Source organism: Oncorhynchus clarkii, chromosome 21 (genome assembly GCF_045791955.1).
Source record: "Oncorhynchus clarkii lewisi isolate Uvic-CL-2024 chromosome 21, UVic_Ocla_1.0, whole genome shotgun sequence".
Classification (NCBI taxonomy): domain Eukaryota; kingdom Metazoa; phylum Chordata; class Actinopteri; order Salmoniformes; family Salmonidae; genus Oncorhynchus; species Oncorhynchus clarkii.
This window is the reverse complement of record NC_092167.1, coordinates 31,752,895-31,824,983: the sequence shown is the minus strand read 5'-3', so window position 1 is coordinate 31,824,983 and position 72,089 is coordinate 31,752,895. Positions and strand designations below refer to the sequence as shown.

General features: G+C 42.1%; 2 protein-coding genes and 1 long non-coding RNA gene across 3 annotated transcripts; 1 reads left to right on the top strand and 2 right to left on the bottom strand.

Annotated features, from left to right (window-relative positions):
* Positions 1–16,567: 16,567 nt before the first annotated feature.
* On the bottom strand, positions 16,568–33,189 carry LOC139378890 (trichohyalin). Its single transcript, XM_071121477.1, has 6 exons — positions 32,924–33,189; positions 32,174–32,708; positions 31,278–31,501; positions 22,757–22,968; positions 22,198–22,532; positions 16,568–22,075 (listed from the first exon to the last, which is right to left on the bottom strand). The coding sequence occupies exons 1-6, from the start codon at positions 32,973–32,975 to the stop codon at positions 16,675–16,677; spliced, it is 6,759 nt and encodes a 2,252-aa protein (XP_070977578.1). The 5' UTR covers positions 32,976–33,189; the 3' UTR covers positions 16,568–16,674.
* Positions 33,190–37,821: 4,632 nt separating this feature from the next.
* Positions 37,822–49,989, top strand: LOC139378889 (coagulation factor XIII A chain-like). The gene is made up of 15 exons (XM_071121476.1): positions 37,822–37,943; positions 40,656–40,840; positions 42,872–43,060; positions 43,594–43,842; positions 44,003–44,121; positions 44,385–44,492; positions 45,755–45,929; positions 46,213–46,351; positions 46,495–46,598; positions 46,911–46,999; positions 47,277–47,433; positions 48,051–48,326; positions 48,520–48,680; positions 49,161–49,297; positions 49,388–49,989. Exons 2-15 carry the CDS (start codon positions 40,687–40,689, stop codon positions 49,527–49,529), a joined length of 2,199 nt encoding a protein of 732 aa, XP_070977577.1. The 5' UTR covers positions 37,822–37,943; positions 40,656–40,686; the 3' UTR covers positions 49,530–49,989.
* A 4,846-nt stretch (positions 49,990–54,835) lies between these two features.
* Positions 54,836–59,538, bottom strand: LOC139378888 (uncharacterized). The gene is made up of 4 exons (XR_011628342.1): positions 59,513–59,538; positions 57,458–58,077; positions 57,187–57,229; positions 54,836–56,763 (listed from the first exon to the last, which is right to left on the bottom strand). It is a non-coding gene; the product is annotated as an uncharacterized lncRNA (long non-coding RNA).
* Positions 59,539–72,089: the final 12,551 nt, after the last annotated feature.

Genomic DNA, 72,089 nt, shown 5'->3' with positions numbered 1-72,089 from the left:
CCGACTCCCACCCGGTACCGCAATAACTGGTCCCAAACCCAAGCACAGTTCCGCAATGTTCTTTTAGGCGTATGTGACACAGCTCACTTGCCAGCCATGGTCCCAGCAATTTTGCGCCCTATAGGCAATATCAAATGAGCAAAAATCACTTAAGAAATGTGTAAAATTACCAAAGATTCTCACATGGCCTTACATTAAGCTATCTGGACTACTGGGCTGGATTAGCCAATATGCTAGATGTAGTTTGAAGAGAGCAGAGTTGGAGAGACGTACACTTTCTCTTGAGCTATTTTTATAGCCCACCGGATAAATATGGGCGATCAATATTTAGGCCTTTCTAGACAATGTAGTAAACTATAGCCTAATCATAGGCCTATTTAGGAAGTGCATTCCCTTGGAAAGATAACGGTCCCATGCTATAGCCTAATCATAGGCCTATTTAGGAAGTGCATTCCCTTGGAAAGATAACGGTCCCATGCTATAGCCTAATCATAGGCCTATTTAGGAAGTGCATTCCCTTGGAAAGATAACGGTCCCATGCTATAGCCTACTCTATTTAATTGAGACCACACGTGCACCTGATCGCGCAGGTATGGCTAATGAACTTGAAGCAGCAAGAATGGTGACAGCGACCCTTGCTAAATTTTGCATAGGCCAATAGGATACAGTCTACCTTTTAGGAGGACAATTTGCAGGCCGAGACAAATAAATGGGTAATCAATACTTATTGAAAATGAAAAGGTGCATCGCTCGCTCACCATAGTAGACTAACCTATGTATTTATTTACAGACACTAGTAAACAATAGTGCAATCATATTTAAGTTAACTGCCACGGGATTCTCCGCCCATGTAGGCCGCCTACTTTATTTCAATGAAACCGAACATACTGGCCGCACTTGAACTCTCACGCCCAACTAGGAGAGATAGGCTACTGAAGTTGAAGCAGGGAATTCTGAGTGTGTGAATAATGCGAAAAAATATGTGCTTTTAATACAGTAGGTAGGCTAACGCATACAAAGCAGAAAGAGGACCGTTTCCAAATCATCTGTGGGACAACAAAAATACAATATTTTCATCCCAAAGTCGTCTGTCTGCCTCCCGCCTGCAGAACCTGCTGCAATGATCTCTGCAATGATCTCTGTCGGAACCTTCAGGTCCCACAGGCATCCCGCGGGAATGCAGCCCTCTAGTGCACAATCAGTACACAACACTATGCTCATCATGTCTTAGAAGGATCAGATTGTGACATGGGTCCCAGCAGGGTCAGACAGCCAGGGAAGACCAGTCTACGGAGCTTAGGGGAATTTTGCAGTACATTAATTAACAATATCATTGTAATATATAAAGTTTCATCTTGAATTGATGGCTAGACCTACAGTAGCTACACGACAGCAGCTTAACCTTAAAACTACAGTCTGGGATCTGGCAATAATGTATAAATGTACAACAAGGCAATTCTTTGTCATGCCTCACCTTAGAAGGATCAGATGGTGACAAGGGTCTCAACAGGGTCAGGCAGCCAGAGAAGACCAGTCTGTGATGGAGCTGAGGTGAATTTTTGCAGATACAACACCTTATTCTCTCTGCGCAGCAAACACTGGACAAGCCAGATGCTATTTTAAGCCAGTCTGACAAACCTACAAAGTTGATTTCCAAACTGTATCAAAGGTTGATAGAGGCGTTTCCTGATGACACATAACATGTAAAACAAAAGTGTGAGGAAGACCTGCTAGAAGCTATTGATGATGATGAATGGATACGGATGTGTTTGAATGCCCAGTCAGGTTCATATCATCACAGACATAAATTACTACAGTTTAAGGCCATCCATAGAACCTTCTATATGCCAGTGAAACTGAACATCATGCAGTCAGAAATGTCATTCCTCTGCTGGAGGTGTAAAACACAAAAGGGGACATATATGAATATGTTATGGTCTTGTTTTGGATGGCTTAATTCTGGCAGAGTGTTTTTTTTTTATCTCGGTATATCTACAGATTCTCCCTTCTCCTTGTTTTTGTTTGCTTGGAAATGTTAATACTGGAGACTGTTGTCTGAAGACACCGTGTGGCCAAGCATTTATAGTGACTAAGAAATGCATTGCCATGAATTGGAAGGTTGGGTTATCCTCCCACAATGTCAAGTTATGTATCACTAGCTTTGATTCATTACCAGATTAAGGGTATACAGGGCAACTTTCATAAGGTCTGGAGGTCTGTCTTAAATGGTCTGTCTTAAATGGTCTGTCTTAAATGGTCTGTCTTAAATGGTCTGTCTTAAATGGAAATGGTCTGTCTTAAATGGAAATGGTCTGTCTTAAATGGAATACAGTATGACTAAAGGAGTCTATTGAAAATATGCCCACGTCAGGGGAGATTTAGGCCATCTCTAGCTGCTGTCCTGCTCAGTCCTGGCCTTGGGGGTCTACCATCCTGTGAGTTGTTACTGGCCTAACACACCCAAAACCAATAATTAATGTTTTACTAAGATCCTGAAGCTGAATGGGGTGCGATGGGTTGGGGCGCTGCAGGGTGGTGGACCCCTAGGGACAGGTCGGGGGCGACCCAGCTATATTGTGTGCAAGTAAAAAGTGCTCTATAGTACTATTAGACCTATGAGATTAATTATATGGAGGATTTGCTGTTTCTGTGTGGGTTTTTTGTTGTTGTGTTTTTTTTGTTTTTAAACCTTTCACTTGGGAAGTAAAAAAAAATTAAAGGTGGGAACTGGGAAGGAACTTGTGTTGGGAGAGAGTTTCGTTATTGACTAGGCTGGTAGGGGTATGGCGTGCAGGCGGTTCGGGCTGGCTGGTCGGTCTGGCTGAAATTTGATATAGAGAATAAAGACAATCGAAAGTCTTTATATTTTTTCAAGACTTGTACATTTGTTAAGCTATTGGTTAAAGGTGCAACACAATATACATTTTTGAATGACATTTGATCTAGTTCAGTGTTATTAATTACTTAAACATATGTCATAATAATCTCTTACCTAGCTTGATGACTGTGGACATTTTTGCTTACTTTTTGTTCTAAATATATTCGGCATATTGGATTTGGTAAAAATGGAGGAAATCAGCTTAAGATGCCCAGGTTATGTCCCCCCCACTTCTAAAACCAAAGATGCGCCAATGCATTCAGCCATGCACAGCTAAAAGGGACAAACATTAATGGGGAAATAAATTATGCACAAATCATTTAAAAACGTGAAGAGAGAAATAGAAATAGAGGGCATGAGATAGAGAGGGATGAGAGAGAGAGATGTATACAGATATCTGGAATGAGAACGGTTATACAGTGGGGAGAACAAGTATTTGATACACTGCCGATTTTGCAGGTTTTCCTACTTACAAAGCATGTAGAGGTCTGTAATTTTTATCATAGGTACACTTCAACTGTGAGAGACGGAATCTAAAACAAAAATCCAGAAAATCACATTGTATGATTTTTAAGTATTTCATTTGCATTTTATTGCATGACATAAGTATTTGATACATCAGAAAAGCAGAACCTAATATTTGGTACAGAAACCTTTGTTTTCAATTACAGAGATCATACGTTTCCTGTAGTTCTTGACCAGGTTTGCACACACTGCAGCAGGAATTTTGGCCCACTCCTCCATACAGACCTTCTCCAGATCCTTCAGGTTTCGGGGCTGTTGCTGGGCAATACGGACTTTCAGCTCCCTCAAAAGATTTTCTATTGGGTTCAGGTCTGGAGACTGGCTAGGCCACTTCTTACGGAGCCACTCCTTAGTTGCCCTGGCTATGTGTTTCGGGTCGTTGTCATGCTGTAAGACCCAGCCACGACCCATCTTCAATGCTCTTGCTGAGGGAAGGAGATTGTTGGCCAAGATCTCGCGATACATCGCCCCATCCATCCTCCCCTCAATACGGTGCAGTCGTCCCCAAAGAATTATGTTTCCACCTCCATGCCTCACGGTTGGGATGGTGTTCTTCGGGTTGTACTCATCCTTCTTCTTCCTCCAAACACAGCCAGTGGAGTTTAGACCAAAAAGCTCTATTTTTGTCTCTTCAGACCACATGACCTTCTCCCATTCCTCCTCTGGATCATCCAGATGGTCATTGGCAAACTTCAGACGGGCCTGGACATGCGCTGGCTTGAGCAGGGGGACCTTGCGTGCGCTGCAGGACTTTAATCCATGACGGCGTAGTGTGTTACTAATGGTTTTCTTTGAGACTGTGGTCCAAGCTCTCTTCAGGTCATTGACCAGGTCTGCCGTGTATTTCTGGGCTGATCCCTCACCTTGCTCATGATCATTGATGCCCCACGAGGTGAGATCTTGCATGGAGCCCCAGACCGAGGGTGATTGACCGTCATCTTGAACTTCTTCCATTTTCTAATAATTGCGCCAACAGTTGTTGCCTTCTCACCAAGCTGCTTGCCTATTGTCTTGTAGCCCATCCCAGCCTTGTGCAGGTCTACAATTTTATCCCTGATGTCCTTACACAGCTCTCTGGTCTTGGCCATTGTGGAGAGGTTGGAGTCTGTTTGATTGAGTGTGGACAGGTGTCTTTTATACAGGTAACAAGTTCAAACAGGTGCAGTTAATACAGGTAATGAGTGGAGAACAGGAGGGCTTCTTAAAGAAAAACTAACAGGTCTGTGAGCGCCGGAATTCTTACTGGTTTGTAATGTGATCAAATACTTATGTCATGCAATAAAATGCTAATGAATTACTTAAAAATCATACAATGTCATTTTCTGGATTTTTTTTAGATTACGTCTCTCACAGTTGAAGTGTACCTATGATAAAAATGACAGACCTCTACATGCTTTGTAAGTAGGAAAACCTGCAAAATCGGCAGTGTATCAAATACTTGTTCTTCCCACTGTAGATGCCAATGTGTTTGTTTGTTGATCCAGCCTGACATTGACAGAAGCAATGATCTGAACTGTGAATCGCAATGCTTGCCTGCCTGGCTTTGACCTGTATTAAGTACCAACAGTATATGAAACACCTTCAAATACTTTAGCGGCGCTTGATTGAGCTTTCCTGGCATAATGTAACCAATCGATTAGTCCCCTTAAAGTGCAAATCAATCCTGTCTATCTGACACTCCAGAACAAGCTCAATTAAACACTCACAAAAGTAATTTGAAAGAAAATAATTACGATTTAAACCCAGGGAGGTCTCATGCATTCTTCCCTCCCCATTTCCCCTGTCTCTATCTCTTTCACCACAGGGGTAGGGTCTTGGCACCCCAGGCGTTTACGTAGAAGGACATGTGAGTTTTGTTGACCTCTCAGTCTATCTGCCCGTCCCTTATCCCCCCTTGTTTCAATTTTTAATGTCACATGCACAAGTACAGTGAAATGCGTTTCTTGCAAGATCTAACCTAAACAATGTAGTAATCAAGACCGATGAAATACTAAAAATAACAAGGTAGAACAAAAACACATATAAAAACATATTAAAATAAGAAAAAAGTAGAACACGATAGAAGAACCCATTCCTACCGTTCTTCCTACTTTCCTTCCTCCCTTCCTTCCTCTGCCCCAGAGCTCCCTGTCAAGGCTCCACAGTGGTCTAAGGCGATGACGTTGTTCGTTCTTTCGTTCATTCGAGGAAAGCACCTTGAACTCAGCAACCACCCCGGCGGTCACGCTCGTCACGTTGCGTAACTCCCTCCCGCCCTCGCCACCTGACCTCTTCGTGAACCGTTGCATCGCCGCCGGGGGTGACGCTAAACCATCCCGATCAGGAGGCAAAGAAGAGAGAAGAGCAACAGCGCCTCACCCCTGTCTTCTTCTTCTTCTTCTTCTCAAATCTATATCATAAATCTAAGCAGGCAGATGGCTGAGGATACAACTTTCGTAGTGTATAGGGATTTGTGTTGACAAACAGGGAAATATGCATGGTCATAGCCTATAGTGGCACTGTACAGTACTTCATGTCCCAAAATATACAGAACAAAAATATCAACGCAACATGTAATGTGTTGGTCCCATGTTTCATGAGCTGAAATAAAAGATAGCAGAAATGTGTCAATACGCACAAAAAGCTTATTTTGTGCACACATTTGTTTATATCCCTGTCAGTGAGAATTTCCCTTTTGCCAAGATAATCCATCCACCTGACAGGTGTGGCATATCAAGAAGCTGATTTTAAAAAAAACATGATCATTACACAGGTGCACCGTGCTGGGGACAATAAAAGCCACTCTAAAATGTGTTGCTAGAGAATTGAATGTTCATTTCTCTACCATAAACTGCTTCCAACGTCATTTTAGAGAATTTGGCAGTACGTCCAACCGGCCTCACAACCGCAGACAACGTGTAACCACGCCAGTCCAGGACCTCTACATCCTGCTTCTTCACCTGCGGGATCATCTGAGACCAGCCACCAGGACAGCTGATGAAACTGTGGGTTTGCACATCCAAAGAATTTCTGGGTTATGGGCAGGCATAAGCTACAGACAACGAACACAATTTTATTGATGGCAATTTGAATGCCACAGAAATACTGTGACAAGATCCTGAGGCCCACTGTCGTTCCTTTCATCCGCCGCCATAACTTCATGTTTCAGCATGATAATGCATTGCCTCATGTTGCAAGGATCTGTACACAATTCCTGGAAACTGAAAATGTCCCAGTTCTTCCATGGCCTGCATACTCACCAGAGAAGTCACCCATTGAGCATGTTTGGGATGCTCTGGATTGACGTGTACGACAGCGTGTTCCAGTTCCAGCCAATATTCGGCAACTTTGCACAGCCATTGAAGAGGAGTTGGACAACATTCAACAGTCCACAATCAACAGCCTGATCAACTCTATGTGAAGGAGATGTGTCACTCTGCATGAGGCAAATGGTGGTCACACCAGGTACTGACTGGTTTTCTGTTCCACTCCCCTACTTTTTTTTTAAAGGTATCTGTGACCAACATATCTGTATTCCCAGTCATGTGAAATCCATAGATTAGGGCCTAATGATTTTATTTAAATGGACTGATTTCCTTATATGAACTGTAACTCAGTAAAATCTTTGAAATTGTTGCATGTTGCGTTTATATTTTTGTTCGGTGTACATATATATATATATTTTAATGGAAACTTCTACGTAATCTCAATACAAAAATATATAATTTTTAAAAAATTGTGTAGTGCTTTTCAAAGAATCTCAAAGCACGTAAAAAGTGAAATCACAAACACAACATTATAATGGCGGAGATGAAATGTCTCGGGTCAGTTTAGGAGGAAATGGAGGCTGTTTGGGTTGGAAACGCAGTGGAGGTTCAGTGGAGGGGGCATTCGATGGAAAAGCCAAGGAGAAACAAACACAGTCTGAAAATGTTTTGTCCCGAAGCTCTTTTAATTAACAGCACACCACACCTGCTTCACTCACATTGGAGCTCCTTCTCTGACACTGATCCTCCATTGCCAGGAATGTAACACCCACCTGGGTGATGCCGTGGCTGCTGAAAAGCGCACGAAAAGCCACCACATCTTGGCAGTGGTTAGAAGCATTCTCTGAACAGTGCCTGCACTTCCTTGGTTACCTCTGGACACAGCATGCAGTCCTTGGTTTAATACATCCAAACATATTATTTGAATCCAAACAGCCAGCTAGCTAGCTATCAAGCCAAAAGACAGACTTTTCATCACGATCCTGCAACTCTGAGAGTCAAGACCACAGGACATAATGAGCAAACCCTAGAGCAGCCTAACACCCAAAAAATAAAAAATAAATGTAACAAAACACCCTTAAAAATACTAAAAATATGGACAATATTTACAGAAGAATGAACAGAAGTGGAGAATAAAATTAAATAAAATGTGTTGAATAAATGTATTTTCGATTCAAGAACAAACAGAAAAATATTTTCAAGAGTGAAGTGAGGAGATTTCACTTCACTTTGACACCATCTTTTGGACAACAGCGGTCACTGCATTTCAGAGCGCAAAGCCCAACAGAAAAATCTCCTCCAATCCCTTTCATATATCTATTCCAAAATGCCCTACTCATATGTTGACTAAAAACAAATGGAGCTTTGCAATCAGCTCAAACCAATCCAATAGTTACAATTTGACATGAATGAGGCTCACAAACAATAGCACAGCAGGATTTGAACACTCACTCCAACCAGTATATCCACAAAGACAAATCCAGACAAATGTAGCTTTTCATAGTAAAATGCCTGCTATATTTTTAGATGACTAGAGTATAATTTCCCTCTGATTTAGATGCATTGCTGTGTGCTGTATTGGATATGAATGTACAGTATGGTATTTGATTTGGAACCTATTCTGACAGATGCTTGCCCACACCCGGTCTCCCCAACCCACCCCCTCCGCCCCCTCTTGGGCCTTTTAGCCAATGGGAGCTAGGCAGACCCTCTGGGGTGTGTCTCATTAGCTAGATTCCAGGACCTGGATCTGGCCCACTGCATGCGCTCAGTTGGAAGAGATGCGGTCCAGAGGGGCCGACATCATCTGCTTCCTCTCCTGTTGGAGAGGAGAGGAGGGGGAAGAGAAGAGAAGAAAGGTCTGTTTATTCATACCTGAATATTACAGTCCATCTCTCTCTCTCTCTCTCTCTCTCTCTCTCTCTCTCTCTCTCTCTCTCTCTCCTAAGAACCCTTTCTCTCTCTCCTCCTCTGTCTCCTGTCTCCTGTCTCCTCTTCTGTCCAATTTGCTGCTGTGCTAAGGATATTACTGTGATACACCAGTATTGCTTGTTTTGGGTTTGGATCCATATGTTAAAGGGATATTGTGGATGCTCTGTTCTGAGCTATGAGACAGGACCAAACCTAAGACCTGGTAGGGGAGGAGAGAAGAGAAGAGAGAAAGGAAAGGAGAGAAGAGAGATGATAAGAGAGGGCTGGGTGGGTGGGTAGTCATGCAGAAAGCTGCCTGTAGCCCAAGCCAAGCAAGCTCCCTTATTCAGAGATGCCCTTTGGGGGTGGTAGAGGGGAGACGGGGGAGAGAGGGAGGAGATAGGCCCCCCTCCTCATGGTCCATCAGCTCTCGTACCCCCATGAGAGACTGGTTTGGTCTGACCAGTCTCTCATCCCCTTCCACTATTTACGTCTCTCTACCTCTCTACCTTCAATGCCCAATATCTCATCTTTCCTTCCACTATACTAACCTCTATCGCTTCTTCCAATACTTTCAAAACAAGATATAATCAATTACCCCAAAAATGGAGCGAGAGAGAATGTTAAAAGAATGCTAGCTTGCCACTAACTTGTGCTGCTTTACTGCCCGCTACAAATCTCCCATCTTCCCTTGTAGCAGAATGTTAGCTTGCTACTGCCGCCACAATCCAAAAGGCTTTCAAAACCAGGCATATAATCAATTGCTGAAAACGTTTATTTTTAATTTGCCATCCTGTAAAGGCTTATCAAAATCTGCCATCTGTCCTTTATCATCGAGCATCCAATAAACATGTGTAGGCTTTACTATCTGTCTGTCATGTACAGTCAGCTACTTCTTCCATTATTCAAACTAGTGGGTTGTTTGTGTGCATTTTCATGAATAGAAATCAACCAAGCCATTAACTCCTGTTTTAACAAAGCCATAGTAGTCGTCCCAAATGGCACCCTATTCCCTACATAGTGCATTACTTTTGACCAGACCCCTATCAGGTATGTGTACACTGATGTGAGTCGATGGATACACAGGATGACCTGTGGAATGTGCATGGGACCTTTGTCCCACTACATTAACATCATGTCCGTGTCCAAAATGGCACCCTGTTCCCTGTATAGTGCACTTCCTCCCATAGGGCCCTGGTTAAAAGTAGTGTACTGAAAAGGGAGTAGGGTGCCATTTGGAATGAAGCCCATGAGAGTGACCCTGAATGGAGAGAGGGCAGTGGGAAAGCGATATGATTTGATACAGTGCAATGGGGTTTTATCACATAACATGATTCACTATTATTATGAGGTATAAAAAATCAAATGAAAAGAATGTTGGTACAAAACGATAGTACTATAAGACTATGGTTCTGATGGCTCTCAAATGCAATCAAAGCAAATTTGTGGCATAAAGTTCCATGGCAGTGTAGCCATGGTTTTGGAATAACAAATGTTTAATGTATGTCTGATGCTTTTCTCACATTGTAAAACCATTAAACATGTGACACATTTAAAACCTACATGTCAGCGTTTAAAACGTAGATTTGCCAATAAGTGTTTCAACAAGATTAAACATGATTGTCAGCTTTTTCCAGTCGGTTTCCAAGCAGGAGAACACCTACAGTATATTGAGTATACCAAACATTAGGAACACCTTCCTAATATTGAGTTGCCCAATCGTCATTTATTCAAAATATAATTATAATTCAATCTGGAAATTTGAGTGACAGAATGGTGACAGCGGGTCCTGCTATGCTAAGCTACTGTAGTATCAGACGTTCTTTTTTTCTGACCAAGGCCATGAACCTCCAACGCGTGACTCTGCTATCCCACGTTGGCGTCGAGTGGACTTTAAATGACACAAAGTGGACATTTGAAAAGACACAAAGCATCGTTTTCAGCGCACATTTCACATTTGCAAGTTTAGTGAGCAATTACAGTAGGCGGCCTACAGGCCATTAGATACCTCCATTGCACTTGGACATTGAAAGAGGAGTGGGGAGAAGTGGGGAGATGAGGACAAACCATATCTCTTTTTTTTTATCGTCAATAAGTGCTTGATTAAAAAAAAAAACACTTTGAAAGATAGTTGCCCCCTGCAGCGATGTTCAAATACATTGTCAAAATTGACTTCTTTGAGAGAGCATTTCACACATCCAGTCCTCGCTCAATGACAGACCGATGGCAGTGTATGATGATTGGTTACAGAAATGGCAACATTTGCAGCAACGACAAGTCAATCATTCCACAATTACCATTGAGTGTTTTGACTCTCCTAGAGGTCTGTGAGCTAGAAAAGCTGTTTGCTTTCATATGTTTGTACTACATTTGAGTAATTTAGCAGAGGCACTTATCCAGAGCAACTCACAGCAGTGACTGGATACATTTTTGTATTTATTTCCACAAACTGGTCCCCCATGGGAATCAAACCCACAACCCTGGCATTGCAAGCACCATGCTTTACCAACGGATCCTCATGTCTTTTAAGTTGATATAAAACATTGCCATGAGGTATGGGGGGGACATTTCCCCTCCAAAAAAATTCAGAACAGGTCGATTCGTCCCCTCCAGTCATTTCTTTCAAATCTAAAATAAATATTATAGCATATGAACACATAAGCAATGGCAAAATGTGAAGAATTGCTGGAAATGAGCTTTACCGGTCGACGGTCAACTCCTCTTTCTCAATTTTCCAACTGAAATGCGGTGCGCCTTTCCTGGTTCATCTGCCGTATGTGTAATTCTGGTCATGTGCGCCGTGCCCGACATAGATAGCTCGTTAACTAAGCTAGCCACTTGTAACTAGCCAGTAACTCCCCCAGTATGTGTTGATGTCATTGCACAGGATTTGTTTTTGGACAGAAGCGGTAGAGATCGGTAAGAAATGGCACTCCTCTAGCCAAATATCTTATTCCTGCATTATATGTTTTTTAAGCATTAAATTACCTTGTATGATAGGTGCATTGATCAGTTATACCAATTAAAGACCTTATTTTTAAACATTTTTGCCCAAAGATGATCTTTAACATAGCTGTCCAATGTTTCCAGCTTTGAAATAAGAAATATGGCCTATAATTAATGACAATATGAGTTAAATAGTTTTCCTTGGAATGGTGTTGTTGTACCCAAACAACAGAATGGTGTGGGCGTTGTCGTGGATATTCATACTGAGAGAGATGTTATTTCTTCAAAGAATCATCTTTATTTAATATCGATTAATTATTGCAATAATGAGGCTGATCGACCCCACACCCTTGAGTGTTGGACCGAGTAACCTAACCTTTACAAAAATACAGAGTACTATATATAGCTGACACTAAAAATGCCTCGTCATGGTTGGTTCCACCCCTCCCATGCAGACCAAGGAGCATCATAAGCCACTCTGGGTTCATCCAGTCGTTATCTGCACAGGGTTGTTGTCTTAACCCCACCCTGGCTTAGTTTCCCAGTTGCAAGAATGATTTTGAGACAATGAGGGATTGTTCTACTCCTAAACTATCTCTTGTAAAACACATTCTTGTATATGTAATGCAGTCTTTAACTCATTTGTCAGCTAAAGCCATCTCTAGTGACCATACGCCCAGATTAGCTGCAGGGAAATAGAGTGGTATTTTGTTTTAGGTATTTTCTTAAAACTGCATCGTTGGTTAAGGGCTTGTAGGTAAGTAAGCATTTCACTGTAAGGTTGTTGTATTACCTGTTGTATTAAGGCACATGTGACAAATACACTAGTAAGACAGAAATCTCTTACTATTAGTTAAATATTAATTAACCACGTAATTTTTCTATCACAGCGTATATTCAAGCGAGAAGATTGCTGATTGGCCAGCTCATCCTCCTCAGAAGAATGACATCATCCTCTATGAGATAATAGCAAGCCTTTTTTTAAACAGTCTGTTTGAGATACAAGTTTGAGGTGTTTAATATATTATTTGTATTTATTTATGCTTTTGCCACAAATATGAGTATAGGATGAGTCAACAACATTATAGGGGGCATGAGTTAACAGAATATTAACTTTTAAAAGTGATATTTTCACTGGATAGTTAATTTTTAAACTGCAAAAATGTTTGACTCATGGCAAAATGTGTTGAAATGCAGAAATTTAACTGTTTTTACCCCCCAATTTATTTTTATTGAAGGGCCTTCCTGTTATCATTCCACTTATATTGTGTTGTCAAAATACCCCTCCATATACCCCTCAAATACCCCCCAAGCGAGGAATAAGTCATGTCAAACTGTCTAGAATTGCAGGAAATGCGTTTTAAAATGTAAAAACAAATCTGGGGGAGGACCCCATGGACCCTCTACCATTCGTCCCTCCCAATATTTACACCTTAATTTCGCCCCTGGTATAAAAGCTTGACGCTTTTAAAGCCATATAGACTATAACCCACTCATCTAGAATCATATTTTACCTGTCAACCGCAGAGCTGTCTCTGGTGAGATTCCCTGCGGCAATACTTAGCTCCCCTGCCCTCCTAGCAACGAAATATAGGTCAACAATCTTCATAAAGACACATTTAGATTTTATGAAAGGCTGGCTAATGCCCACCGACAAATATCTACTTTTATTTCTGTGAAAACACATGGCAAAATGTGTGGTTGGCCTATCTAATAAAGATGAATGTAGCTCACAAGTTTTAGGTCTATTATACCGTGTCGGTAAATATTGCTACAGTTCCTTGTTCGCTTCAAAACAGAAGCACATATAATCTCAAAAGATGAATTGCAACAATTCAGTAATATTTAATAATTCACATTTTACAATACAGTTTTGGTGCATTTTTCACATCATCTCTAACATGAGCAAAATAACAAGTGCATTTCTCAGAACAATTTGTACAAACTGCAATATACAATAGATGTTTCTAAAGCTAGTCAGTCACTAAAAATCCTTAGTACATCTCTCAAAAGTAAATATTCATGCCAATGATCATGTCAGTGTCATCAGAATGATAAGTCATTGAGTCATGGTTCACGAACAAGGTCGTCAAAATGTTTAGACATGTTGTCAATGTAACTGTGTACTTTGACAGTATTACCTGATGTAAACTTAGGCTACAGTTTGGATGACAGTTACTGTATTGAAAATGCACAAGGCTGCACTTCTATGGCATATATCCATTTCAACAGTACTATCTACATATTACTGTATGTGGGTTATTGATTGAAAGAGACTGGACAACCCAAGGGGCACCAAGGAAAAAAAACTAAATTAGAAAGAAACACAGGAAACCACAACTTTGCCCGCAGCACTGTTGTGCTGTCTCTACACATCCAGACGTTCCTGTCTGTCGGCCCACATATTCTCATTCACATCACACCGGATATTTTCCCTTCCAATGCAACGTGGAAATAATTTTTTTGAATGCCTTATCCATCCTCTGCAGGCGTCTACTGTGATGTCCTCACATGCTGCATCCATTGCAGCCAGCAGGGTAATCTGTGTGTGTGGCTGACGATCGTACACCTTCCACCTCCATGCTGAAAATAACTCCTCAATTGGGTTAAGGAATGGTGAATAAGGTGGGAGGAATTCTATGAGCATCCTCGGGTGGGTCACAAACCATTGCCTTATGATGTTTGATTGATGGAAACTCACATTATCACAAATGACCACATACTTTGGCAAATCCTCTCTAAACAGACCCCTCTCATCATCAGGGATGAGAGCCCTGTAGAGAGTCTAAAAAGTTGAGTAGATGCCTGGTGTTGTATGGCCCTATAAGGGGGATTTGGGTTAGGACACCATGCCCCAAAATAGCAGCACACATGGTGATATTTCCTCCCCGTTGGCCTGGCAAATCCACAGTAGCTCTGTGACCGATGATATTCCGACCCCGCCTTCTGCATTTGGTCAGGTTGAAGCCAGCCTCATCCACGTATACAAAGTTGTGAGAGGGTTCACTTGATTCCAACTCCATTATACGCTACATCCCAGAACACAGTTGAATTTGTTTTGGTAAGGAAGAGTGACATAAAATGTGCATATATTGCATGTTCCTTCCACAGCAATGGAAATGTGTGCAGTTTATGCTTACTGTACTATGTATCACTATAAAATGTTGCTGTAAAGTAGTTACATAGATATATGTTTTACCTGTACATACTGGTACCGTAGCTCCTTGGCTCATGGTGCAAATAGCCTCCTCCTGTTGAGGTGTGAAAAGGCGTCCTCTGCCACCGGTTTGAGGTAATCTTGCAGTCCTATGTGGGGAAAAATGCAGTGATTCATTGCACACTTTCACAGAAACTATGCGAACACACATTTTACTGTAAAACATACAGGTGGGTGCATGTAAGGTGCAGTATGTATCTGTATAGAGTATATCTCTGTATGCTGTGAAATACAAGTGGACTACTGTAATATGAAGCATTGTAGGAAGTATTCAGTATACTGCTTATATACAGTAACAGTGCACTGTACATTGGTGGACATACCTGTTCTCTCTCCGAAACGTTTTAACTATTGAGGACACGGTTGATCTCCCAATATTCAGCTGCACCCTTAGACCAGCCTCAGCCATTGTAAGGCCATGATTGACAACATGGTCTACAATAGTGGCCCTTATGTCATCAGATATGCACCTATGTCCTCTTCTGCCTCTTCCTCTGTTTTGCCTTCCACCACACATCCTTGCTCCTCTTCTTCCTCCTCTTGGCTGTTGACCTGTTCGTTTCCTGGTCCATCCATTATTGGAAAATTGCAACTCTGGGTTGTGGTCTGTCTATATATGCTTGCCAATTGATTCTTCATGAGATGCACCTTTGAGCAATTCAGACAACTGGTTGATTGTTGGTTGAACTAACACTTTACATTCCTTCATGAGTGAGGGTCAATTTCACCTGCACGATTCATCAATTCACGTTTTTGTACAAAAGGTCTAATAGAAATGTGTAAAACTATGCTTGACAGTTTATGACAAATAGTTCGACAATTTTGCATGTAAAGGCTTATGCAAGGAACTAATGCCTAGATGTTTTGAGGGGTAAGACTATTCAACAGAGAACCATCTACTATATTTTGATCAACATGACATGAGCAATTGATCATGTGGAAAAAAGCTGACACTTGTACATTATCAATTGCAACTTGTTCAAAGGAATAAGAAATTGCTTTAATGATGTGCACAAGTGACTAGATGATTTGGAATTTGTACAAGTAGTATCAAGAATTGCACTTTTGATCTAAGAAATGCACCAAAGTGACTGAGAAAAACTGTAATGGGATTAGTTTTCCAAGTTATTCTTCTATTTTTATCAATGTGCCTGTTTTCACAAAGCATCTCAGTGTAGGAGTGTTGATCTAGGATCAGTTTTATCTTTTAAATCTCAATGAATAAGATTGCATGGACAAGGGGGGACCTAATCCTAGATCAGCACTCCAACTCTGCAATACTGTGGCCCTGGCCCACTATGACCCTGTATACATTAGCCCACTTCATATTTCACTTATGATGTCTCAATTAAACGTACTGGTGCTTGGACACATTTGAACTCATTTAATACAATTTATTATCAACATGTTGAACATCAGCATCTTGAAACACTCCATCTGCCGTCCACAGAAAGTGACACAAGATCTCTATCTTGTGGAGAAACTATGAACTCACATACTGTAAATCCAACTTTTTAACCTATAAGCAGTCTTATGGGTCATTCCGTGCGAAACTGGAACAAAAAAGACCACAACATTTTGGATCTTTCTGAAATGTAATACATGAAAAAGTCCCTTTTGGAGCAAGCATGTTTGGTAAATGTTTGACATTTGTATGTAAAAGGATTGTCAAGGAACAATTCATTGAAGTTAGAATATTTGTGACATTTGTGAACGACTCATCTGTGATTTATTTTGCTTCTGTAGTTTGACTCTGTATTTGGTAACTGTAACATATCTCCTCATTAATGAATGATATTTTATATAAAAAAATATTTTAAAAATACACATGAAATTAAACATCCCGCCATTGGCCTATTCGCAAAAATGTCAAACAACTGATTATTTCCCTCTCATATCATCCCAGTCCATCCTTTGTCTCTCCATTCATCTCTACTCATCCCAACGGTTTATCAGTCTCCATTACATTGATAGTTTCCTGCCACCATCTCCTCTATCTTCTCCATTAGCTCTGCTGTTTGAGAGTTGTTCTTCCTGCTGGCCAGAATATGGTATCTACCGCCGCATTGTCCCACGAGCCACTGGAGGTCCCCATTCCTCAATATGTGCTGCTCCGCACTCTCCCCTAAAGCTTCCCCCCACGTGAACAGCACCATAGTGCGACGCCAAATATCTTCCCCGAGCACACTCATATGGTGTTCCACCGCTCTCCGATACTTCTGTGTGAATGACAGGTAGGCTGGCAGGACCAGGAGGATCGCGTGGGGACCTGGGTGGGGACCTGGGTGGGACAGGGAAACATTATGGAAGATGTTCCTGAGCTGTGTTGGGTCTGTGGTGACGGAGGTGTTGCCGTCTGGTCCGTCACGCCACTTTAGCCCAAGTGGTTCTACCACACTGACCTGTCTTCCAGCGATTTGTCCCCGCCATGGCATCGAGATGGACTCACCTGGGTGTGAGGCCTCTCTGCCCAGGATTGTGTACCCTGCTGGGTGACGGGAGGACCAAGTCTCCCCTAACAGTACCAGCCTCAGCTCAGACTTTTGGATGTGCTTAGTGTTTTCTACACTGGGGCCTGGACTTGGAGTTAACTTTAAGTCTGAGATAACGTTTACATCTTCAATTTCCTTATAATTATCCTCCTCATCCTCCTCTTCACCCATTCTCCCCCTCTTTTTACATTCTTCCGCCCCCTCTTTCTCTTCTGGCGCTGCTATTCTTTCAAACTGACTGTTATTGTTTAAGATTGTAGACGAGGCACATTCCATCATCGTCTGATCTTCCCGGTCTGTGATGCTTCCACTCCTCTCTGGTTCTTTTCCCTGCAGTTCCCGTCCTTCTTTCTCCACCACTCCTACTTCCTGGTACATCATATGGGAATCCTCTATACCCTCTAGTGTCACATTATCACATCTTGTTGTCATGTCACAGACATCTCCTCCATGTGCTTCATGGCTTGGTATCAATCCGTTAGGCTCTCTGATCTCCACGTCATAATCTCTGCCATCCGGATCTTTTTCAAAATGGTTAACTTCTTGCTCCTTTCCCTCGAATCCATTATTCATATTCCTCTGTTCATGCTCTCTCCTCTCTAGTTCTGTTTCAAGTCTTTCTAGACACTGCTCCCAATTCCTCAACTCTTGCATTTTGTCTTCAAAACCTTCCTCTCTGTTCCTTAGCTCTTGTTGATGGTTTTCCACCTCCCCCTCCAGCTTTTCCATGTCTTGGCTCCTGTTGCTCATATGTTTCCCTTGAATTTCTAACTCTGTTCTCCATTTCAGTAACTCTTGCTCTCCATTCTTCAAATGGTGTTCTCTGTTTTCAAGTCCTTGTTTGCTGTCTTTGATCTCTTTCTCTCTTTTTTCCAGAGCTTGTCTGTGCTTCTTTATTTCTACCTCTCTAGTCTCCAGGTGAAGCTCCCTTTTCTCAAGGTCTTGTTGTATATTTTCCAATTCTTCTTGTCTTTTGTCCATGTCGTGCTGCCGGTTGTTCATATCCTCTTCCTGGTTTTCCAACCCTTGTTCTCCACATCTCAAATCATGTTCTCTGGCCCTCAGTTCTCTCTCTCTTTTTTCCAGATCCTCTCTCTGGTTCTGATGTTCTATCTTCCCACTCCCTTGTTCATTTTCCCTTTCATCCAGCTCTAGTTGACGGTTGTCCTGTTGTCGCTGCAGGTTTTCTAGATCCAGCTCTATTTTCTTAATATTTTCTTCCGAAGTCTTTAAATCATATTCTCTACTATCAAGTTGGTTCTTTCTGTTTTGCAGCTCTTTTTCTATTTTCTCCACGTCTTGCTCCTTGCTGCAGATGTTTTGTTCTTGGCTTTCAGACTCTTCTTCCTTTCTTTTCAAGCATTTTTCTCGGCTCCACAACTCCTGTTTCTGTTTTTCTTGTCCTTTCTGTCTTGTTTCTAGATCTTCCTCCCAGTTCTTTAGTTCTCGTCTTCTACCGTCCAACTCTTCTTCTCTTTTCACTAGCTCTTCCTTTCTTTTCACAAGCTCTTCCTCTCCATTCACAAGCTCTTCCTCTCTTTTCACTAGCTCTTCCTCTCTTTTCACTAGCTCTCCCTCTCTTTTCTCAAGTTCTTCCTCTTTTTCCACAAGCTCTTCCTCTCCTTTCACTAGCTCTCCCTCTCTTTTCTCAAGTTCTTCCTCTCCTTTCACTAGCATTTTCTCTCTATTCACTAGCTTTTCCTCTCCTTTCACTAGCTGTTCCTGTCTTTTCACTAGCTTTTCCTCTTCTTTAACTTGCACTTCCTCTCTTTTGAATAGCTCTTCCTCTCTTTTCACTAGCGTTTCCTCTCCTTTCACTTGCTCTTCCTGTCTTTTCACTAGCCCTTCTTCTCCTTTTACTAGCTCTTCCTTTCCTTTCACTAGCTCTTCCTTTCTTTTCACTAGATTTTCCTCTCCTTTCACTAATTCTTCTTCTCTTTTGAATAGCTCTTCCTCTCTTTTCAATAGCTCTTCTTCTCCTTTCACTAGATTTTCCTCTCTTTTCACTAGATCTTCCTGTCTTTTCACTAGCTCTTCCTCTCCTTTCACTAATTCTTCTTCTCTTTTGAATAGCTCTTCCTCTCTTTTCACTAGCTCTTCCTCTCCTTTCACTAATTCTTCTTCTCTTTCAAATAGCTCATCCTTTCCTTTCACTAGCTCTTCCTCTCTTTTCATTAGCTCTTCCTCACCTTTCACTAATTCTTCTTCTCTTTTGAAGAGCTCTTCCTCTCCGTTCGCTAGATTTTCCTCTCTCTTCCCTAGCTTTTCCTCTCTTTTTACTAGCACTTCCTCTCGTTTGACTAGCTCTTCCTCTCTTTTCACTCGTTCTTCCTCTCCTTTCACTAGCCCTTCCTGTCTTTTCAGTAGCTCTTCCTCTCTTTTCATTAGCTCTTCCTCTCCTTTCACTAATTCTTCTTCTCTTTTGAATAGCTCTTCCTCTCCTTGCGCTAGATTTTCCTCTCCTTTCACTAGCACTTCCTCTCTTTTCACTAGCACTTCCTCTCTTTTCAGTAGCACTTCCTCTCTTTTCACTAGCTCCTCCTCTCCTTTTACTAGCACTTCCTCTCTTTTCACTAACACTTCCTCTCCTTTCACTAGCGCTTCTTCTCCTTTTACTAGCTCTTCCTTTCCTTTCACTAGCTCTTTCCCTCTTTTCACTAGCCCTTCCTCTTCTTTCACTAGCTCTTTCCCTCTTTTCACTAGCCCTTCCTCTCCTTTCACAAGCACTTCTTCTCTTTTCACTAGCTCTGCATCTTTTGTCTCAAGTTCACGTCCTCTGTTATCCAGCACTTCTTTACTTCTTGCTTGTTCTCGTTCCTTCTCATCATACACTCTCTCCCGTTTCTCAAGCTCTTGCTCCTTTTCCTCAGCCGTCTGTTTCAGCTCATGCTGCCTTTCTCTCAGATTCTTCTCATAGCACCCTCTTATCTCCTCCACCTGTTTCTCTCTCACCTCCTCCCCTTCTTTCATATTCTCCAGCTCCTTCTGTCTCTGGTCGTTTGTCTGTTTCAACGCAGCAACCTCCAGGTTCCGCTCTTCCATAACATGGTGGATTTCCCCGTCTTTGTGTTTTAACTGCTCTTCATATCCACAGAGCAGCTCTCTGATGTCAGCCTCCCTGCTCTCCCTCTTGGTCCTCTGAACCCCCTGGTCCTCCTCGTACTCCTGACACTTCTTCCTGAGGTTGTCCATCTCTTTCTTCAATTTCACGTTCAGCTCCTGCAGTACCTCAACCTTCCCCTGGCTGTCCCTTAAGCATTCTGTCATGCCTGAAATGTTCCTTCTACTTTCTTCCTCCTTTTTCTGCAGTTGGCTGACAGCACTTTCGTGGTCTTCTAACATCAACCTCATCTCCTCTTCCTTCGTCTTGATTTCCTTTTCATATTCCTGTATCATGTTCATCCTTTCCTTCTCCATCGTGGCAGTTAAGTTTTCCAGTTCTGTTTTTGTTTGTTTAATGGTTTGCCTTAAACGGACGAGTTCTCTCTTATTTTCCCCATCCTTTTGTATTAAGTTGTTGAGCTCCACTTCTTTCCCTCGTAACTTGTCCATTGCTTCGGCATCTCTCCTACTTTTGTCCTCTGTGTGTTGCCGCTGCATTGCCACCACCTCAGACTCCTTCTGTTCATTGTTTTCTTTCAGCCGCTCAATTTCTTTTACGTTGTCAACAGATCTCGCCCTCACTTCCACAATCTCTTTTTCTTTCTCTGTAACCAATTGCTGTGCATCAGTTATTTCTTTATTTTTCTTTTCAATGATTTCTTTCAGCTTGCTCATCTCTTTCTTTTCCCTTTCATCTCTCTTTCTTTGCTCATCCCTCCTTTCTGTTTCCCTTGTCTCAGATAGCAGTCTCTCTCCTTCCATCTCTTCCGCTTTTTCATTCAGTTTTCTCTCCATCTCTTCCTCTTTTTCATGCAGTTTTCTCTCCATCTCTCCCTCTTTTTCATGCAGTTTTCTCTGCATCTCTCCCTCTTTTTCATGCAGTTTTCTCTGCATCTCTCCCTCTTTTTCATGCAGTTTTCTCTCCATCTCTCCCTCTTTTTCATGCAGTTTTCTCTGCATCTCTTCCTCATACTGTAAAAGTCTCTCCTCATACAACTGTTTTGACTCATACATCTCGTTCTGTGACGTTTTTCCTCTTCCTATCCATTCCTCTTTTTCTTTTTCTTCCAGGGCTATCCTGTCTTTCAAATCCTCTGCTTCCCTCCTCCATTCCTGATGCTTTCCTCTAAACTCTTCCTCCCTCTCTTTTTTATCTCGTTCTTTCTCCCCGATGACACGCTCAAGGTCGAGCAGTTTCACTTGCTGCTCATCAACTCGTTCTTTCAGCTCGTCAATCTCTCTCTCTCTCTCCTCTAGCTTGATGACTATCTCCTCTCGCTCCCTGCTTCTCTGATTGAGCGCAGCGATGAATCTGTAGTTTTCCGCGCCCAGATCCTGAATCTCTCTCTCCTTATCCTCCGTCAGCCACCGAATCCTCTCCTCTAGTTCACCCATTTCGTTCTTCCTCCCATCACTCCTTTTCTCCTCCTCCTCCTCCCCTCCATCCTCCTCTTTTTCCACGCCTGACTTCCCCGGAGATTTAACTTTCTTTTTCCGATCGAAAAACCAGCGGATGCTTTTGACCTCCCTCTCCCTCATCCTCTTGAGCTCCATCTCCTGACGCTGCATCTTGTCACCAACCTCTTTGAGACGCTGGTTGAATTTCTCGTTCCTCTGTCTGGTGAGGTCGCTGACCTCCTGCACTAGCGACGAGAAGGCCTCGCACCTGTTCCCGGCCACCATCTTCTCTACCTTCTCCAGCAGGCCAGACACCTGAGCGGCGTCCCCACGCCCATTCACATTACTGATGACGTGGTACCTGTCAAGTCAAGTTGCATTATCACAATGTCTCAATACGCCTTACAGAGGAAGATTACGAATTAAACATAGGAACAAGAAACAACAACAACCAAAACAGAGAGATAAGGACAGCAGACATACCTGCTCCCACACTTCTCCACCAGCCACTTAAGGTCCCTCCCTCCACTTTGGATGTGCTGCTCAATGCCCACCCCCTCCCTCAGCTGGTCCCCATGGGTGAACAGGAGGACAGCATGCCTCCAGACCTCTTCCCCCAGGAGCTCCAGGTGTTCTCTTACAGGTGTGGAACTGACCAGGGTGTCCACCCTCAGGGTGAGGAGCACAGCGTGGGGTCCCGGGGGACACAGGGACACACTACCCCACACCATCTCCCGCTTTACCCTCTCTGGGGTGGGGCCTGCTACTCCACCTTCCCAACCGGGGGTGTCCACTACGGTGACCAGCCTCATGGCTACCTAGAAATGGCAAAATAAAATATACATTACTGTTGCACTTGTCTCACAACACACTGACTCGCTTTTGTATTTTATTACGAGGACTGATTATGCTGATAGTGGATTTCTGAAGATAACTGTATGATATGTGGTTGTTTTTACCCATAGCATAGTTGAATACACTGACCGTTAGTCACTCTGAACATAGCGTTTAATAATGACTACAATGTAAATGTAAAAACGACCTCTGCCTGGCACCGGGCGCACTCCTCCGTCACTCTCCCTGTCTGGAAGAACCCTGCTCCTTCTCCACCTCCACCCAGTATGGTGTTCCCAGCCGAGCTCTTCCCCGTCTCTCTCTCTCCCAGGAGGACCAGTCTCAGCTCTGGGAGACGACGAGTACCCTTGGAGAATGGTTGTTTCCCATCCCAATCAGAGCCCTGGGATCCAGCGTCAGCTGTCAGGGAGAGGGGGCACAAGATTTCAGGGTTGGAATATTTAGTGGTTATCAGAGTGTACTGTATGTCACATCTGTTTAGGTACTCCTATTCGTTTAAGCTTATGTATCTCCCTAGGTCCTATTTTCCATAAGGATAGTAACATGACATAGATTGAAAAACATGATCAGAGGTTTTGAATTTAAGACAACAACGTATTTATCACACATCATTTTCGCTTTATGTTTTTTGATACAGTGTTACGCTGGTGAGGAAATATTCGAACTCAGAGAAGATAATCAAATGGTTCATACTAAATAAACACAGCAAAAATAGAAACGTCCCTTTTTCAGGGCCTTGTCTTTCAAAGATAATTTGTAAAAATCCAAAGAACTTCACAGATCTTCATTGTAAAGGGTTTAAACTCTGTTTCCCATGTTTGTTCAATGAACCATAAACAATTCATGAACATGCACCTGTGGAATGGTCGTTAAGACACTAACAGCTTACAGACGGTAGACAATTAAGGTCACAGTTATGAAAACTTAGGACACTAAAAAGGCCTTTCTACTGACTCTGAAAAACACCAAAAGAAAGATGCCCAAGGTCCGTGCTGATCTGCATGAATGTGCCTTAGTCATGCTGCAAGGAGGCATGAGGACTGCAGGCGTGGTTTGTCGTCCTCTCGTTTACTTTTAGTATTTTCATCTTTTTGTAATATTTCAATTTATTTTCAATCTCTTTTCCATTTTTAAATTAAATATAACTTCTGGTAACCCGCCTCACCCAATGTGACACGGATCCACTATTGTTTAGACCAGAACCTCCATCAGAAGCTAGCCATCAGAAGCTAACCAGCTAATTAGCTACTAGCATTTAGTCATTGTTAGCCACTGCTAGCGGCCTTTACCTTCTGCACAGACACCAGCCAGAATCTGACTGTTTTCTCCACTACAACGCCGGATTCCTGTCGTAAACCCTGGACCATTACTCCTGATCATCACAGCTAGCTAGCTGCCACCGAGTGACCCAGCTCTGAAGCTAGCCCGGAGCCAGGACCACCTCCCGGCCTTCTTTGTGATCACTCGGCTACTCAGCCGATGCCTCCCGGACTCTACCCCAACACGGCTAGAATCCACTACTCCACCGGATCCTTGCTGTAAGCTCTGGACCTTTGCATCGGATCATCGCTGCTAGCTAGCTGCTACCGAGTGGCTATAGTGGCTAACGTCCCTGCCCCGAAACTAGCACCAGTTAGCCGCAAGCCATAGCTGATGCCTGATGGACTGTTTATTAATCACGGTACTCTGTCAGCCCCAGCCTAGAACTCAGGCCCTGTGTGTAGTTAACCGACCCTTTCTGCCCTTTCATCACGATTTTACCTGTTGTTGTTGTCTTAGCTGATTAGCTGTTGTTGTCTTACCCATTGTTGTCTTAGCTAGCTCTCCCAATCAACACCTGTGATTGCTTTATGCCTCGTTTTATGTCTCTCTCAAATGTTAATATGCCTTGTATACTGTTGTTTAAGAGAGTTATCATTGTTTTAGTTTACTGCAGAGCCCCTAGTCCCACTCTACATGCCTCAGATACCTCCTTCGTCCCACCTCCCACACATGTGGTGACCTCACCCAGCATTACTAGCCAGTCCAGAGATGCAACCTCTCATATCATCACTCGGTGCCTGGGTTTACCTCCACTGTACCCGCACATCACCATACCCCTGTCTGTACATTATGCCCTGAATCTATTCTACCACGCCCAGAAATCTGCTCCTTTTATTCTCTGTCCCCGACTCACTAGGCAACCAGTTTTGATAGCCTTTAGCCATACCCTCATCCTACTCCCCTGTTCCTCGGGTGATGTGGATGTTAACCCAGGCCCTGCGTGTCCCCAGGCACTCTCATTTGTTGACTTCTGTAACCGTAAAAGCCTTGGCTTCAAGCATGTTAACATCAGAAGCCTCCTCCCTAAGTTTGTTTTACTCACTGCTTTAGCACACTCCGCCAACACTGATGTCCTTGCCATGTCTGAATCCTGGTTTAGGAAGGCCACCAAGAATTCTGAGATTTCCATACCCAACTACAACATTTTCCATCAAGATAGAACTGCCAAAAGAGAGGAGTTGCAATCTACTCCAGAGATCTGTCATACTTTCCAGGTCTATGACCAAACAGTTTGAGCTTCTAATTTAAAAAATGAATCTCTCCAGAAATAAGTCTCTCACTGTTGCTACCTGTTATAAACCCCCCTTAGCTCCCAGCTGTGCCCTGGACACCATATGTGAATTGATTTCCCCCCATCTATTTTCAGAGTTTGTTCGGTTAGGTGACCTAAACTGGGATATGCTTAACACCCCGGCAGTCCTACAATCTAAGTTAGATGCCCTCAAACTCACACAAATTATCACGGAACCCCTATCATCCGCTATCATCCAGAATTCGAAGTCAGTACAGGTGCATCAAAGCAGGGACTGAAAAACAGCTTCTATCTCAAGGCCATCAGACTGTTAAACAGACATCACTAATATTGAGTGGCTGCTGCCAACATACTGACTCAACTCCAGCCACTTTAATAATGGAAAAATGGATGTAATAAATGTGTCACTAGCCACTTTAAACAATGCCACTTTATATAATGTCTACATACCCTACAGTACTCATCTCATATGTATATACTGTACTCTATACCTTCCACTGCATCTTGCCTATGCCGTTCTATACCATCACTAATTCACATATTTTTTTATGTACATATTCTTATTCATTCCTTTACACTTGTGTGTATAAGGTAGTTGTTGTGAAATTGTTAGGTTAGATTACTCGTTGGATAATACTGCATTGTTGGAACTAGAAGCACAAGAATTTTGCTACACTCACATTAACATCTGCTAACCATGTGTATGTGACAAATAAAATTAGATTTAATTTGATTTGACTAGCATTGAATAGTCCCCGCGATGTGCAACTTTTCAGGGAAGTCAAGAACTAATACACTCAGTCAGTCAGGGAAGCAAAGGCTAGCTTTTTAAAACAGAAATCTGCATCCTGTAGCTCTAACTCCAAAACGTTTTGGGACACTGTAAAGTCCATGGAGAATAAGAGCACCTCCTCCCAGCTGCCCACTGCCCTGAGGCTAGGTAACACTGTCACCACCGATAAATCCACGATAATTGAGAATTTCGACAAGCATTTCTCTACGGCTGGCCATGCTTTCCTCCTGGCTACCCCAACCCCGGCCAACAGCTCCGCACCCCCCGAGGCTACTTGCCCAAGCCTCCCCATCTTCTCCTTCACCCAAATCCAGATAGCAGATGTTCTGAAAGAGCTGCAAAACCTGGACTCGTACAAATCAGCTGGGCTAGACAATCTGGACCCTCTCTTTCTAAAATGATCCACCGCCATTGTTGCAACCCCTATTACCAGTCTGTTCAACCTCTCTTTTGTATTGTCCGAGATCTATAAAGATCGGAAATCTGCCGCGGTCATCCCCTTCTTCAAGGGGGTGACACTCCTTCTTCAAAGGGGGTGACACCCTGCCTTTCTAAAGTCTTCGAAAGCTAAGTTAATAAACAGATCACTGACCATTTAGAATCCCACTATACCTTCTCCGCTGTGCAATCCGGTTTTCGAGCTGGTCACTGGTGCACCTCAGCCACGCTCAAGGTACTAATCGATATCATAACCGCCATCGATAAAAGACAGTACTGTGCAGCTGTCTTCATCAACCTGGCCAAGGCGTCCGACTCTGTCAATCACCGTATTCTTATCGGCAGACTCAACAGCCTTGGTTTCTCAAATGACTTGCCTTGCCAGGTTCACCAACTACTTCTCAGACAGAGTTCAGTGTGTCAAATTGGAGTGCCTGTTGTCCGGACCTCTGGCAGTCTCTATGGGGGTACTACAGGGTTCAATTCTCGGGCTGACTCTTTTCTCTGAAAATATCAACGATGTCGCTCTTGATGAGGGTGATTCCCTGATCCACCTCTACCCAGATGACACTATTCTGTAAACATCTGGCCCTTCTTTGTACACTGTGTTAACTAACCTCCAAACAAGCTTCAGTTCCATACAACACTCCTTCCGTGGCCTCCAACTGCTCTTAAATGCCAGTAAAACAAAATGCATGCTTTTCAACCGTTTGCTGCCGGCACCCGCCCACCTGACTAGCATCACTACTCTGGACGGTTCTGACTTAGAATATGTGGACAGCTACAAATGCCTAGGTGTCTGGCTAGACTGCAAACTGTCCTCCAACATCTCCAATCCAAAATTAAATCTAGAATCGGCTTCCTATTTTGCAACAAAGCCTCCTTCACTCATGCTGCCAAACATACCCTCGTAAAACTGACTATCCTACTGACGCTCGGCGATGTCACTTACAAAATAGCTTCCAATACTCTACTCAGCAAACTGAATGCAGTCTATCACAGTGCCATCCGTTTTGTCACCAAAGCCCCTTATACCACCCAACACTGCGACCTGTATGCTCTAGTCGGCTGGCTCTTGCTACCTATTAATCGCCAGACCCACTGGCTCCTGGTCATCTATAAGTCTATGCTAGGTAAAGCTCTGCCTTATCTCAGCTCACTGGTCACGATAACAATCCCCACCCATAGCACGCGCTCCAGCAGGTATATCTCACTGGTCATCCCCAAAGCCAACACCTCCTTTGGCTGCCTTTCCTTCCAATTCTCTGCTGCCAATGACTGGAATGAATTGCAAAAATTGCAGAAGCTGGAGACTTATATAATCCCTCACTAACTTTAAACATCAGCTATCTGAGCAGCTAACCGATCGCTGCAGTTGTACATAGCCTATCTGTAAATAGCCCACCCAATCTACCTACCTCATCCCCATATTGTTTTTATTTACTTTTCTGCTTTTTTACACACCAGTATTTCTTCTTGCACATCATCATCTGCTCATCTATCACTCCAGTGTTAATTTGCTAAATTGTAATTACTTCACTACTATGGCCTATTTATTGCTTTACCTCCTCACGCCATTTGCACACACTGTATATAGACTTTCTTTTTTTCTATTGTGTTATTGACTGTACACTTGTTTATTCCATGTGTAACTTTGTGCTGTTGTTTGTGTCGCACTGCTTTGCTTTATCTTGGCCAGGTCCCAGTTGTAAATGAGAACTTGCTCCCAACTAGCTTACCTGGTTAAATAAAGGTGAAAAATATATATATTTTTTAAATGTGGCCAGGGCAATAAATTGCAATGTCCGTACTGTGAGCCTAAGACAGCGCTACAGGGAGACCGGACAGCGGATCATCCTCGCAGTGGCAGACCACATGTAACAACACCTGCACAGGATCAGACATCACACCTGCAGGACAGGTACAGGATGGCAACAACAACTGCCCGAGTTACACCAGGAACGCACAATCCCTCCATCAGTGCTCAGACTGTCGGCAATATGCTGAGAGAGGCTGGGCGTAGGGCTTGTGGGCCTGTTGTAAGGCAGGTCCTTACCAGACATCACCGGCAAAAACGTGGGCACAAACCCACTGTTGCTGGACCAGACAAGACTGACAAAAAGTGCTCTTCACTGACGAGTCGCGGTTTTGTCTCACCAGGGGTGATGGTCTGATTCGCGTTTATTGTTGCCGAAGGAATGAGCGTTACACCGGGGTCTGTACTCTGGAGCGGAATCGATTTGGAGGTGGAGCATCCGTCATGGTCTGGGGCGGTATGTCACAGCATCATTGGACTGAGCTTATTCATCTCATAGGCATACGTACAGTGCCTTGCGAAAGTATTCGGCCCCCTTGAACTTTGCGACCTTTTGCCACCTTTCAGGCTTCAAATATAAAGATATAAAACTGTATTTTTTTGTGAAGAATCAACTACAAGTGGGACACAATCATGAAGTGGAACGACATTTATTGGATATTTCAAACTTTTTTAACAAATCAAAAACGGAAAAATTGGGCGTGCAAAATTATTCAGCCCCTTTATTTTCAGTGCAGCAAACTCTCTCCAGAAGTTCAGTGAGGATCTCTGAATGATCCAATGTTGACCTAAATGACTAATGATGATAAATACAATCCACCTGTGTGTAATCAAGTCTCCGTATAAATGCACCTGCACTGTGATAGTCTCAGAGGTCCGTTAAAAGCGCAGAGAGCATCATGAAGAACAAGGAACACACCAGGCAGGTCCGAGATACTGTTGTGAAGAAGTTTAAAGCCGGATTTGGATACAAAAAGATTTCCCAAGCTTTAAACATCCCAAGGAGCACTGTGCAAGCGATAATATTGAAATGGAAGGAGTATCAGACCACTGCAAATCTACCAAGACCTGGCCGTCCCTCTAAACTTTCAGCTCATACAAGGAGAAGACTGATCAGAGATGCAACCAAGAGGCCCATGATCACTCTGGATGAACTGCAGAGATCTACAGCTGAGGTGGGAGACTGTCCATAGGACAACAATCAGTCGTATATTGCACAAATCTGGCCTTTATGGAAGAGTGGCAAGAAGAAAGACATTTCTTAAAGATATCCATAAAAAGTGTTGTTTAAAGTTTGCCACAAGCCACCTGGGAGACACACCAAACATGTGGAAGAAGGTGCTCTGGTCAGATGAAACCAAAATTGAACTTTTTGGCAACAATGCAAGACGTTATGTTTGGCGTAAAAGCAACACAGCTGAACACACCATCCCCACTGTCAAACATGGTGGTGGCAGCATCATGGTTTGGGCCTGCTTTTCTTCAGCAGGGACAGGGAAGATGGTTAAAATTGATGAGAAGATGGATGGAGCCAAATACAGGACCATTCTGGAAGAATCCTGATGGAGTCTGCAAAAGACCTGAGACTGGGACGGAGATTTGTCTTCCAACAAGACAATGATTCAAAACATAAAGCAAAATCTACAATGGAATGGTTCAAAAATAAACATATCCAGGTGTTAGAATGGCCAAGTCAAAGTCCAGACCTGAATCCAATCGAGAATCTGTGGAAAGAACTGAAAACTGCTGTTCACAAATGCTCTCCATCCAACCTCACTGAGCTCGAGCTGTTTTGCAAGGAGGAATGGGAAAAAATTTCAGTCTCTCGATGTGCAAAACTGATAGAGACATACCCCAAGCGAGATACAGCTGTAATCGCAGCAAAAGGTGGCGCTACAAAGTATTAACTTAAGGGGGCTGAATAATTTTGCACGCCCAATTTTTTTGTTTTTGATTTGTTAAAAATGTTTGAAATATCCAATAAATGTCGTTCCACTTCATGATTGTCTCCCACTTGTTGTTGATTCTTCACAAAAAAATACAGTTTTATATCTTTATGTTTGAAGCCTGAAATGTGGCAAAAGGTCGCAAAGTTCAAGGGGGCCGAATACTTTCGCAAGGCACTGTATATACTGTACTCTATATCATCGACTGCATCCTTATGTAATACATGTATCACTAGCCACTTTAACTATGCCACTTTGTTTACATACTCACCTCATGTATATACTGTACTCGATACCATCTACTGTATCCTGCCTATGCTGCTCTGTACCATCACTCATTAATATATCCTTATGTACATATTCTTTATCCCCTTACACTGTGTATAAGACAGTAGTTTTGGAATTGTTAGTTAGATTACTTGTTGGTTATTACTGCATTGTCGGAACTAGAAGCACAAGCATTTCGCTACACTCGCATTAACATCTGCTAACCATGTGTATGTGACAAATAAAATTTTATTTTATTTGATTTGATTTGGTCATTGCAGGCAATCTCAACGCGTTACAGGGAAGACATTCTCCTTCCCCATGTGGTACCCTTCCTGCAGGCTCATCCTGACATGACCCTCCAGCATGACAATGCCACCCGCCATACTGCTTGTTCTGTGCGTGATTTCCTGCAAGACAGGAATGTCAGTGTTCCGCCATGGCCAGCGAAGAGCCCGGATCTCAATCCCATTGAGCACGTCTGGGACCTGTTGGATCGGAGGGTGAGCGCTAGGGCCATGCCCCCCAGAAATGTCTGGGAACTTGAAGGTGCCTTGGTGGAAGAGTGGGGTAACATCTCACAGCAAGAACTGGCAAATCTGGTGCAGTCCATGAGGAGGAGATGCACTGCAGTTCTTAATGTAGCTGGTGGCCACACCAGATACTGACTGTTACTTTTTGTTCAGGGACACATTATTCCATTTCTGTTTGTCACATGTCTGTGGAACCTGTTCAGTTTATGTCTCAGTTGTTGAATCTTGTTATGTTCATACAAATATTTACACGTCAAGTTTGCTGAAAATAAACGCAGTTGACAGTGAAACGACGTTTCTTTCTTTACTGAGTTTACATAGACACTGTTAAGGAACTCACTCATAAGCACAGCTCGGATGGTACCCCTCTGAGTCTGGGCCTCCATCTGTCTCTGCCTCTTCCTCCGTTCCCTCGCTCTCCTCCTCCCGTCTGCCTCCAACCTCAGGAGGGCAGGATCTGCCCCAAAATGTCCTCCCTGGTTCTCCACCATCTCCACCATCTTCCTCAGTAGCTCCCTTACCTGAGTTCCATCTCCCCGGCTCCTATTGTCCAGGACATGGTACCTGGAAGACAACAAAACAGAAATAAAAACCTTGTTCTTGTTCTTGCCTGTCTTGCACTCAGATAGCTTTTTTTTTACGTAGACAATTTTACTTGGGATATATGTTGTGATACGTGGATGTTTTGCCTACAGTACCTTCCTTTGATTGATTGATCATCAGTGCATCAAGCTATCAAATATATTGACAAAGCCCTTTTTGCATCAGCACTTGTGACAAAGTGCTTATACAGAAACCGAGCCTAAAACCCCAGAGAGCAAGCAATGCAGATGTAGAAGCACGGTGGCTAAGAAAAACTCCCTGGACAGGTAGGAACCTAGGAAGAAACCTAGAGAGGAACCAGGGTCTGAGGGGTGGCCAGTCATCTTCTGGCTGTGCCGGGTGGAGATTATAAGAGTACATGGCCATTAAGGCCAGATCGTTCTTCAAGCTGTTCAAACGTTCATAGATTTCAGCAGGGTCAAATAATAATCACAGTGGTTATAGAGGGTGCAAAATGTCAGCACCTCAGGAATAAATGGCATTTGGCTTTTCATAGTCGATAAGAGCGTCTGCTAAACTAAATTGCTTGAATATTAAAGTCAGTTGCAAATTAAATGTGGTAATAAAAAGTGAATGTACACTCCTCCAAGATGACAATATCAAGCAAAAAATGCCAATATTTTAATTTCATACCTGTTCCCACACCTCCGTAGCAGCTGCTGGAAGGCAGCCCCACCCGTCAGGATCCTCTGCTCCATGGGCACCACACCCAGCTCGTCCCCCCTGGTGAACAGCAACATGGTATGGTCCAACACCCCTTCCCCCAGAGACTCCAGGTGCTCCTCTATTTGCTTCCTGTAGGACTCGGTTACCGAGGCGCAGGAACGTATCACTAGCAGGATAACGTGAGGTCCGGGGGAGCACAGGGACATGCTGCGCAACGTCTCTCTCCGGACCCAGTCGGGGGTGCTGTTGAGCGGGTAGTACCATTCCCAGCCAGGGGTGTCTACCACGGTGACTCGTCTCCTGGTTAGATCGGCTCGCTTTTTCGAGCACTCCTCGGTTGGTCTGCCGCTCTCAAACCCCCCTATTCCTCCCAGGATGGTATTGGCTGCAGAGCTCTTCCCTGTTCCTTTCCTTCCCAGCAGGACTAGCCTAAGTTCTGGAAGAGGGGGAGCACTAGTTGAGGGGTTCACCTCTCTCTGCATAACACCTTGCATACTCTCATCTGTAAAGAAAGAGAGAGAATTGTATTGTACTTCCATAGTGTGACCATAAATTGAGTGACAGAATGCAGAACTGTGCCTGCTGTGACATCAGTTATTTAGTCGTTTACTGATGACTTTTCAAATATTGATGTTTTTTTAGCACCTAAATCAAACAGATTCAAGCTCTAGTCAAAGTAACCATGTACCATCTACAGCAGTTTCATAAAGAACTTACCACCACCAGTTGAAACCGAAAAGGGAGGGTACCCTTCGCCCTGTGACTCCATCTCTTTTCTTTCTTTCTTTCTCTCTCTCTCTTCTTTCTCTCTTTCCTCTTGCTCTTTTCTTTGGTTGCAGCCTCTCTTTTATAGTAAGGCTTTATTCATGAGCAAAGAGCTACTCCTTCAGTCTCGGTCAACAATGCAGAGTCATAATCATTTTCTAAAGGCATCACACAGAGCCGGTTGAATGACAATGTACAAAACACAGAACATAGCGGAACACAGAATGTGGAACTTTCAAGTCACATGACCCACCTGTGGTTTTTTTGAAGCACGCTCATTCTACAACACAGGAAGTAGAGAGCAGGGGATGTTTGCCTTCTTGTGAAGTCAGACCACATTTAGAGCTGGGTGGCGAGATAGAGAAACAGTGCTTTGTGGTAAGTGATGCTGTGCTCCTCTGTAGCTCACACTGCCCTGTATTAGCATTTTGGTTTAATTGTACCCTCTACGGGGTTTCAAAACTACATTCCTTTTGACGTCACTGTATAATTATTTGTACTTGAATGAACAAGGACTGTATGGAGAGAATTCTGTTAACTGGGGTGTAATCATTAGTCCAAACAGTTTCGTTTTGCAACTAAAACAAGAGTTTCTATTAGACAAATTTGGGTAAGTCCCTCTCCAGTTCATTCCGTTTGTTTCCATTTAAGAAACGTTTTGCAACAGAATCGGCGGAATGAATACACCCCATGTGCCCTAAGAACACAGACAGTAGGCAGGTTTCCATTGACCCAGTTGTATTCGACAAAAGTAATGTCAACAAAAAATGTGATTGTGACATGTGTAATGGAAACGGCAGATATAGGATTTTTATTTTTAAAGATCGACAACATTTTTATCCATTCGACAGGGGTCGATTTTATTTAGTCAAACTTTCTTTATTGTAGGAAAGCTTCAAGTTCATCGGCGTACACATCACTGACAATCTGAAATGGTCCACCCACACAGACAGTGTGGTGAAGAAGGTGCAACAGCACCTCTTCAACCTCAGGAGGCTGAAGAAATTGGCCCTAAGACCCTCACAAACTTTTACAGATGCACAATTGAGAGCATCCTGTCAGGCTGTATCACCGCCTGGTACGGCAACTGCATCGCCTGCAACCGTAGTGCTCTCCAGATGGTGGTGCGGTCTACCCAACACATCACCAGGGGCACACTGCCTACCCTCCAGGACACCTACAGCACCCGATGTCACAGGAACGCCAAAAAGATCATAAAGGACATCAACAACCCGAGCCACTGCCTGTTCACCCTGCTATCATCCAGAAGTCAAGGTCAGTACAGGTGCATCAAAGCTGGGAAAAACAACTTCTATCTCAAGGCCATCAGACTTTAAAAAATATATTTATGGCCTTCCTTCCGGTGCTGTACGTGTCCTGGAGGGCAGGCAGTGTGCCCCTGGTGATGCGTTGGACCACCCTCTGGAGAGCACTACGGTTTCAGGCGATGCAGTTGATACAGCCCGACAGGATGCTCTCAATTGTGCATCTGTAAAAGTTTGTGAGGGTTTTAGGTGACAAGCCAGATTTCCTTAGCCTCCTGAGGCTCTGTTGCGCTATCTTCACCACACAGTCTGTGTGGGTGGTCGATTTCAGATTGTCAGTGATGTGTATGCCAAGGATCTTGAAGCTTTCCACCTTCTCCACTGTGGTCCCGTCAATGTAGATAGGGGGGTGCACCCTCTGCTGTTTCCTGAAGTCCACGATCATCTCCTTTGTTTTTGTTGACGTTGAGTGAGAGGTTGTTTTCCAGGCACCACACTCCCAGAGCCCTCCCCTCCTCCCTGTAGGCTGTCTCGTCATTGTAGTGACTGGGTGTATTATTGATACACCATCCAAAGTGTAATTACAGTAATAACTTCACCATGCTCAAGGCGATATTCAATGTCTGCTTTTTTCAATTTGACCCATCTACCAATGGGTCGCCTTCTTTGCGAGGCATTGGAAAACCTCCCTGGTCTTTGTGGTTGAATATATGCTTGAAATTCACTGCTCAACTGAGGAACCTTACAGATAATTGTTTGTGTGGGGTACAGAGATGGGGTAGTGATTCAAAAACCATGTTAAACACCATTTTGCACACATAGTTAGTCCGTGCAACTTATTCTCTGACTTGGTATGCATATTTATACTCCTGAGGTTATTTACTCAAGACATTTCAGCTTTTCATTTTTTTATTAATTTGTAAAAATATCTAAAAACATAATTTTGCTTTGACATTATGGGGTATTGTGCGTAGATCAGTGACACGAAATCTAAATGTAATTTTAAATTCATAAACAAAATGTGGAAAAAGTCAAGGGCTATGAATGCTTTCTGAAGGCACTGTAGATAGTATGTGAAGCAGGCAAAGGCATTTATATATTGGACTGGTATATCTATAAATTGACAGTACCAGTCAAAGTATGGACACACCTACTCATTCCAGGGTTTTTCTTTATTTTTACTATTTTCCACATTGTAGAATAATAAGGAAGCCATCAAAACTATGAAATAGCATATATGGAATCATGTAGTAATCAAAAAACTGTTAAACAAATCAAAATGTATTATATATTTGAGATTCTTCAAAGTAGCCAACCTTCGCCTTGATGACAGCTTTGCACATTCTTGGCATTCTCTCAACCAGCTTCATGAGGTAGTCACCTGGAATGCTTTTCCAACAGTCTTGAAGGAATTCTGACATATGCTGAGCACTTGTTTGCTGCTTTTCCTTTACTCTGCGGTCCAACTCATCCCAAACCATCTCAATTGGGTTGAGGTCGGGTGATTGTAGAGACTAGGTCATCTGATGCAGCACTCCATCATTCTCCTTCTTGGTTAAATAGCCCTTACACAGCCTGGAGGTTTGTTTTGGGTCATTGTCCTGTTGGGTCATTGTCCTTGTTTCAACTGTTTTATTGCTCTGTTTGTAAATGGTTTACCATCAATTATGGGGAGAAGTAATAGTCCTGACGACCTAAAACATTCTGTAAATAAGACCTATTGTGATCTGATGTTTAAATTCTTCTTTATGGAAAATGCCTTTGTAAATGGTCAATATCTTCATTTATTGTTATCAAGAGTTTATAAAACTTTCATGGTCATGTAAATTACTTTATTAAAACAAGCATAAAATGGATTTTGTCACCATGTTTTTTCTTGACAACATCATCAACTTGAGGTGGATGCGCAATGCTGAAATTGAGAAACTATCTGACAGACCATTTTCTTAAATATTGATTAAATTGAAGGGGCATGCACATGCAGGATCCCCATTCTCCGCCTATTGAAATGTCTCTGTTCCAATGGGCATGACGCCCCTGCTTGGTCTGCTTTCTTGCACATCTGTTGGGCTTCACAGACTTCTTTTTTTTTACACATTGGTCCAGTTGTGGTCCTGGCTTTCATAGGTTGCAGCTGCTAACATGTCTGTGGTAACTCGGTCAATGCCAATGACAACGGCAATGCATATATGAATAGTAATACTACTATACTGCAGGTAAGTATACATACACATTCAAAAGTAATTATGTATAGTGTCCACACTATAACCATTTACATTGGGTTACACAGACTTTTCTTCGCACCTTGGTTCTGTTGTGGTCCTGGCTGTCACGATAGGGTACCGTTTGTTCTCCTAGCTCAGTTCCAGACAGCACAGCAGCACACCATCGTTAGCTTAGCTCACTGCTATGATTCATATTTGCCACTGGCGTCACTAGTGGGGCTAAGACAACCAGACTGTTGTTTTTGGTTTTGGAGAGTTGTTTTATTTATTTATTTATTATAATATACATAGATTTGACACATAACATATACACCTCCTATATTGTATTGTATGTTTACGTACCAATGTCATCATGCTAGTTTATAACACACATACTGCACAACACAATAAGCATAACATGTTTAGTAATAGTAGTTCATACTGTAGTTTTGAGCAGCCAAAATTGAAATCTTTGATTTGTCACTCATAAACAAAATCAACTAGTGCGAATGTGTGACAAAACTGTATTTATCTTAAAGACTGTCTGTTGTTTATTTCCTGAAGAACACTGTGACCCATTACCACTGACAAGATAATGTAGCAATTGTGTATTCGGAGGCTACAGTGTAAAAGTGTGTTAGGTTTACGTTGTTCAATTTGATCTCTAGTAGTATCAAAACAAATCTTTAGAGAGACATTCACACAGATTGTGACTGAGCATGGCTGGTCCCCAGTGCTGGCCTGTCTTTCACTGTCTGGCAAACAGAGATGACAATTCCCCACCCTTTTCTCAAGTTGGCCAAACCGCCACCCGAGGGCCTAATCCTGTCCTTTCCAACCTCAACCCCTCCTACAACTAATGCTGGGACTGGTTCTCACACACACACACACGCACACACACACACACGCACACACACACACACACACACACACACACACACACACACACACACACACACACACACACACACACACACACACACACACACACACACACACACACACACACACACACCTCGCTTCTAGTCTTTAGGAAACTTTGCACAAGCATTTCGCTACACTCACAATAACATCTGCTAACCATGTGTATGTGGCCAATACAATTTGATTTGATTTGACACACACACACACTCACAAGCCCATCCCAGCAACCACTCACCCTGGGGCTGACTCGCTTGCAAATACACACACACACACACACACACACACACACACACACACACACACACACACACACACACACACACACACACACACACACACACACACACACACACACACACACACGCACACACACACGCACACACAAACACACACACACACACACACACACAAACACACACAGCCTATCTCTGCCATGGAGAGGGCCCTTCCCTTTCCTGTATATAAATGGATTCAGAGGGACCCCAGCAGCAGCCTGTCTTTGTGTGTGAGAGAGACAGACACTCAGCCCCTGAGGATCGACTCTATCAGACAACTGCAGCTTCTTCAACTTCTACAGAGGTGAGTTTACTCTTCAGTGGTCACTGGTCAAGCAATGTTTACTGTCTCCAATCAATTTTTTTTTGATACTGCATGTATTTGACAAAGCTTTGATGAAAAGTAATGCGATGCCTCATAGAATGCATCATTTGCAGTACTCTAAATGTAGTTGCAGTACTCCTTGTCGTTTTGCTGTATAATAGTACACCATTTTTCCCTCTAGGAAACGTCCAAATGCTGGTTAAAGCAGAGTTTATTATGGGGTGGGGTGGAGGGGGGGGCTGTGGGCTAATGAGAGTCCTAAATGGAAGCTAATGTTACAGTACCAGAGTGAGAACTGAGTGCTGGTTTGAATGGTTCTTTATTCCACATCATGTAATCTGGTTCAGAATCAGGGATATTTGCTTCTTTGTTTTTTTCTTTTCCTTTACATCCACATGTTGTTGTAAAATGCTGTTAAACTATGGATCATTTTTACCTTTCAGGAGTCACATTTGTTCTTTGCACAATGCTTCAGTGTCTAAGTACACACTACATAAAACGGTGTATATGGGGGTCATTTCCGTAGCGCAGGAGCACTGTGCAAAGTGCAAAAAAATATTAAAAACCGAATTATAATCTGGTAGCATGACGAAATTAGAACATACTCTTCAACAATGTGCGTCATAAAGAGAACACAATTGACACATTCCTCCGTTTACGAAGCGCTATTTAAATAGTCACCTCTTTGTAACACACATTGTTCAAGAAAAAAAATCGAATTAAAGGAAAACTCCACCCAAAAATTATCTTCTGGTATTTGTTTCATTAGTACATTGTTGACATAGCCCCAAAACATTTAGCTCGTCAGCAATCGAGATTTCAAGATATATAACTTTCAAAATACAGAAATCGTCCCTGTGTGATGCATTTTGCATCGTACGATGCTGTGTTTTGCATCATATGATGCAAATTGCATCATACAGGGAGGATTTCTGTATATTATAATAAGGTTTGCGGTATTTTTTGCACTTTGCCCAATCATTTATTTTGCCCTATGAACATGTTACCCTATACAAACAGTATTATATGGCATCATCCATTGACTAATAGCTAAAAATAGTAATAACTTGCAGCATTTCCACCACAAAAAGGCACAGCACTGTCCCAGAAAACATCGATAAAAACCTGTGGTGATGTTGTTTCTCCACAATCAGTATTGCCCAGCTAATGTTCAGCTGAAGGGGGTGACGGCACGATGTGAGCGTGTGTGTGTGCCTGGTGTGTGTGTGTGTGTGTGTGCCATGGTGAAACAGTGCTTTCACTGTGCAGGTCCATGACTCACCTTTCCAACACTGGCAGGAGACCATCCCACACCCCAAACCTGTCTCCTCGACCAGCACAGCACAGCACACGCCCATTACATAACTCAATTCTTAAATAGTTGTTTGTGCCACAAAGCTGCATGACGTATATTGTGCCATACTTACATTTTCATTAAAACAACCATTGTGTATTTAATGACTAAAACAGCATTAACATACTTACATAATAATTTCCATTAAACCCCCCCCCCCCCTCTCTCCTAACCTCAAATAAAATAGGCTTTAAAAGAAGAGACCCCCAGGGGATGGTTGGTTGAGGTAATTCCTTTTTCAGTGCTGCTTTATTGACTTACGGTATGTCTCGAGATTTTTATTTACATTTAACCCACTATTAGTAATGTTGCACCACTGCTTGTACTATATGATGGGGTCTAATAGCTTGTCATTTTATGGACCGCTAAGTTTGGACTTACTTATAGTTTGTTAATGTATATTATTACCTAACTAATTGTAAATGTGCAAGGTAATTTGTTAGTTTTACCACAGATACTGGCATAATTTGACTGGTACACTACTCGTTGTGAAAATTATAAATATTACAACAACAAATAAATACACATTGATTCTAAGCAAAGGAATCTGATGACATGGTTGTGTCCCCCACACACTGACACTTAAGTTTCCCTTGTCATTTACGACCTGTTTTCCCTCTCTAATTTTAAGATTAACGGCACAGTCGGGTGACACACTGACCACAAGGGACGGAGAATAACACAACATGCCAAAACAAACAACCAAACACCCCAAAATGTCTGACCTTGCCAACTGCTTTTCTGGAATCACACCCTCAGTAGGCTCCTCTTTATACAGCACGGAAATAAACAATGAAATAAATAATAAGCACAGGCTCTACTCTGTGAAACCACTGAGCATTTCAAACCTATGTTTACTGACCTAGTCACTACAATAATGCACACTAATACACACATAGAAGTGGTTCCCAAAGTCCTGCTAGCACGGACTTCACTGATAAATACTTTGTTGAGGGAAAACGTATTTGATACGATTGTGAGATGAATGCACTAATTGTAAAGTCGCTCTGGATACGAGCGTCAGCTAAATGACGAAAATGTTGAATGTAATATATATAATTGTTTTGACATGTGGTTTGTGTTAAAGTTTACGTGCACCTCATCCAGGTCAGTACTCAAGTTCGCTATTGCTGCCCTACCTCAATGTGAAACAGGTGGTTTGTGGGAACAGTTAATCTCTTAGCATCTGCAGCACAACTGGGAGTGTCCTCCCCAAGGGCTAGCTGAATATGAATGGAGTCGTCATGTGATATGATACCATACCTAGGAATTGTCTGCTTGTCTGTTTGACTCTCTGTCTCTGTCTCTCTCTGTTAATCTATTTGTCTGTGTCCCAGGCCCGTAAGGTGACGTTTCAGCGCTGGTACCATGTCTGACTCAGAGCCCGCCGCCAAGCCACAACCCCAGGTGTCACACCGCGGACGCAGTGCCGCCCCCATCGCCACCTCCAATGCAGATGGGGAGGAGGTGCCTGAGTTCGAGCCCTTCGGCCTGATGCCCCGAGGACCTCCTCCACTCCAGGGTGAGGAGGAGAAGGAGCCTGTGTGTGTGTGGGTGCGTGCACGTGTGTGTGTGTGTTTGAGTGTGTGTGTGTGGTGTGTGACAGAGAGAGACAGAAGTGTGTTTGTATGTCAGAGTGTTGGTTTGTGAGTCAGTATGTGCCTTGGTCACAAACGATAAGAGACCCTACAACGACACGTTTCCTGTAGATTTATGATGCTGGCTGACAAATGAATGGCATTCCGTTCAGAGTTATCTTAACACCCGCCTTCAGACACATCCTGAGTCTACCAGCCTCGTCACTGTTCTCCTTTCCTCAGCATTATCTCGCTAGAACACAAGGCAGGCCTAGAAACACAAGGCAGGGTTCTGAATAAGAATGGACTGACTGGAATATAGAACCTCTAACAGACTGGAAGCGACTTCAGCTTGTCCCCTCGTGATAGGTAATTCAAAGTAAAGTTCAAAGTAAAAAAAAGTTTATTACAAAATCAGGGGGCAGGCAAACGACAGGTCAAGGGCAGGCAGAGGTCAGTAATCCAGAGCAGAGTCCGAAAGGCACAGAACGGCAGGCAGGCTCAGGGTCAGGGCAGGCAGAATGGTCAAAACTGGGAAAACTAGAAAACAGGGACTAGAGCGAAAACAGGAATACGGGAAAAATGCTGGTAGGCATGACGAGACAAGACAAACTGGAAACAGACAAACAGAGAACACAGGTATAAATACACAGGGGATAATGGGGCAGATGAGCGACACCTGGACGGGGGGTGGATACAAGTACAAAACAGGTGAAACAGATCAGGGTGTGACAGTCATTGCCATCTAAATAATATCTTGTAGCGAGTTTCCCAAAAAGAACAACCAACAACAACCACGTTGTTGATCTTCGACTACAGTTCATAATTTTTACTATACGTCACCACAGTCTACAGACAAAGCTGTCTGTCTACCCTAAGATGAGAAGGTTCCCAAAGTTGAACACGTAACGTAATCGGCCTTCAGAATGTCTCTACCACTCTTCATACATTTGAACTTGCAGGATTCCATACGTTACGTTATGTTGAAGATAGAATCGTTAGTTGCTACGTCCATTTTTGGACTTATAAATGAATGATATATACACACTGATTCTTGAAGAAGACAACTTATAAATGCCTCATGATTAGTTCAACTGTCGTACCTCATCAGAACCCAAAACAAACCATGTTTGTAAACAACATAAATGTAAACAATGTAAATGCCTCAAAATCTGGTTAAAACAATAATTTAGATATCATGGATGTTCAGTCCTTCAAATCGAAATGTATCAGTCACATGCACCGAATACAACAGGTGTAGTGAAATGCTGTGAAATGCTTACCTATGTGCACCTAACCAACAATGCAGTTTCAAGAAAATACAGATAAGAATTAGAGATAAAAGTAACAAGTCATTAAAGAGCAGCAGTGAAATGACAATATACAGGGACTATATACAGGGGGGTACTGATACAGAGTCAATGTGCGGGGGCACCGGTTATGTGAGGTAGTATGTACATGTAGTTATTAATGTGACTATGCATAGATTACAACAGAGAGTAGCAGTGGTGTAAAGAGGGCATGAGAGGGGGTGAGAGGGGGTGAGGGAGGGGAGGGGGAGGGTCAATGCAAACAGTCTGGTTGGCCATTTGACTAGATGTTCAGGAGTCTATTGGCTTGGGGGTAGAAGCTGTTTAGAAGCCTTTTGGTCCCAGACTTGGCGCCCCGGTACGGCTTGCCGTGCGGTAGCAGAGATAACAGTCTATGACTTGGGTGGCTGGAGCCTTTGACCATTTTTAGGACCTACCTCTGCATCCATAGCTCTGTCTATGAATTTGAGAGACGTTACATTTCTCCAGGCCCATCCCTAAGCTTTTTTTGCTGAAACAGAGGTGTATTGGAATAACTGCTCAAGGTCACATGGAAAAATATCAGGGCCCAAGTTACAATGACAAGTCTGCATCTCTCTTTCTTCCCTTTTATATTCCTCTCTCCTCATCTCTCTCTTCCTCGTTCTCTTCCTACTCTCCTATCAGAGTTCTTGGACATCTGGGACGTGAACATGCTGCGGAAGCCAGACGAGGTCAATAAGCGGCAGCACACCACCCACCTGTATGCCACTGACAACCTCATCGTTCGCAGGGGACAGGAGTTCCAGCTGAAGGTGACCTTCGACCGTCCCTACAAGCCCTCCGACGACCAGTTCGCTGTGGAGTTCGTCATCGGTGAGATAAAAATGAAACAAAAAAAGGTCTAACTCTGTATCAGTGGTTACTGGTTAAGAAGTAGTTTACTGTACGTATGCAGGGTACCAAAAGTAAAGTAATGAAAAAAAATGAGTTTTATTATGTTATGTTTCAAGTGGCGGTTACATTAAGTGCGGGAACATTCATTGTATATTTTTTCATTGAATGTCCCCCGCACTTAATTATAACCGCCACTTGAAACATAATAAAACTAAGGAAGAATATGTGCAGGTATTTATCTTTCTTTCCTGTATCAGTGGTTAGGTCTACCATAGGTCTACCATAGCTCTAGTCCAGGGTGTTAGTAAGGCTTGGTGTAGGGTGAAGTTGACCCTAGACCCTGATCTTTGGTCTGTTTTACATTTTCTCCACTAATGGTAAAGGTTAGGTTTGGGGGATGGGAAGTTGATCCTAGATCTGTACCTAGAAGAAACTGCACCCCGGAGCCAAAGACCAGAGCTAGGTATACCCCTGCCCTGACATGTCATTCCCCTATTCCTCCTATCCACCAGGGGGCAGTCCCCAGTTTAGTAAGGGCACCTACATCCCTGTGTCTGTGGCCAGTGACCGCCAGAGCCCGTGGGCCGGCCGGGTGGTGGACAGCGCAGACAACGTGGTCACGGTGGGGATCACCCCAGCGCCAGACTGCATTGTGGGAAAGTGGCGCACGTACGTGGCGGTGGTGACGCCATACGGAATCCGCAGGACAAGGCAGGACGAGAATCGAGACGTCTATATCCTGTTCAACCCCTGGGCGGCAGGTCTGTGACACTCACTGATGACAGCAATCACACTAGCCTGTTCCCACAACAGTTGTTTGTGCTGATTGATTGATTGATTTAGCTCTATTAATCTCATTCGTCTATTCATCTACATTCCGATAATAGATTCCATTCTATTGTTCTGGCTTCCTTCCACCAGCTGATTCTGTGTTCCTGGATGACGGCAATGAGAGGGAGGAGTGTGTTCTCAACGAGGTGGGGGTCATCTACCACGGGGCGTTTGACGACGTGTCTGAGCGGCCCTGGAACTTTGGCCAGGTACAGAGAAACCCAGTGCACCACTACTAGCTACGCAATGATTGGTTTTTGGTGTGGTGATACGTTATCTGTACCATGTAGAATTCATTTATAACTACTGTGCATGTAAGTCATCATACGTCAAATAGCAGGACGGTTGTTTCTTAGTCCATACACATTACCTGTCTGTCACCTTTTTGTTTTGGCTTTAAGACACCGTCTGATTCTCTATGTGATCGTCAAAGAAGTTCAGTGCACACTTAACTGAACTTTGCTTGTTGCAGTTTGACTACGGGGTGCTGGATGCGTGTCTGTTCATCATGGATAAAGCTGCCATGCCCATTACCAACAGGGGTGACCCTATCAAAGTAGCCCGGAAGGCCTCAGCCATGGTGAGGGTTACGGGGTTACCACCGGTCCATACAGAGAACCCATTAAGATCGCAACATTCTTACAGTGCAACCGTTTCATACAGTAGATTTACGGGGGGGGGGGGGGGCTTGAGGAAAGACTCCTTGCCAGAAGACAAGTTTCAAATCAAATCACATTGTATTAGTCACATGCGTCGGATACAACAAGTGCAGACCTTACATTGAAATGCTTACTTCCGAGCCCCTAACCAACAATGCAGTTAAAAAATATATGGATAACAATAAGAAAAAGTCACGAGTAATTAAAGATCAGCAGTAAAATATCAATAGCAAGACTATACATGGGGGGTACTGGTATAGAGTCAATGTGCGGGGGCACCGGTTAGTCGAGGTAATATGTACATGTAGGTAGAGTTATTAAAGTGACTATGCATAGATGATAACAACAGAGAGTAGCAGCGGTGTAAAAGAGCAAGAGAGGGGGGGGGGGGGTCATTGCAAGTAGTCTGGTGCTCTGGTACCGCTTGCCGTGCGGTAACAGAGAGAACAGTCTATGACTAAGGTGGCTGGAGTCTTTGACAATTTTTAGGGCCTTTCTCTGACACCGCCTGGTATAGAGGTCCTGGATGGCAGGAAGCTTGGCCCCAGTGATATACAGGGCTGTTCACACTACCCTCTGTAGTGCCTTGCGGTCGGAGGCGGAGCAGTTGCCAAACCAGGCAGTGATGCAAGCAGTCAGGATGCTCTCGATGGTGCAGCTGTAGAACCTTTTGAGGATCTGAGGACCCATGCCAAATCTTTTCAGTCTCCTAAGGGTGAATAGGTTTTGTCGTGCCCTCTTCTTCATTTGTACAGAAGAGAGATTTGTACTTACAACTCATAAGCTTGTAACAGGCTATTTGCATCCAAAATGGCACTCTATTTCACATATAATGCATTACCTTTGACCAAGGTATTCCATATATAATGTGTTACTTTAACCAAGGTATTTCCTATATAATGCACTACTTTTGTCCCGGGTATTCCCTATATAATGCATTACTTTTGTCCCGGGTATTCCCTATATAATGCATTACTTTTGACCAGGGTATTCCTTATATAATGCATTACTTTTAACCAAGGTATTTCCTATATAATGCACTACTTTTGTCCCGGGTATTCCCTATATAATGCACTACATTTGACCAGGGCCCATAAGGCTCTTTTCAAAAGAAGTGCACTGTAAAGGAAATAGGGTGCCATTTTTGATGCAGACAACCCGTATGTTTGCCTCTCTCTCCCAGCTGAACTCTCGTGACGACGACGGGGTGCTGGTGGGGAGCTGGAGTGGTGACTACACCTACGGAGTGGCACCCACCTCCTGGACTGGAAGTACTGAGATCCTCCTCAACTACTCCAGCAGCAAGATGCCCGTCTGCTATGCCCAGTGCTGGGTCTACGCTGCCGTCTTTAACACCTGTGAGACCTGCATAAGGCTACAATATTCCCCAAACTTTCAGAAAATTCTATTTTTTTCTGAAATCTTTAATGATTCCAGAAATGTTTAACTAGGATCTCCCAAAAATCATTGAGGCAAAGTTTTGGGATTTTTACAATGCTAATGAGTGAAATATTTGGGAGGATTTCATAATTAATCACTCAAATTAATTTCCTACTATTTGATGTGCAGAATTCCCCCAAAAAAGTCTGAACATTTTTTGTTGTTGCTGATGATACAGTTTCATTCCTTCCCCCTCGGCAGTCTTGCGCTGTCTGGGGATCCCCGCCAGGGTTGTCACCAACTTCTTCTCTTCCCACGACAATGACGGCAACCTGAAAACTGACATCATCCTGGATGAGAACGGCAGAATTGACAAGCAACGCACCAAGGACTCTATCTGGTACAATTGTTCCAGTGACAGACAAATCACTTTCTGATTTGATTTGATTTGAGCATTTAAAAATACAATTCATGAGTGGAGAGACTGCATTTAGAATGCTTTATGGTAATGTCAAATAATGGACTGGATGTGTTTGGCCGTAGGAACTACCATTGCTGGAACGAGTGCTACATGAGCAGGCCAGACCTTCCTCAAGGGTTTGGGGGCTGGCAGGCTGTGGATGCTACGCCCCAAGAGACCAGTGATGGTGAGGTGTTCATGCACACAAGCATGTACGCACGCACGCACACACACACACACATATACTGTAGAAACATGCACAAGCGCTCACACACGCGCACACATACGCAGCAACACACACACAAACACAGAAACACACACACATATGCCGAAACAAACACACACACACACAGAAACACACACACAAACACACAATTTAACTGACCATGTTCTAATTTTTTACATAACCATGTTATGAAATGTACATGCTGTGTAGTTACCATATTATACCATTATTTGGGATATTACGAAGTCCTAATGTGTCTTTCATTGTATCCAGGGATGTACAGGTGTGGCCCTGCGTCTGTCCAGGCCATCAAACATGGCCAGATCTGCTTCCCGTTCGACGCACCTTTCGTGTTTGCTGAGGTAAATACGACAACAATGAGCCATCCTAGTGGCGCAAAACACCAACTGCACAGGACAGTATACAAAATGTTACAACCCCTTATTGGTCACTTTCCAAGACAGTCCATTTTTGTTTGCATCAGTTTGAATCAGTGAGCTCAATTGTAGTCATGAACATACGGTAGCAGCACATGTGTTTTGGTATTACTAGTATATATGACTTATATATGACTAAACATATCAATAGATAGTTACTGGAATTTTACATGATGAATGTGTCCCATTTTTTTCCCTATAGGTGAACAGTGATGTGGTGTTCTACTCGCGGAACCCCCGAGACGGGACCCTGGAGCCGGTCAAAGTCAACAGCAGCCATGTTGGTAGGATGGTGGTGACCAAAGCTCCCGGCCAGGACACCCGGCGTGACATCACTGACCAGTACAAGTTCCCGGAAGGTAAGAGAGCAGGGAGGAGGGAGCGTCAGAGAGCAAAAAGCCTAAAGGGACACTTTCCCAGACACAGATTAAAAATGACCTATGCAGAAATCACTCCAACATTTCCTGCTGCGCTAAAATTCTAATAGTTTGCCTAATTTCAGTGTACATGACAAAACAAGCAAGTATCTTGCAGAGAGTCATTGTACCATCTAAACAGTGGCATTTTCAGCTGTTTGAAGCTGGTGTACAGAACTGAAAGTAAACGACACAAATATGAAACTTCAGCACGGGTAGCAGATAAATAGTGCACAGAACAAATCTAACATTTCTTGGACTTGCTTTCAGTAGAATGACGGATCTATAACTCAAATTTACATGTGAATTTAAACTGCATTAAAACTGCATTGTTGATTAAGGGCTTGTAAAGTAAGCATTTCACTGTGAGGTCTACTACATCTGTTGTATTCGGCTCATGTGACAAATAACATTTGATTTGATTTAAATGTTAAAAGAAGGGTTTTGTCTCTGTGTGAACAAGGTACGACCACTCGAAAAACCCAGATTCTAAATGGGGACTACTTCTGAAACAAACCATATAATTTTTCCCTGTCGTCTGTGGTCTCCCACATCCACAGGTAGCCCCGAGGAGCGCACGGTTCTGGAGAAGGCAGAGGAGTACGGTTGTCAGCGTGAGAAGATCACCCTTCCAGAGGCTGACGTGGAGCTGAACATGCCCCTGATCGAGGTGAGGGTGGGGGATGACTTCGAGCTGAAGCTGGAGTTCAACAACAAGAGTGGCCAGTCTCGCACCGGGGAGATGTATGTCAGTGGCAACGTGGTGTATTACACAGGAGTCACCAGCTCTGAGTTCCTCTTCAAGACCCCTAAAGTGACATTGGATCCCATGAAAGGTGGGCAGGTGGGGGAGGAGGGGTGGTGTGTGTTGGTTGGTGGGTTCTTGTAAGATCAATATTCTAGTTACTAGTGGCAAGCCAGTTGCTCTCCAATATTTCTAAAGCAAGACCCAACAAAATACATGCAAATGAAAGTAAAACTCAAGGAGACAAAGCATATCCTAAGAAAGTCATCTCTGTGTGTCCACAGCTGAGAAGAAAGTGATCCAGGTGCGTTCCCAGGACTACATGAGAAAGCTGGTGGAGCAGGCCAACCTCCACTTCATTGCCACTGGGAAGGTCAAGGAGACGGGTCAGATTGTCACCGCCATGAGGGTCGTCACTCTTCACAACCCCAAACTCTCTGTCCAGGTCAGAGGTCATGTTTTTAGGAGTGGTAATATGCACACAGCCTGAAACAAATCAATTTGTACTCTATAGAGCAGGGGTGTCAAACCCCCCCCCCCCCCCCCCCCCCAATCCGGCACATTTGTTCTGTTTTGTTTTGGGGTGGGGGTTGTGGGGAAATTATAATGGACCTGCGTTTATATAGTATCTTGACTGTGTTCAGCGTTGCTAATAATCAGCTAAATGAAAGCTAGACAGTCAGGGAGCACTGAAAAATTCATAGAGGACTATTTTGGGCTAGTTTTAACTGCGAGGAAATATAACCAAGTTTCAGTGCAGCCCTCCGAACCGTGTTGAAGACCGAATAAAGACTGAATTGTGCTAAATGAGTTTGACATCCCTGGTATATCCCTGGCAAAGTATTTTCCAAATATGCTCAGTTTATCGATCCTTGCTGGGTCTTCACAGACAGGATCAGGACCAACTCTCATCCCCTCTCTGTAGGTGTCTGGTCTGGCTAAGGTAAGTGAGGAGATGTTTGTGACTGTGGAGTTCACCAACCCATTCAAGTTCAACCTGGAGGATGTGTACATTCGCGTGGAGGGGCCAGGAGTCATGCCACCCAAGTATAAACATTACAGGTGAGCAGAGTGATACCTGCATGTGTGTGTGTGTTTTGTGTGTGTGTGTGTGTGTGTGCATACTCATGTGTGTATATGTGTGTATTCCAGTCTGATCCTGGCTGGCTCGTCCATGACGTGGACAGAGAGTTTTACCCCGCGAAGGGAGGGACCCACCAAGCTGATGGCCAGTCTGGACTGTGCTGCACTCAGGCAGGTGTACGGTCAGGCCCAGCTGACCGTCAAGCCCTGAGCAGCACAAGGGAGATGGCACAGCTATACAAGACATCTACAGCACAGCTAGACAGCCTATTTACAGCTCAGTTACAGCCCAGCAAGCAACAATTAAGATATTTGCTTCTTCTTCTTCTTGGGTGGATCATGTCATTTCACAAAAGAGGCAACGTTTTTTTTTAACTATGCAACATTTGGTGTAGTTCAATGTATTTGTTTACATTCCTATACAAGGAAAACACAACTACATCATCGCTAATACAGCCCAGCTACCATCAGATTAGAGATTGGGCTTGAATGTTAGGCCTAATACATGGTTCAATCTATCTTCACAAGAGACGCAACATTTTCTAACCACAAGATGCAACATTTATTGAAACTGATGAAAAGTTAAATATCCCTGTTTCCTTTTCTTTTCTGTTTTGACCTCTATGCAAGAGAAATACTTAAGTAATCCAAATAAAAAAGATGAACATGAATATGTTATCAATTATTGTGTTTTTATGGCAATATACTTTGGTTTTGAAATGTCCAGATAAGATCTTTTGAAGTCAAATATTGAGCGTATCCTATCGGCCTACATGCATGCTGTCAAAATTAGAGTTCTTCGAGCACCCAGTTCGAAGGTTGAAGTTGTGGACCTTGCCCTATGCGCGACAGGGATGAGTGAGTAAGTGACTTGAGCACGTCTGTGCTTCGTTCACCTCCGCACAAGTCTAGGGGTTTCTTTCATAGGCTGTGTTTACACAGCCATCCTAAGGTTTTTACTTCATGTACAATTTTTTCCCCCTGTACTGTTCTGACACCCATATCAGATCAGCGCATTCACACTGAGGTATTCTCTGAAATAGCACGCAGATGCAACGCTCATTTTCTTTCACTGTTCCTATCCAAATTTGGTGTGGTAGTCTTGGTGGTGGCAGGTCATGTGCCAAAAATATATACTACATGTACAAACACGTCTATGGTATGAATCAGAACTCAAAAGACCAGATTCCATGTGTTTTCTTTATGTTTACACATTGGGAAAAGATCAGATATGTATCAGATATACCAAATAAGTGTCAAAAGATCAGAAATGAGCTGCCTGTGTAAACATGAAATGTTTCAAGCAATTATTTTAACAAAACTATTTAAGAACAGTATCCTCTTTTACACGCTGAGACCAACTCTGTTCAACAGTTCAAATGCGTGTCCAGCAAAGGCCACCATGATAATACCTGATATCATACTACAATCTCTATTTTGCCAGACTTAAATCTATAAAACCATAATTTAAAAATGAGCCAGAAATACAAGAGTATTTATTTTATATGTAGGACATAGAGCATGATGAAACTCAGAGGCTCAAATTGAAAGTGTAGTTACTTACTAACACAAGCAGCACAGCCTCATACAACTGTCTCTGAATCAAACAGTTGAAGTCGGAAGTTTACAAACACATTAGCCTAATACATTTAAACTCAGTTTTTCACAATTCCTGACATTTAATCCTAGTAAAAATTCCCTGTCTTAAGTCAGTTAGGATCCCCACTTTACTTTAAGAATGTGAAATGTCAGAATAATAGTAGAAAGAATTATTTATTACAGCTTTTACTTCTTTCATCACATTCCCAGTGGGTCAGAAGTTTACATACATTCAATTAGTATTTGGTAGCATTGCCTTTAAATTGTTTTACTTGGGTCAAACGTTTCGGGTAGCCTTCCACAAGCTTCCCATAATAAGTTGGGTGAATTTTGGCCCATTTCTCCTGACAGACCTGGTGTAACTGTATCAGGTTTGTAAGCCTCCTTGCTCCCACACTCTTTTTCAGTTCTGCCCAGAAATGTTCTATGGGATTAAGGTCAGGGCTTTGTGATGGCCACTCCAATACCTTGACTTTGTTGTCCTTAAGCCATTTTCCCACAACTATGGAAGTATGCTTGGGGTCATTGTCCATTTGGAAGACAAATTTGAGACCAAGCTTTAACTTCCTGACTGATGTCTTGAGATGTTGCTTCAATATATCCACATCATTTTCATACCTCACGATGACATCTATTTTGTGAAGTACACCAGTCCCTTCTGCAGCAAAGCACCCCCACAGCATGATGCTTCCACCCCCGTGCTTCACGGTTGGGATGGTGTTCTTCGGCTTGCAAGCCTCCCCCTTTTTCCTCCAAACATAACAATGGTCATTATGGCCAAACAGTTCATGGTTCCATAGTGTTTATACTTGCGTGCTATTGTTTGTACAGATGAACGTGGTATCTTCAGGCATTTGGAAATTGCTCCCAAGGATGGACCAGACTTGTGGAGGTCTACAAAATTTTTCTGAGGTCTTGGCTGACTTCTTTGGATTTTCCCATGATGTCAAGCAAAGAGGAACTGAGTTTCAAGGTAGGCCTTGAAATACATCCACAGGTACACCTCCAATTGACTCAAATGATGTCAAATGGCCTATCAGAAGCTTCTAAAGCCATGACATAATTTTCTGGAATTTTCCAAGCTGTTTAAAGGCACAGTCAACTTAGTGTATGTAAACTTCTAACCCACTGGAATTATGATACAGTGAATTCTAAGTTAAATAATCTGTCTGTAAACAATTGTTGGAAAAATTACTTGTGCCATGCAAAGTAGATGTCCTACTGACTTGCCAAAACTATAGTTTGTTAACAAGAAATTTGTCTAGTGGTTGAAAAGCGAGTTTTAATGATTCCAACCTAAGTGTACAGTGAGGGAAAAAAAGTATTTGATCCCCTGCTGATTTTGTATGTTTGCCCACTGACAAAGAAATGATCAGTCTATAATTTTAATGGTAGGTTTATTTGAACAGTGAGAGACAGAATAACAACAAAAAAAGACTTGTCCCAAAGCCACTCCTGCGTTGTCTTGGCCGTGTGCTTAGGGTTGCTGTCCTGTTGGAAGGTGAACCTTTGCCCCAGTCTGAGGTCCTGAGCACCCAGGAGCAGGTTTTCATCAAAGATCTCTCAGTACTTTGCTCTGTTCAGCTTTCCCTCAACCCTGACTAGTCTCCCAGTCCCTGCCGCTGAAAAACATCCCCACAGCATGATGCTGCCACCACCATGCTTCACCGTAGGGATGGTGCCAGGTTTCCTCCAGACGTGACGCTCGTCATTCAGGCATTCAGAGAATCTTGTTTCTCATGGTCTGAGAGTCCTTTTGGTGCCTTTTGGCAAACTCCAAGCGGGCTGTCATGTGCCTTTTACTGAGGAGTGGCTTCCGTCTGGCCACTACCATAAAGGCCTGATTGGTGGAGTACAGCAGAGATGGTTGTCCTTCTGGAGAGTTTTCCCATCTCCACAGAGGAACTCTGGAGCTCTGTCAGAGTGACCATCAGGTCTTGGTCACCTCCCTGACCAAGGCCCTTCTCCCCCGATTGCTCAGTTTGGCCGGGCGGCCAGCTCTAGGAAGAGTCTTGGTGGTTCCAAACTTCTTCCATTTAAGAATGACGGAGGCCACAGTGTTCTTGGGGACCTTCAATGCTGCAGAAATATTTGGGTACCTTTCCCCAGATCTGTGCCTCGACATAATCCTGTCTCTGAACTCTACGGACAATTCCTTCGACCTCATGGCTTTGGTTTTGCTCTGACATGCACTGTCAACTGTTGGACCTTATATAGATAGGTGTGTGCCTTTACACATCATGTCCAATCAATTGAATTTACCACAGGTGGACTCCAATCAAGTTGTAGAAACATCTCATGGAAACAGGATGCACCTGAGCTCAATGTCGAGTCTCATAGCAAAGGGTCTGAATACTTATGTAAATAAGGTATTTCTGTTTTGTCATTATGTGGTATGGTGTGTAGATTGATGAGGGAAACAATTATTTAATCCATTTTAGAATAAGGCTGTAATGTAACAAAATGTGGAAAAGGTCAAGGGGTCTGAATACTTTCCGAATGCACTGTACATGCAGAGTGCACACTGTTCAAGAAAACAATGATATCAAATTAAAGAAAAGGAATAGTACACTACTTCTACTTATAAAACAATTGTCTACAAATTAAAACAACAAAGTAATTTATCATAGCGCATAGGTTTATGATCAGAGGCGAAGTGAGAGTGAAAATCCTTTACAGGCACCTTTAGTGTTCATGATGATAGAAGCCACAAAGTGTAGGGGTTGATATGAAGTCATGTGATTGGGGAGAAGTGTGTGTGTGTGTGTGTACTTTGTACGTGTGTGCCTATAACTGTGTGCGTGTCCTTCTGTTCCTTTTTTTAAGTCAGAAAATCATAACCTGAAGTTGCTGCGACAAGACACAAATGTAGATTAGAGATTAGAGAGTGGGATACTTCATCACAATGCTGAAAACATAATGAGCTCCTCGTCTGTGATTTGGAGAAGATGGCTTCCGTGTGACAAGGTGAGTGTGTTGTTCTGTTTCTTTGTGAACACATTGAGATGATAGAAAGACTTCAAAGTGGAGTCTGTGTTGTTTTGTGGATTATATTTACTTAGAAATAGTTTGACGCAATTTTGTGAAAGAAAATATAGTTACGAATGATATAAATAAGCGCAATAAGATCCCAGGAGAAAGGCTCATAAGGAAGACTTCTGCCATATAAGTCCAACATTCAGCAAGAAATATGGATTTCTCTCAAATCTATGCACATCCAACATAAATAATGTTATTCTATTTCTGTGATTTACACAATTCCCAAACAATGGTCACCCGAACCCAGTAGGAAAATGAGCTATAGAGAAAAAAAATACATGCAGACATTTCTGTGCAGACCAACTACTCCAAAATATCTGTTCTACTTTATCATAACATTTGTGTCAAATATGTGGTACATCAGTTGTAAAACTTGAGTGTACAGAGGGCCAGTATGTGTCATTGTTAATTGTAAAGAGATAATTATCTGCATTCCGAAATAAATCCTGGAGCTATTTATATTTGAGTAAATTATCAGAAACTCTTAATCAGCATGGGATACAGGTAGAGCATTCACCTTAAAGGGTTAAATCCACTCAAAAACGAAATGGTCTTTTTTTTTTTTACATCAAGTCCAGTGTTGTTACAGTCCAAAATGTTTTGCATGTCAGCAGTCAAGTTTTCACAATATTGGACTTTCAAGATGCAAAGTGTCACTGGCCACATTATCAGGCCACATGCTTCTACTTAAACTAGATCTGACTTCTATTGCAATGATGCCGATTATTACAAAAACATTTATGAGATCAAATACAGCCAATCCATTTTGTTATTATAGAAAGCAGACATGTACTGTATCAGTTAAACCAACCATACACTGTGTTTACTGCAATAAATACCAGAAAAGTATTTGATAAAACTTAACACAACTAAAATATGTAGCAGGTATTGTAGTTTATTCCATAGGAATTTCATCTTTACACTTTATCTTACAAAACTTCTGTGCATCCTTTCCATTGTAGATAGTGAAACCACAAGAGGTTGGTGGCACCTTAACTGGGGAGAACGGGCTCGTGGTAATGGCTAGAGCAGAGTCAGTGGAATGGTATCTTAATGCCATTCCATTCACTCCATTCCAGACTTTATTATGAGCCGTCCTCCCCTCAGCAGCCTCCATTGAGTGAAATAATTCCATTGCTTGAAGGCATCTTAACCACAGGTGATGGTATCTTCATAATTAAATTTATTTTTACACCTTTTTCTCCCTAATTTCGTGATATCCAATTTGTAGTTACAGGCTTGTCCCATCGCTGCAACTGGGGAGGCGGGTGAGTATCTTCTGAGTATCTACTGATTCTGTTGGAGAGCTTTATACTGAATCTATTTCCATGAGTTTGATCCCATTCCATTCACTCCATTCCAGACATTATTATGAGCCGTCCTCCCCTCAGCAGCCTCCATTGAGGGACACAATTCCTTTGCTTGAAGGCATCTTAACCACAGATGAGGGTGAGTATCTACTGATTTTGTTGCAGCTTTATTCATATAACTAAGGGATCTTTGTATTCTGTCCATTAATGATGCTATTTCTCTGTCAGATGTCATCATAAAAGACACAAAACTTGTTCTGATTGGAGGTTATGGAAAGAATTCAGTTGGAAACATCATCCTAGGACGAACTAAGCTTACACGGTGGGCATCATTTTAAAAGACATATGTGAGGATAGATCGTAGTTGGCACATCACATTGCTTTGCACACCAGGCTCCTTTAGACATTTAAATAGTGACAATCATATAAAAGAGGAAACTGTACATTGTGTGCAAAGCTTATTTATCCCTGGACCTCACGTCATCCTTCTGTACTGAACAAAAATATAAACACAACACGCAACAATTTTACTGAGTCACAGTTCATATAAGGAAATCAGTCAATTTAAATGTAAAAAAATGATGCCATAATCAATGGATTTTACATGATTGTTCAGGGGCGCAGTCATGGGTGGGTCTGGGAGGGAATAGGCCCACCCACCTCCCAGGCCCACCCTTTTCCCCACAAAAGGTCTTCATTACAGGCAGAAATACTCCTCAGTTTCATCAGCTGTCTGGGTGGCTCGTCTCAGATAATCACACAGGTGAAGAAGCCGGATGTGGAGGTCCTGGTCTGGTGTGGTTACACATGGTCTGCGGTTGGATGCACTGCCAAATTCTCTAAAACAACGCTGGAGGCGGCTTATAGTAGAGAAATTAACATTTAATTATCTGGCAACAGCTCTGGTGGACATTCCTACAGTCAGCATGCCAATTGCACACTCCCTCATAACTTCTGTGGCATTGTGTTATGATACAAAACTGCACATTTCAGAGTGGTCTATTATTGTCTCCAGCACAAGGTGCACCTGTGTAATGATCATGCTGTTTAATCAGCTTCTTGTTATGCCACATCTGTCAGGTGGATGGATTACCCTGGCAACGGAGCAATGCTTACTAACAAGGATGCAAACAAATTTGTGCACAAAATTGGAGAAGAACATGTTTTTTGGGACCACACCATGGTGCTGTTCACAAGAGGGGAAAATATCAAACGTACCATTGAGGACTACATCACTAGCAACAAGCTCGATGACCTAATAAAACAATGTCAAAACAGCTATCATGTTTGTCATACAAATAGAAAACATGATACAGAAGCTCTTGAAAATCAACATAGACAAAACAGCATAACAGATAAAAACATGTATTATTCAGGAGAATCCCATTGAATCAGGCTATTCAATTCAGTGCAGTTGCATTCTTACTGCATATCCTTAGACTAAACGGAACCAAAAACACCCCAGCCTGTTTTGATCACAGATCCTGAACATTTCAGCTGTTTGTCATTGATTTAAGGCCACAATTGCTTACAGATTTGATAGACATTTAAAGAAAGGTTAAATAAAACATTTAAAAAACATGAAATATATTTAATCAGGATTTGACAAACAAAAGCCTGACTAGGATCCTGACTTTTCCCCACTTCATACATCTTACCAATTACCACATTGTTACTTACCTTACAGATCACAAAGTCAGCTAATTTCCACCCTATTCATATGTAAATACATTTGCTTGTCTGGCTGGCATGTTTTCATTTTAAAACAGGCATTGCCTTATCTACACTTGAAAAAATATTAGTCCTCTATTATGTTTTTTTTTTTTTTTTAAATATAGCTCATTAGTACCCCCTTGTGGTTGACTATATGTTTGATTAGACGTGCAATAATGTTAATGGCAGACAGAAAAGAAAGGATACCTGTCTCATTTTTGATGTCAGTGGGGTTGGTAAGGGATGGTCCCTGGAAAGATAGAGAGATGAGTTGTGAGAAACTCCAGGGTGGTGTCATGACCACCTAAACGGTACGTACCTGGAAGTGGTGGTTACTTAGCGTGACCCAGTGGTTAGCCTTGAGATTTACTATTTGGAGAAACCACTGGGCCAGTGTTGGTACTGCTGACAGCATGGTTATGCCACCCACCACGAGTAGGCAATTGGAAATAGTTATCATCTGAAATGTTATATTCACCTTAACGGATGGTGAGCCCAGCTAGGAGCGAAAGAGCACCAAGCTTTCCCAGGTCTCGCCTTCCTTTCGTCCTTCTTCCAAGCCAAGTAATTTGCCCGGATCGTCGAAGCACTTGGTCCCCTTGATTCTCCTCCGGCGGCTCTCTGGTCCTTGATGGGTATCATACAAAAGAAAATACATTTTGGGTTCCAAGCAGCCTTTTTAAATGGGTTACAGAAGGGAATGTAGAGTTAAGTATATTATCTTCCTTTACAGACCTTAATGGGTATTGCCTCCACCCACTTGGTAAAATAATCGGTCGCCATCAGGCTAGACTGGTACTCACTTAAGCAGAAGGTGACAAATTGAAACATTCTGTTCTCTCTGATATGACATTCATTGAAATCATAACACATTTGAGATATAATAGAATGTGATCGATGAACAAACTGTTATTACACATGCCCAGCTGTCCACATCCTTGACAATCCTTTGCAAAAAGTGTATGTTGATTTTGGCAATCATGCGCTTCACTCAGAAATGGCCAACATGCATCTCGGTCAGCATGGGTTCCTTCTCCTCAGTGAAAATCACCCACCTGTGTGGCTGGCCATCCTTCCCCCGTAGGTACATGTGATTGCCTAACAAGTTTGAAGACAAGAGTTGTTGTAGTACTCAAGTCTAAGTCATTTTGCACAACCGACTTTCTCTCCGTCTTTCACTCTTTTCCCACCTCTCTTTCATTCTCACCCTTTATTTCTCCCTACTCTCTCTTTGTCTGTGTGTCTGTCTAGCAAAGACACCAAGTTAAGGGCAGTTGGAATGACCATAATTGCTTAGACCTATCCATTTGATTGATCAGAGTTAACTTATAACTAGACAACTCAATATGACAGTCATATAACTAAATGTATAACTAGCAACTTCTGGATGATCAACTACCTAGATGGAAAATGGCTGTTCATAGCTAAATCCTTCCAGTTATGTAATAGAAGCGAACTGCTTAATGTTACCCTGAATTAGAGGTCGACCGATTAGGATTTTTCAACGCAGATACCGATACAGATTAATGGAGGACCAAAAAAAGCCAATACCGATTAATCGGACGATTTAAAAATAAATAAAACATGTATTTGTAATAATGACAATTACAACAATACTGAATTAACACTTATTTTAACTTAATATAATACATCAATAAAATCAATTTAGCCTCAAGTAGATAATGAAACATGTTCAATTTGGTTTAAATAATGCAAAAACAAAGTGTTGGAGAAGAACGTAAAAGTGCAATATGTGCCATGTAAGAAAGCTAACGTTTCAGTTCCTTGCTCAGAACATGAGAACCTATGAAAGCTGGTGGTTCCTTTTAACATGAGTCTTCAATATTCCCAGGTAAGAAGTTTTAGGTTGTAGTTATTATAGGACTATTTCCCTCGAAACCATTTGTATTTCATTAACCTTTGACTATTGGATGTTCTTATAGGCACTTTAGTATTGCCAGTGTAACAGTATATAGCTTCCGTCCCTCTCCTCGCTCCTCCCTGAGCTCGAACCAGCAACACGACAACAGCCACCACATCGAAGCGTTACCCATGCAGAAAGGTGAAGAGAAAGAAAATAAATAAATAAAAGTTGGCTAAATCTGCGCCCAAAAATACCGATTTCCGATTGTTATGAAAACTTGAAATCGGCCCTAATTAATCAGCCATTCCGATTAATCGGTCGACCTCTACCCTGAATAGTGCATTTCTGCCCTCTACAATTGTTGCGCCTCTTGTCGAGATCAGTGGTGCCATAGTACTTCGCCTGGTTGGAAAAATTAAATAAGACCTCCTCGAGGGATGCCATTTAAGTGCAAGCTAACGTTACATACAAACTGAAAGCAACAAAAACAATTTGCTAGCTAACGTTGGTTAAACAAAACTGTCTGGCTAACGTTAGCTAGGCTGATGTAAGTAAAAAAGTAACGTAGCTATCAATTTATATCCAAAAACATATTCAATTATGTATCCCTATTTAACAATATGTTGTTATATAAAGACAAATATATGGTAAAGAAAAATAAACACTCGCCATCTTCTTCTAACGTTTGTTAGACTACATACGAGGTCTTCTTCTTTGATACTATGGCGGTCTGCAAACAAATGTCACAAGCGCATGTCGCCACCCACTGCCCTGGCTTTATATCAGGCCAAATAATTTAAAAACTGCCAACGCCCATCCTACAAGCTCTGGGGCCTGAAAAAGAAAAGCATCTTCGGACAGTGTTCTTTTTCAATGTTTCGGCAGTCCTTGAAACCCCAAAACCGTTCTTGCAGGGGGACACTATTTGGCATGATTTTTCAATTGTTTTCCATAAATGACCACTAGTGGAAGGATGAGAAGGTGATAATACTTGCTGGCGTTCCCATGGAAGTCCGGGGGTCACTGACGCCAGGAGAGGTGTGTGAATTAAATTGTCATGTTTGGATTGTTCAAGAGTTCGTGAAGAGATATGAATTTGTATACAATTGAAGTCGGAAGTTTACATACACTTAGATTGGAGTCATTAAAACTCGCTTTTCAACCACTCCACAAATTTATTGTTAACGAACTATAGTTTTGGTAAGTCGTTTAGGAAATCTACTTTGTGCACGACAAGTAATTTTTCCAACATTTGTTTACACACAGATTATTTCACTTACAATTCACTGTATCACAATTCCAGTGGGGCAGAAATTTACATACACTAAATTGACTGTGCCTTTGAACAGCTTGGAAAATTCCAGAAAATGATGTCATGACTTTAGAAGCTTCTGATAGGCTAATTGACATCATTTGAGGCGTACCTGTGGATGTATTTCAAGGCCTGCCTTCAAACTCAGTGCCTCTTTGCTTGACATCATGGGAAAATCAGAAGAAATCAACCAAGACCTCAGAAAACAAATTGGTTCATCTTCGGGAGAAATGTCCAAACGCCTGAAGGTGCCACGTTCATCTGTACAAACAATAGTACGCAAGTATAAACACCACGCAGCCGGCGTACCACTCAGGAAGGAGACATGTTCTGTCTCCTGGAGATGAAAGTACTTTGGTGCGAAAAGTGCAAATCAATCCCAGAACAACAGAAAAGGACCTTGTGAAGATGCTGGAGGAAACCGGTACAAAAGTATCTATAGCCACAGCCAATTTAACTGTATATTTTATTGTACTGTAAGTGCTATAGATTTGTTGTTACACGGAGTGTTATTTTGTTTGTCAGGCAGCTGATAGTTCAAAGAGGGAGCAACAGAAGGATTCGCTCCTATCATTTACATTGAGTTGATTAGATTTGAATCTGGCTGTGTTTTCCTGTCTTTTGTAATAACTAGCAAAGTGCAAATAAATTTTGATTTCGGGTTCGGTGTGAATTTCTGCTTGAATTTGGTTAAAAGGACAGTGAATTTGGTCTTACTTGGAGAACTTGCTACCAAGCTCATGTGTGTTAGACACACATATTTTCACTTAGAGACTATTCTGAACTGAAGACACGTGTTACCACGTTGTTTTAACCTATTGGTGATAGTCATATACTCTGTTATTCCGTAATGTATAATGTATTTAATGTACACTGTAATTGTCTGAGTGTAAATTATTTCATCCTACTAGTTCAATAGAGTAACTGCATTCCGTGTTTTACAGAGTAATTATTTGATTGACTAAATGCTTATTTTAAAAAGGTATATTGGTAGTGGTTATGTACACTATACACATACTGTAGCAAACTCTTGTGTACCACCTTGACATCTCTGATCTGCTTGCCTCAATAAATGAATGCTAGAACATATGTTGCCAGAATTAGCTACTTGTATCCAGTCTCGTAATAATTGCATAACGGTGCAAATTAGAACTGCTCATTTTAGTCATACTGAGTTGGTGATCCTCCAGAGAAGCACAGGGCCTGTTGCATTTACTTTTTATAGAAAACCACGGTAATGTAGGCCTACGCTCAGGAAAAAAGGTGCCATCTAGACCCTAAAAGGATTCTTCCGCTGTCCCCATAGGAGAACCCTTTTTGTTTCCAGGTAGAACCCCTTTGGTGCCTAGGTAGAACTCTTGTGTTCCATTCCACAGATGGTTCTACATGGAAACCAAAAGGGTTGCTACTCAAACCAAAAGCGGTTCTTCTATGGGGACTGCCGTATAAGCATCTGGAACCGCTTTTTCTAAGAGTGTACTCAAGTTCAACCTGTTCAGTTCTACTCCAACATCTGCCTGGTTTTCAAAATAAAACGCAATATAAGCATCACCACCTTTTGAATGTTTTCGGCAACCTCTGCTCAGACTTAAATAGCAGTGTCCCAAGAACCTCCTCCAGGGGTGATTGTAGCGTCCTCAAACGGTCTACCACCTTCTACCAAACTGCCTTCTCATACAAAGCGATTAAAGACATGGAATGGCCTCACCTGAACATGGATTAAGTCAAATCAGACATGCGCGCACTGAAATTTATCTAATAGGCAAAAGTGACATTTTTTTATGCAACAGAATACACATTACATTTCAATAGGAGCAATACTTTATCTTTGATTACTTTGATTAGATTGTGTTTGTCTTTTACAAGTCAAATGTACACTAGCCTACTCCCCTATCGACACCGTAAATAATATTGCCTACGTGCTTTCGACAATACGTTATCAACAAAAACATAATTTTTTTCTAATAAATCAAATTGGACTTATAAACACAGTAGGCCTAAATATTTCCTAACGATGATCACAACTTAAATATAGCCTACTTACTCCTCAGTTGGATCAAGGACAAGTTGGATCAAGGACATCTTGGTAATTATTTTCATCGTCTCTAAGGAAACTATGACAGACACTCGAAAATCACTTCTGCCGGCTGTAAAAAAAAAAAAATCTAACAAAATAATGTCTGTGTTGCTGCCAAGCTCTCAAATATCCTGCCAGTCTCTCACTCTATGAACGGTCACTGCTATCCGGATTCCTTGGGACGTCCTTACCTTAAACTAACACTAAACCTAACCATTTTACATTTATACTTAATAGAGGTAGGAACATCCCAAGGACCCTGAATAGCACAGACCCTCTGGGAAAGTCTATGAACTGCTCTATTTGACTGAGGAGCCCGAATAGCACCTCTATTCGACTGAAAGCAGTGGACGCAACAATTATTGGTTGTCTGATTTTGGCAACTGGGAACTGGTAACAACACAGTATGTGATTGGCTAACAACGTTTAGCTCTGTATACAGCGAGATAAAATAACATACCGTGAGGTGTTGAGGGAAAGACAGATTAACTGTAGATTGGACATCATGTTTTCTAGGCCCTTAGCGATAACAGGAAATACACAAGCGTGGGCTACATTATAGTTAAATGTGGGTACGTCGGAATGTCTGCTTGCACGGGAAAAATTGTACGTTTCTAACATTTATGGTTGAGATTTAATTAATGTAAACTATGCACATTATGACTTTAACACTCGACGCAGACATTAGTAACAGGCTGACTACACCATGCGCGAGCATTGCAAAAATAAACATAGAAATATATGTTATTCAATTATTGCACCCACACTGCTCCATGCGCCAACAAGCGTCTGTGTTGCCAAGGGCTAAAATAGAAATCAGTTCTATTTCTGACGGAGATCACGCTGCAAGTCCTGCCTCTCCCATCTCCTCATTGGTTTATAGAAGCAGGTACCCACGTGCCATCTACTCATTGGTTATACTCACCTGGGTGACTGAAAGACAACCGAGATCAGTGGCAGTAATGCACCTAATTTATGAAAGTTGCCAATCACAATATAAAGTCAAGAGAAGAACAAGCCTGGAAGGAAGAGGGATGACTAAAAACGATTCAGTTGACCATTTTATGTGTGGATTAATTGGCGGAGTAGAGCAACTTCTGCATTTCCGGTAAAATAACAACTCAATGTTTATATCCCAGGACAAATGACCTAGCAACAGCAAGCTAGCTAAATAGGACAAATTAGCTAGCAAGTGCAAGCTAACTAGCTAAATTGCCATACATGTTTAATACTTTTCGAACTGTCCCCAAATTAATGTAATTGGTTCAGAGTTTGTTTTGATATTTTAAACTGCGTGTTGTGATCGCGTTTGGTGTAGGGGGACAAAATACATTTATGCACGATGGCGCACGCGCGCAGCTTGTTTGGGTCCTGTGTAAAGGCAGCCACACCGTGGTACAGTTGTCGAGGTTTTATAAAGTCTCTTATCACCCCGCATAGAGTGAGGTGAACAACAAAGCTAAGTCCTACCAGAAACGAGCCCTGCTGGACATGATTGTGCGGAAGGACCTCGCGCCCAAGTTCAATTCTACCAGTTCGTGAGAGAAACAGACAATTTTTTGGTGAAGAGCCATCACCCTGACCAGAACTTGTTTGTGTGTAATGAAGGAGGCTGAGCGACCGAATCGAACGCCTCTTCCCCAGAGCCAAAAAATGAATAATTTTCTCCGCGTGTATTAGCTGTGAGACTTGCGAGTTGAGGCAGGATTAGAGACGGTGTCGCCGGTTAGAATGTTGTGGCCAAATGCTTTCATCCATTTAAAAAAAAAAATTCAAGTAGGATAGCAGCCTTAATGAGAAATATCACAATATTGATAACCACCGGGATACAGTCTATTCAGTGAGGAGAGCATGCACAACAAGTCCGGACAGTGCCCTTCATATTCCAAACCCACCAAGAATAGGACACCATGCACTTTAACCAGTAGGCTGCTAAGCTACAGTACCTCAGTTATACGGTTGGCGTTATCAATGCAGTTTACCGGAAAATGACTAAGCACTGGGGGTACTTGAGAGGGTTTACTCTAGAGATGCGTTCATAGGGGTGAAGCATTTCACAAATAATAAGTACAGTGTTCAGAAAGATGTACTAGCTGCACACAACAAGCTCAGGGAAAAGTCAACAAGCTGTTCAGAAAAAAACTCGTTGAAGCTTGACACCAGTGTTATAGTTGAGGATGAACAGTGTTGGGTTTTGAATATTAACCTTTACACTGAATAATATTGTGAGCATATACACTTTATTTGATCCTTTTGTCACTTTCATTTGATATTTTGTTGTATTATGTATTTTCCTACCATATTCTGCTATGTGACATTGAATTATTTCTTAGTGATCAATAACTCATTACATATTTATCCATTTACGTATGCAAAATAATGTTATCAATTATTAAGGAAACTTGGATCAGTTTTGTCACTTTATTTTATATTTTGTCATATTTTTCTACCATAGGCTATTCTGCTGTGTGACACTGAATTACTTGTTATTTATCAGTAAAGTATTGCATGTTTACATCTATCCATTCAGGTATGCATTTTTAAAAACAAATTATTACAGCAAACTGGTGAAATAAAAATAAGTTAACCTAGTCTGAATTTAGCCTTTTGTCAGTCTACATTATTCTACTTTAATTCAGTGTTACTTCCATCATCTCAATGTTCTACCTGGGTCGGTGTTCTGTTTGGTAAAGTGTTCCTTCAGTCTGCCTGATTGCCTCATATTGCTCTCTGGTCCTTGGCTCCCTCCATAAGCAGTTTAGAATAAGTACAGTACACTTGTTCAATTCCCAAATAGGCCAATAGATGTCATCAGATTACTGGAATAAGGACCAGATTTCACCAGGACCATCTGAGAGGAACACGTGTGTATCTCTGCACACACACAGATTTACATTTGAATAATTTAGGGACTGATTGAAATTAACTGGAGGGGAGGGGCTGATCCCCAACTCAAGCTGTCCTAAAAACATTATGCACCCCCCCCCCCCCCCCCCCCCCCCCTCACAAGACTCTCCCTTTGCAGTGTCAGAAAAAGTTAAAACGCTCCCCCCTCATAGAATTAACTCAAAATAATGTTTGACCAAAACTAACAACTGTAGCCACTTCAGCATGCTTTGGTGGCACAATTGATGCCACTCAGGGCTACGGGCATGAAGGTTGGGGATTCACCTAACACCACAGGACAAGCTCGCTCACTCTGTCTGCCTGTTTCATTACACTACGATCAGAGGAAGGCTGCAGACAATGATCAGCTAAGGGGAAATCAGATTTTCAACATTTTGATGCCATATTTATAATTACATTGAACAAAAATATAAACGCAACATGCAACAATTTCAAAGATTTTACTGAGTTACAGTAAAAAAGACAACTCCGTCAATTTAAAGAAGTAAATTTGGCCCCAAATCCTTGGATTTCACATGACTGGGAATACAGATATGCATCAGTTGTTCACAGATACATTTAAAAGAAGTAGGGTCATGGACCACAAAACCAGTCAGCATCTGGTCTGAACACCATTTGCCTAATGCAGCGCGACACATCATCTTCGCATAGAGTTGATCAGGCTGTTGATTGTGGCTTGTGGAATGTTGGCCCGCTGCTCTTCAATGGCTGTGCGAAATTACTGTATATTGGCGGGAACTGGAACACTGTCGTACATGTCGATCCAGAGCATCCCAAACTTTCTCAATGGGTGACTTGTCTGGGGAGTATGCAGGCCATGGAAGAACTGGGACATTTTCAGCTTCCAGGAATTTTGTACAGATCCTTGCAACATGGGGCAATGCAATTATCATGCTGAAACATGAGGTGATGGCGGCGGATGAATGGCATGACAATGGGCCTCAGGATCTCGTCACAGTATCTCTGTGCATTCAAATTGCCATCGATAAAATGCATTGGTGTTCGTTGTCCGTAGCTTATGCCTGCCCATACCCTAACCCCATGGCTACCATGGGGCACTCTGTTCACAACATTGATATCAGCAAACCGCCCCACCACACGATGCCATACACGTGGTCTGTGTTGTGTCGGTTGAACGTACTGCCAAATTCTCTAAAATGACATTGGAGGTGGCTTATGGTAGAGAAATTAACATTTAATGCTCTGGCAACAGCTCTGGTGGACATTCCTGCAGTCAGCATGCCAATTGCACGCTCCATAAAAACTTCTGTGGCATTTTCGAATGGCCTTTTATTGTCCCCAGCACAAGGTGCACCTGTGTAATGGTCATGCTGTTTAATCCGCTTCTTGATATGCTACACCTGTCAAGTGGATGGATTATCTTGGAAAAGGAGAAATGCTCACTAACAGGGATGTAAACAAATTGGTGCACAAAACAAATTAAAGTCCCACTAAGCGCAAACCAGTTGAGATGGCGTATCGCTGCAGAATGCTGTGGTAACCATACTGGTTAAGTGTGGCTTAAATTTTAAATAACTAATTGACAGTGTCACCAGCAAAGCATCCTCACACCTCCTCCTCCATGCTTCACAGTGGGAACAACACATGCAGAGATCATCCTTTCACCTACTCTGCGTCTCACAAAGCCACGGCGGTTGGATCTAAAAGTCTCAAATTTGGACTCATCAAATCAAATTACAGATTTCCACCGGTCTAATGTCCATTGCTCGTGTTTCTTGGGCAAAGCAAGTCTCTTCTTATTATTGGTATCCTTTAGTAGTGGTTTCTTTGCAGAAATATGACCATGAAGGCCTGATTCACACAGTCTCCTCTGAACAGTTCATGTTGAGATGTGTTTGTTACTTGAACTCTGTGAAGAATTTATTTGGACTGCAATTTCTGAGGCTGGTAACTCTAATGAACTTATCCCCTGCAGCAGAGGTAACTCTGGGTCTTTCTTTCCTGTGGCGGTCCTCATGAGAGCCAGTTTCAACATAGCACTTGATGGTTTTTGCTACTGCACTTGAAACTTTCAAAGTTCAGGAAATTTTCCGGATTGACTGACCTTCATGTCTTAAAGTAATGATGGACTGTCATTTGTCTTTGCTTATTTGAGTTGTTCTTGCCATAATATGGACTTGGCCTTTTACCAAGTAGGGCTATCTTCTGTATACCACCCGTACCTTGACACAACACAACTGATATGGCTCAAACTCATTAAGAAGGAAAGAAATTCCTCATATTAACTTTTAACAATACACACCTGTTAATTGAAATGCATTCCAGGTGACTACCTCATGAAGCTGGTTGAGAGAATGCCAAGAGTGTGCAAAGCTGTCATCAAGGCATATCAAATATATTTTGATTTGTTTAATACTTTTTTTGGTTACTACATGATCCCATATGTGTTATTTCATAGTTGTGATGTCTTCACTATTATACTACAATGTAGAAAATAGTTCAAATAATGAAAAACCCTGGAAGGAGTAGGTGTGTCCAAACTTTTGACTGGTAATGTATAGCCTATATAAAAGGAAGAGAAGCATAGTCCTAACCACAGAGAGAGACATAGAGATATGCCGGTGGCATGCCATGACACAGACATGCATTTCATTATGTCAGATGGCTACTGCATCTGCTATACAGGTATAAACTACAGAAGGAGTTTAATTTGTTATTCTATCAGAATATTGTACAAAGATAAGCCTTATAATTGTTAGATCATAGGAGTAACTCTGGTAGGCCTGAAGCAGACTTCCTCATCACAATTTCACCTGTCGGAGCACTGGGGCCCACTGCCTTCATATCAGAGGCCTTCGGTAGCCAAAGCTTAATAATAGCCACACCATACCCAACCTTCCCAAACGTTTCTAAACTTATCTAAAGTAAGTCAAGCCATTGTTTATATGCATATAAAAGCAAATGTAAACAAGGGAATAAACGCACTACTCTCACCTGTTCCCCATAAAACACCATAACATACATTCAAGTGGGAAACAGAGCGCACAGGAGGTACCACATAACTAAATAAACAAACTAAAATAAATAATACGAAAATAAAATATAGGCTACAAATAAGCAATGGGGTCTTCTAATAACTCTAATTCATTAATCAATTTCAGGAGTCCTTTTGCCAACTTTTTTTCCACTCATACATTTCAATAAAAAAAGTAATTCAACAATTCTTTCTGAAAAGCAATAAGCAAAAGCTGTGTTTTTATGGATTTACTTTTATGAAATAAAAATAGAACATTCAATAGAATTTCTATGTTCTTATCTTCCATTATTATACCGAAAGTTATATCTTTAGTAAACTGGGTTATTGGAAAGATTTTTGATTCTAACCAGTCATACATGTCACTCCAATGTACTAATGTAACCACAAAGGAAAAACAAATGGTCTGTTTCAATTTCTGAGTCACAAAATACACTGTTATTGTGATTCTATGCCTAAGGAAAGTTATTTTAAAATATTTTAAAGTACAATTCCTTCGCTTTAGATGGTATATGAAAAGACAAGTAATTAGTATGAAATATCCTAATAATAGGCTTAGTATACATTTAAGGTGTGGAATTTATGCTGAATTGCATAGGAGAAAAATTGTTTCTTTGTTAGGCAATTTATCACTTGTGAAATTATGCCCATCAATCAGTAATGATGACAAATGAGGTACTGTGTTTCTAACCATCAGCGCAAAATACTTTGGGATACTCTAAATAACTTCACCAAATAGTTGGCGATTGCACTGAAAGTCGATTTTACACAGAAATCCTCAAACAGCATAATATTCCCATTCCTATCTAACAAGTGAACAACAGACAATACCTTCCTTTCCATCCAGGCACTAAAATATAAACACTTGTTCCAAATTGGTACAGTGCCTTGCGAAAGTATTCGGCCCCCTTGAACTTTGCGACCTTTTGCCACATTTCAGGCTTCAAACATAAAGATGTAAAACTGTATTTTTTGTGAAGAATCAACAACAAGTGGGACACAATCATGAAGTGGAACGACATTTATTGGATATTTCAAACTTTTTTAACAAATCAAAAACTGAAAAATTGGGCGTGCAAAATTATTCAGCCCCCTTAAGTTAATACTTTGTAGCGCCAACTTTTGCTGCGATTACAGCTGTAAGTCGCTTGGGGTATGTCTCTATCAGTTTTGCACATCGAGAGACTGAATTTTTTTCCCATTCCTCCTTGCAAAACAGCTCGAGCTCAGTGAGGTTGGATGGAGAGCATTTGTGAACAGCAGTTTTCAGTTCTTTCCACAGATTCTCGATTGGATTCAGGTCTGGACTTTGACTTGGCCATTCTAACACCTGGATATGTTTATTTTTGAACCATTCCATTGTAGATTTTGCTTTATGTTTTGGATCATTGTCTTGATGGAAGACAAATCTCCGTTCCAGTCTCAGGTCTTTTGCAGACTCCATCAGGTTTTCTTCCAGAATGGTCCTGTATTTGGCTCCATCCATCTTCCCATCAATTTTAACCATCTTCCCTGTCCCTGCTGAAGAAAAGCAGGCCCAAACCATGATGCTGCCACCACCATGTTTGACAGTGGGTATGGTGTGTTCAGGGTGATGAGCTGTGTTGCTTTTACGCCAAACATAACGTTTTGCATTGTTGCCAAAAAGTTCAATTTTGGTTTCATCTGACCAGAGCACCTTCTTCCACATGTTTGGTGTGTCTCCCAGGTGGCTTGTGGCAAACTTTAAACGACACTTTTTATGGATATCTTTAAGAAATGGCTTTCCTCTTGCCACTCTTCCATAAAGGCCAGATTTGTGCAATATACGACTGATTGTTGTCCTATGGACAGAGTCTCCCACCTCAGCTGTAGATCTCTGCAGTTCATCCAGAGTGATCATGGACCTCTTGGCTGCATCTCTGATCAGTCTTCTCCTTGTATGAGCTGAAAGTTTAGAGGGACGGCCAGGTCTTGGTAGATTTGCAGTGGTCTGATACTCCTTCCATTTCAATATTATCGCTTGCACAGTGCTCCTTGGGATGTTTAAAGCTTGGGAAAGCTTTTTGTATCCAAATCCGGCTTTAAACTTCTTCACAACAGTATCTCGGACCTGCCTGGTGTGTTCCTTGTTCTTCATGATGCTCTCTGCGCTTTTAACGGACCTCTGAGACTATCACAGTGCAGGTGCATTTATACGGAGACTTGATTACACACAGGTGGATTGTATTTATCATCATTAGTCATTTAGGTCAACATTGGATCATTCAGAGATCCTCACTGAACTTCTGGAGAGCGTTTGCTGCACTGAAAGTAAAGGGGCTGAATAATTTTGCACGCCCAATTTTTCAGTTTTTGATTTGTTAAAAAGTTTGAAATATCCAATAAATATCGTTCCACTTCATGATTGTGTCCCACTTGTTGTTGATTCTTCACAAAAAAATACAGTTTTATATCTTTATGTTTGAAGCCTGAAATGTGGCAAAAGGTCGCAAAGTTCAAGGGGGCCGAATACTTTCGCAAGGCACTGTATGTTGAGAAACAACAGATATATTCTGTTATGTGGTCTGAAGTTGTGTTTGTACAATAACTTCCAGTATATAAGGACTTGTTGATGGAGGGAAGATCATTTAGTAGTAGCTTTTGTATTGAAAAATAACATCATAAAAGAAAATAAACAGTGCCAATTCATTCAAAAATGTGTCTGGGAACGCAGTACAAGAAGCTGTTCTCTTCATTGTAATGCGTTGCTATTTATTCAGTCACAGGGACAGCCAATGGATTGTCCATGTGTAACTGGGTTGGTTGTTTCCACTTGACCCTGCAGAAATATGTAATCATTGTTATTGTACACTATCATTCAAAAGTTTGGGGCCTCTTAGACATTTCCTTGTTTTTTAAAGAAAAGCACATTTTTCTGTACATTAAAATAACATCAAATTGATCAGAAATATAGTGTAGACATTTTTTATGTTGTAAAGGACTATTGTAGCTGGAAACGGCTGATTTCTAATGGAATATATACATGGGTGTACAGAGGCCCATTATCAGCAACCATCACTCCTGTGTTCCAATGGCACGTTGTGTTAGCTAATCCAAGTTTATAATTTTAAAAGGCTAATTGATCATTAGAAAACCATTTTGCAATTATGTTAGTATAGCTGAAAACTGTTGTTCTGATTAAATAAGCAATAAAACTGGCCTTTAGACTAGTTGAGTATCTGGAGCATCAGCATTTGTGGGTTCGATTACAGGCTCAAAATGCCCAGAAACAAAGCACTTTCTTCTGAAACTCATCAGTCTATTCTTATTCTGAGATATGATGGCTATTCCATGCAAGAAATTGCCAAGAAACTGAAGATCTCGTACAACTCCATTCACAGAACAGCGCAAACTGGCCCTAACCAAAGTAGAAAGAGGAGTGGGAGGCCCAGTGCACAACTGAGCAAGAGGACAAGTATATTAGTGTCTAGTTTGAGAAACAGATGCCTCACGAGTCCTCAACTGGCAGCTTCATTAAATAGTACCCGCAAAACACAGTGAAGAGGCGACTCTGGGATTCTGGCCTTCTATGCAGAGTTGCAAAGAAAAAGCCATATCTCAGACTGGCCAATAAAAAGAAAAAAATTAAGATGGGCAAAAGAACACAGACAGAGGATAGAGGAAGATTGGAAAAAAGTGTTATGGACAGATGAATCTACAGTTGACGTCGGAAGTTTACATATACCGTAGCCAAATACATTTAAACTCAGTTTTTCACAATTCCTGACATTTAATCCAAGTAAATATTCCCTGTTTTAGGTCAGTTAGGATTAGGATCACCACTTTTTATTTTAAGAATGTGAAATGTCAGAATAATAGTAGATAATTATTTATTTCAGCTTTAATTTCTTTCATCACATTCCCAGTGGGTCAGAAGTTTACATACACTCAATTAGTATTTGGTAGCATTGTCTTTAAATTGTTTCATGTGGGT

Bases quoted from the DNA above. Each gene is read 5' to 3' on its own strand.
- LOC139378890 (XM_071121477.1), bottom strand. From the start codon at position 32,975: ATGGAGTCACAGGGCGAAGGGTACCCTCCCTTTTCGGTTTCAACTGGT. The intron at 32,709-32,923 runs GTAAGTTCTTTA...CTTTCTTTACAG, and splicing joins TTCGGTTTCAACTGGTGGTG to ATGAGAGTATGCAAGGTGTT. The intron at 22,533-22,756 runs GTCGTTTTTACA...TGCCATTTCTAG, and splicing joins GCGCCCGGTGCCAGGCAGAG to GTAGCCATGAGGCTGGTCAC.
- LOC139378889 (XM_071121476.1), top strand. From the start codon at position 40,687: ATGTCTGACTCAGAGCCCGCCGCCAAGCCACAACCCCAGGTGTCACAC. The intron at 43,061-43,593 runs GTGAGATAAAAA...CCTATCCACCAG, and splicing joins CGCTGTGGAGTTCGTCATCG to GGGGCAGTCCCCAGTTTAGT. The intron at 46,599-46,910 runs GTGAGGTGTTCA...CATTGTATCCAG, and splicing joins GCCCCAAGAGACCAGTGATG to GGATGTACAGGTGTGGCCCT.